Source organism: Clupea harengus, chromosome 19 (genome assembly GCF_900700415.2).
Source record: "Clupea harengus chromosome 19, Ch_v2.0.2, whole genome shotgun sequence".
NCBI classification, from domain to species: domain Eukaryota; kingdom Metazoa; phylum Chordata; class Actinopteri; order Clupeiformes; family Clupeidae; genus Clupea; species Clupea harengus.
Window position 1 is genome coordinate 9,585,615 of NC_045170.1, and position 70,656 is coordinate 9,656,270.

General features: G+C 42.2%; 5 protein-coding genes across 9 annotated transcripts; 3 read left to right on the top strand and 2 right to left on the bottom strand.

Annotated features, from left to right (window-relative positions):
• The first annotated feature begins 5,411 nt into the window (after positions 1 to 5,411).
• Positions 5,412 to 16,753, top strand: ago2 (argonaute RISC catalytic component 2). Of its 4 annotated transcripts, none has more exons than XM_031586755.2 (19): positions 5,412 to 5,610; positions 5,783 to 5,903; positions 6,177 to 6,358; positions 7,221 to 7,357; positions 7,690 to 7,824; positions 8,118 to 8,205; positions 8,715 to 8,862; positions 9,114 to 9,233; positions 9,817 to 9,945; positions 10,419 to 10,552; positions 10,929 to 11,113; positions 11,592 to 11,751; positions 12,047 to 12,137; positions 12,360 to 12,554; positions 12,769 to 12,924; positions 13,253 to 13,354; positions 13,641 to 13,840; positions 14,110 to 14,249; positions 14,764 to 16,753. In XM_031586755.2, the coding sequence occupies exons 1-18, from the start codon at positions 5,495 to 5,497 to the stop codon at positions 14,216 to 14,218; spliced, it is 2,508 nt and encodes an 835-aa protein (XP_031442615.1). In that variant the 5' UTR covers positions 5,412 to 5,494; the 3' UTR covers positions 14,219 to 14,249; positions 14,764 to 16,753. The 4 variants fall into 4 exon arrangements, with proteins under 4 accessions (XP_031442615.1, XP_031442617.1, XP_031442616.1 ...); XM_031586757.2 differs by having other exon boundaries at positions 5,413 to 5,610; positions 12,790 to 12,924; XM_031586756.2 differs by having other exon boundaries at positions 5,413 to 5,610; positions 9,817 to 9,939.
• Positions 16,754 to 24,069: 7,316 nt separating this feature from the next.
• On the top strand, positions 24,070 to 27,297 carry si:ch211-57n23.1. Its single transcript, XM_012832903.3, has 3 exons — positions 24,070 to 24,719; positions 25,422 to 25,934; positions 26,852 to 27,297. The coding sequence occupies exons 2-3, from the start codon at positions 25,429 to 25,431 to the stop codon at positions 26,997 to 26,999; spliced, it is 654 nt and encodes a 217-aa protein (XP_012688357.2). The 5' UTR covers positions 24,070 to 24,719; positions 25,422 to 25,428; the 3' UTR covers positions 27,000 to 27,297.
• A 558-nt stretch (positions 27,298 to 27,855) lies between these two features.
• Positions 27,856 to 29,920, bottom strand: chrac1 (chromatin accessibility complex subunit 1). Its single transcript, XM_012832905.2, has 3 exons — positions 29,738 to 29,920; positions 29,155 to 29,278; positions 27,856 to 29,044 (listed from the first exon to the last, which is right to left on the bottom strand). The coding sequence occupies exons 1-3, from the start codon at positions 29,882 to 29,884 to the stop codon at positions 28,968 to 28,970; spliced, it is 348 nt and encodes a 115-aa protein (XP_012688359.1). The 5' UTR covers positions 29,885 to 29,920; the 3' UTR covers positions 27,856 to 28,967.
• Positions 29,921 to 30,382: 462 nt separating this feature from the next.
• Positions 30,383 to 40,648, top strand: crtc2 (CREB regulated transcription coactivator 2). 2 transcript variants are annotated; one of them, XM_012832859.3, is made up of 14 exons: positions 30,383 to 30,669; positions 31,366 to 31,467; positions 32,415 to 32,528; positions 33,666 to 33,727; positions 34,301 to 34,369; positions 34,515 to 34,615; positions 34,981 to 35,057; positions 35,171 to 35,214; positions 35,750 to 35,988; positions 36,514 to 36,971; positions 37,565 to 38,602; positions 38,803 to 38,859; positions 39,117 to 39,264; positions 39,624 to 40,648. In XM_012832859.3, the coding sequence occupies exons 1-14, from the start codon at positions 30,490 to 30,492 to the stop codon at positions 39,770 to 39,772; spliced, it is 2,838 nt and encodes a 945-aa protein (XP_012688313.2). In that variant the 5' UTR covers positions 30,383 to 30,489; the 3' UTR covers positions 39,773 to 40,648. The 2 variants fall into 2 exon arrangements, with proteins under 2 accessions (XP_012688313.2, XP_031442121.1); XM_031586261.2 differs by having other exon boundaries at positions 35,011 to 35,057.
• An 11,822-nt stretch (positions 40,649 to 52,470) lies between these two features.
• slc39a4 (solute carrier family 39 member 4) lies at positions 52,471 to 64,538 on the bottom strand. The gene is made up of 12 exons (XM_031586441.2): positions 64,056 to 64,538; positions 62,419 to 62,712; positions 61,420 to 61,672; positions 60,756 to 60,943; positions 59,072 to 59,243; positions 57,622 to 57,794; positions 56,329 to 56,517; positions 55,731 to 55,826; positions 55,572 to 55,617; positions 55,058 to 55,210; positions 53,861 to 54,048; positions 52,471 to 53,256 (listed from the first exon to the last, which is right to left on the bottom strand). The coding sequence occupies exons 1-12, from the start codon at positions 64,263 to 64,265 to the stop codon at positions 53,125 to 53,127; spliced, it is 2,094 nt and encodes a 697-aa protein (XP_031442301.1). The 5' UTR covers positions 64,266 to 64,538; the 3' UTR covers positions 52,471 to 53,124.
• Positions 64,539 to 70,656: the final 6,118 nt, after the last annotated feature.

Sequence of the window (70,656 nt, forward strand, 5' to 3'; positions counted from 1 at the left end):
AACATCAACAAACAGAGGAGCCCTACAAATCATTGGATAATATAGATAATTCAGAGAAGTCTAGAAATAAACATTTATGAAAAATGAAAGCAGCTTATCTACTCATCACAAACACTTAAAATGATGCAAACTAGACAAATACATGATTTATTTACAACATTTATCATTCAGTTGATTAATTGTAGTCAGTTTGACTGTTACATAAGCGGTTATTGAAAAATAAATAATTTTGCTCTCAACTATAAGTTGTGTCAGTTTTACTGGAACAGGCATCAGTTCCATACAGTCATACCAACACGTGTGCAGAACATTCAAATAAACTGTTGCAGTGATACTAACTTGATGTTGCTATACATGTTTTCAATTTAAACTTCAACAATATTCATTATATCCACAGCCTGATCTTTGAGCTGACACAGCCTGATCTTTGAGGGGATATCAGTGGCAGTAGAGATCCTGTGCATCCACATACTATTAGTTGGTAAAGGAATATCCACTGTGTCTTGCCAGTCAAAAACAAACAACTGTACTGAAAAAGCAGGATAAAAAAATACATTCAGCATGCCCAACTTCACATATCTGGATCAGCTGTGAAGCAGGTCAACAGTTTAATTTCCCTTGCATGCACATAACACCATCATTGTGTATGTATTATCGAGATACACAAGACTGTTTTTCCTGGAGGAGTGAAACAAATGTATTCAAGGGAGCTTGGACCAATGGGCTGACCAAACTAATGTGCATATCTATGTAGAATGGTGGTGCATTTGTACATGTCTCTTGGTGAGTTACTCTCAACATAACTGAATGCCAAAAATTGTAAGGACTGTGGCACCCTTATACACCCCACTTAAGAAAATGTAATGCACCATGATGGAGTCTTATTTGTGGCTTCAGACTTAGCCTGGCACTACCAGTTGTAGGACTCTGGGATATGGGAACACTGTTTGACAGAAGTCTGTAGTGTCCAATTTTCTGTCCTACTACCAAGTCGGTCTATGCGATTACATTAAAAGACACACTGTTTTGAAAAACGTGATAGCTAGATGATCAATTGAATCTTCACTGTAATTTTTCAATGTTTATTAATGATTTAAACAGTGAACCAATTGAAATCATACATATCTTATGGCACTACATATGCTGTTATAATGCAATACATATGATCTATGATTCCCTGAATAAGATCAACATCGACATTAACCAGTAATGGTGGTGACAAATTTTATTTGGGGCAGGCCTACGCAAAACATGCAGCAATGTAAATGCCACAAATCTGCTATCAATGTAACAGAAACGTAACGCACCAGTGAAGAAGACCGGCAGAGGCGTGCACTTTGGGACTTTTATTTTGAAGAAAAACCTGCCAGCCGGCCATTTTAACAGGGGACAGGGGCAGGGATCAATAGCCTCTCGTGGTGGTGTATTTTAGTGCTTTAAACCTTTTTGTCCCTGCCAAACTATACTGTTTTAAAAGTCGTTATTTACCAGCGCATGTGTTCCAATAGCTGTTAATAACCGTAGTGGAATAACTGCAACTACACGGTGCTGCAGGAAGACGTCCAAAATGTATACGACTGTAGCAGCTGGGTGTAAGTAGCTAGCTCGCGAGCTAGCAAACATTTGCTTCCACAATTTCGCTAGCTAACATTAGCTAAGAAACAATAAGGCTTGTAGAACAGAAATGCAAAGTGCAAATGCGGAAATACTAATCACCTTTACAATATGACATCATAAGTGACACCAAAATTAGTTGTATTTGTACTTGTCGACCGTATTTAAGCGTTGGGCCTAGTTGTTTTTCTAGCCACTAAAGTGGCTGGCTAACGTTAGTTGGCATTGTGCTAACATTAGGAAGCTTGCCGTGCAAGCTACCATGTTAGCTAATCTGTTTTCATTAGGCGGTAAATTGCATACCTGGTCATCGCTAACTTGCCTCAACTCGATTGGTTAAAGTGGAGGAGTAGTTTGATAACGTAATTTGTTCCAACCTAATTTCTTTACAGTATTTTGGTAGTTGTTAGCTAGTAACATGTTATGTAGGTAATTCAGCAACCTTCGCTTAACTAGCACGATACTTTTGCTAGCTTGTTAGGCTAGCCATCTTTGATGAGGCCAGTGTTTGGCAACACAAGAAACGCGTTTTTGGATTTAGCTAGTTAGCCTGCCAACAGTAGTTAGTTACCTGTCTGGGCTTGTTATGTACTATCAATATCGCCAGATGATTTGGTAGTGAAATTAGTGGTCAAGTTAGGTTACAACTCTGCTAACTTTAGAGTTGATACACCACTGTAGCAAATTAAGCGACTGACATTAGTTTTCATTCTGGAATAACTATTTAGACGTGATATATTCGAGTTGCTGTTTGTTTCTTAGTTAGCTTTGGCAAGCTTGCTATTATTCGAGTTGGTCTGTTGAATCTGAATATCCTGGTTATTAGCATTCGAGGTAACCAACTGGCTATCTTGAGCAGCAAACAGCTTTTGCGAAACATGTTGGCGAATAGATTCGCTAGCCCGGCTCCTAATTGGTTAAGGTGTATTAGACATGTACGTTTTATGTTATGATTGTTGCAGGATAACTTGGTGCCCATCGAGCTCAATTATCTACACGTAACATAACGGAGATATCTTACAAACGAGAGCGATAACTTGAGTTATTCGCTATTGTCTTACATGTTTAGTCGTAGGGTACTGTGTAACACTAATGCGAACCTTCCATTCACAAATTACGTTTAATGCTCTGGTCAGGGTCAATTCATTAGCCCTGGTAGTGTCCTCAATTGCTCGACTGGTTTAAGGCGTGGTAGAAAAAGCAAACTAGATTTCCAGGTGTTTTAGTTGCTAGAGTGGTCTTGTTGATAAGCCGTTTTCGTGGGCGTCGTCTTAGAATTTCTTCTTGTATGGTTCTGTTCAGCGACTGATAAGGGAATGGAGAGGCTTAAAGGCAAATGGAAAAGGTTTTTAAATTGTATGAATTGTGCAAGTTGAGACTTCCTTGAAGCTCTCAAGGCTCATCCTTAAATGCCCTTTTGCCGTCATAAAATGCGTGTATTAATTGAAGTTGTTTCATTTTCTTTTTACGTCATGGGACTATGGAGGCAGTAAATAAAGTGCCTTGTCTAATTATTTGATCAGGCTTTGTGGTTGGACATTTGTGCTGTGGTGTGGCTTGTGCTCTTCTTGGTGCAGTTTTCACCAAGACCAACTGAATTGTGCACCTGTCGCACACGCAGAGATGTTGCTTACAGAGCAACAGCTGGTTAACGGCTTGCTACCCGTCGTAGCGTTTTGTATTTGAGTGTTGATCAACTGTCAATTGCAATTTTGCAAGTGTCGGGTATGAAATGTTAGAGTAACTAACTTGATCAGAGGGCAGGTACAATGAAGTGTAATTGGACAGCCTACTATTCTGGGAACTGGGATTAAAAAATGTCAAGAGATTAGAGGATTGTGTTTTGGGAAGAATCTGGCAATATGATCATGACACAGGTGTTATGATTCAATACATTGCTATGCTTTATGTAAAATCTACTTTTAGGAAAACTGTCATAGTATAAAGAACACACCACCATATGCATAACATCTGAGTAAAACGGGAATACTGAGGGTGGGAAAAGCCCAAAACATTTGTCCCTTTGTTTGTCTTTTTCATGTCCTTACAAGGTGTCCTCAATGTCCTTACACTTTCTCTGTAAATATTTTCCAGTTTAGTGCATAATCTTTTTAGCATCAGCCTTTGTGCGCAGAGTCCGTCCTCTCACCACACCCATATCAGTTAAAAAAAAAAAAAGAAAAAAACGATAGTGTTTTTGAAAATTGACGCTGTATCACTAAACATAAAATCATAAAAGTGTATTATTATTTTCTCACATCCCTAATAGAGATACATCCGTGTTAGATGGACTAAAGATGTGGTGTAGTTTTCTTTTTGTAATTCACCCACTGTTGGCTACCTGGGTCTCAGGCCATCAATAGCAAAAATCATAAAGGCAGTCCCCCCCCCCCCCCCCCCCCCCCCCTTTAATTTGTTTAGTTAACTTGTAGGGCCTAATAAACTACTCCAACTATGTTTGGGAATCTGTCTATCTTGACTGCCCATCATGTCCTCACTCACACCCTTGTAGGTCATGTGTTTGGGCTGGGTAGAAGATGAAGGGAAAACTAGCATGTCATATCTGGCCAAGTCGTTGTCTGGTCATAACTCATCCTCATAATGAGCATAAAATATATGAAAGGTGGATTAGGCAAAGGTTTGTGGAGGACCTCCAGGAGTTTTTTACTTGTTAGTTCACAAGGTTTGAGTTTCATTTTAAATTTACATTTACATTTAGTCATTTAGCAGATGCTTTTATCCAAAGTGACGTACAAAGAAGATTTAATGCATTAATGGTGGTCGTGTGGTTGAACTAGCCACATGGGAGGGTTGGGGCGGTCTTATCATGAGGGAAGGTTGTGTATGTATGTTTTCATTCTTTCCTTTATCGTTCCTTTATTATTGTTTGTCAAAAATCCAGCGATGCATGAAGAAAGTATGACCCGTGAGAATGTTATTTTTGTAAACTTTTGCATTGAAATAATGATGACCTTTACAATGTTGGGGTTATGTAAGGGTTCAGTTCTGCCTAATGTAAAAGTTTATGGCACTTAACTCGTGAGTCTGTAAATTAAATTTGTTTGGCAACTCTGGACAACATGCCCCCAGCTATGACAAAAGAGGAAGTTAGACAGTAGGCTATTCTTCACTCACTTTGGCTGCTACCTTTGGCTGCTTCCTTTGGTTGCATCGGCTACAACGGCCTTAGATGGTTGCAGCCACACTTCATTAGATTATTAAGATCTTTATCCCACAAGTTGTTGAACTTTGTCTTCAAGACTCTATTTAGGACCACTGGACTGTCATGCTACTGTGCAAGAATTTTACAGTAGCTCTTGTTAGGACAGTTTTGGGACGTCTTTTGGTATTGTCAGTTTGTCAGGGTTATGGTTTGATCCCTTTCTGTTTCCGGGCTTAGGGTTGTGTTCTATAGAGGTGTGTGTGTGTGTGTGTGTGTGTGTGTGTGTGTGTGTGTGTGTGTGTGTGGATGTATCGCTGTAGGTCAGAGATAAGGTAGTGTAGGGTGTTCCTCAGGAAAAGTGTTAACCACACAGACACGTGCATAAAAAAAGGGTCACTTTATTTCACATCAGTTTAAAACTACACAGGGAGTATTAAGTATTTGTGATAGAGGTCTATTTGCCTCTGCTCTGTTTGGTTTGGCATGCATCTTCTATAAATGTCACCTGAAATTTTAGGTAATTGATTGTGACAGCAAGGAATTTGTGGTATTGTGAAGGAATTTTTGTTGGCCATCTGCCATTTGCTAGACCCTGAGTGGATGTATTCAGTAATGTGTGTGTGTGTGTTGTTTGTTCCTCCAGCCCCCGACTCCCCCCCTCCCCCTCCCCCTCCAGAGTATGTATTCAAACCCCCCCAGCGGCCCGACTTTGGCACCATGGGCCGGCCGATTAAGTTGCAAGCCAACTTCTTTGAGATGGAGATTCCCAAGCTGGAGGTGTACCATTACGACATCGACATCAAGCCCGAGAAATGCCCTCGAAGAGTCAATCGGTAAGGGCTGCTAGTCCGAAGTGTCTCATTTATACTTTTATTGTTAAAATATTTCCTGACAAATTTGTGATTTTTTTTATATATATTTTTTTATTTTATTTTTTTTATTTATTTATTTTTTCATCATTTGAAATTTTTTCTTAATTTTTTTTTTCTTCTTCTCTCCCTGCAGTGAAATTGTGGCACACATGGTCCAGCACTTTAAAACACAGATCTTTGGAGATCGGAAGCCAGTCTATGATGGAAGAAAGAACCTCTACACAGCTATGCCATTGCCCATAGGGAGGGACAAAGTAAGTCTATTTGGCTCTCATCTCATCTAATGTTATGTCATACGCACTTTCCAGTATTACAATAACTTTTATTACTGTTGGGGTATTTCTCTTGTTAGGGTGCATCGGCAGGGATGCCAGTGTATGACCCCTTTGTATGTTACAATATTCGAAGTGTGCTTAATGCTTGTGTCCATCTTTGAAGTATGGTATTGGTGCAGTGCTGGACCACTGTTTGCTAGACTCTAGTTGAGTGTCCCCAAAGCTGACTGACATGTGAATCCCCGTGCACAGGTGGAGCTAGAGGTGACCATCCCTGGGGAGGGAAAGGACAGGAGCTTCAAGGTGGCCATAAAGTGGGTGTCGTGTGTCAACTTGCAATCCCTCCACGAAGCACTGGCTGGACGCCTGCCAAATATCCCCTTTGAGACGATCCAGGCCCTGGATGTGGTCATGAGACATTTGCCCTCAATGAAGTGAGTAACATTTTTTTTTTGTGTCTGTGTTTCTAAATGTGTGTGTCTGTTGTACACCTCATCTTCACTGTCTTTGGTGGAGGCAGGTGCCAGCAGATGAGGGGGTGACATGAAGCTGACAGGGCCAGAAATGAAAATGGTTAACACTATGCAACAATTTGACACTTTGAGGTTTTATAGGCAACTAGTTTTGGTACCATCCTCAAATTCATTTTGATAGCATATGGTCATGTGAAGGACAGATAAACACCTTTTACCACTAGCCATCCAGGATATGCCCTATGTAGTTCTGTGCAGCGGGCTGGAATACCCTGCAAAAATGGAAGAAAAGCTTTCACAGCATGACATTGCCAGCTATACTGCCAAAAGATACCAGTTAGTGTGTTGGCAAGCTTCTATCAGTGTCAACTGGGCTGTTGGTGGTGTTTGCAAGGTTTTTGCATACCTTTTGTGTAGTTAGCGTGCTAGTTTTGGAACAGAACTCCTTATTGCTGCTTTAAATGTTTAAATACAGGACAGGACTATAGTACTACTGCTGGAACTACAGTAAACCCCCTTTCAACTGATATCAACCAGATGGTTAACATGCAAGTGTTCATACTGGTCTGGCTGTTGTGGTACACTTTACTGCTGTCTGCCTGCCTGATGGTTGTCTGCAGTAGTTGTCAGCATGGTTGAATTAAACACTGGTAGTCATTTCCTCTGAAGGAGCACTCCTAGTTATAAGCATCTTTGGGCAAGTGTCCTGATTTTGCCAAAAGCTAGATTTGTCTAGACAAATCAAATGTTAAGTGCCTGGAAGTGTGTGTGGGTATTTTGAACTAAAGTTTGTTTGTTTCCTCCCCACCCTTCTGTGCTGTAGTTATACCCCCGTCGGGCGCTCGTTCTTCACCTCCTCAGAGGGCTGCTCCAACCCCCTTGGTGGCGGGAGAGAGGTCTGGTTCGGCTTCCACCAGTCGGTCAGACCCTCCTTGTGGAAGATGATGCTAAATATTGATGGTGTGTTGGAATACCATTACTGTGATATGATATAATTATGATCTAGTTTGTATGTACAAGCAGTATGCATCATGAAGCATAATTAAAATACAATGAGATTTAGAAGTTTTAGTGTAATTGTTTGTAATAAAACTATAATAGCGATAACAAAAACCAAGGAACTGTAATAGTAGTGGCCATCATAAACAACATTGACAAAGTGTTTATAGTGTGTTTTAGTTGCAGTGTACTGTCTTCATTGAATTGTCCTTTTTGTTGGCTTGTGTGTGAGCTTGTGCATTGGTTGTGCGGTGGTTTCCCAACTTATGATGTTTCTAAATTGTACTTTTCAGTTTCTGCCACTGCCTTCTACAAAGCCCAGCCTGTGATCGAGTTCATGTGTGAAGTTTTGGATTTCAAAAGCATTGAAGAACAACAAAAGCCCTTAACTGACTCCCAGAGAGTTAAGTTTACTAAGGAAATCAAAGGTAAGATGCCTACTTGGTTGACAAGATGGTGAACTGAAAACTATATGCATTATTTACCTGAAAGCACACCTTGTGACCTCAGACAACTTTTAAGGTGCATTGAATGAGCTGCTTTTTGTCCTTTCCTGTGTAACATAGTATTTATGTTGATGCTGTGATTTGCATTTCATTGTTTTGCAAATTGTCCATCCTGCACATGTCCGCTGTCTTAGGACTTGAGTTTGTTTTGTTGACCTCTGCACTGCATACAGATGCCAAATGCTCAGTCCTGATTGCACTGCTGTCTCTTGCAGGCCTGAAGGTTGAGATCACTCACTGTGGACAGATGAAGAGGAAGTACAGAGTATGTAATGTGACGAGAAGACCCGCCAGCCATCAGACGTAAGAGGCCAATCCCTCTGCTTTCCTACTGTTGTCGTACACAAGCATTATACTGCTGGCTCTCAGCTGGAATACTTTGGCTCAATACAGTCTTTTTTTTTTTTTGCGATCAAGCGTTTTTGTTTTGTTTTTATGACAATGAGTACATACAAAACACAGGTTTACCATGATATGGCAATCTTTACATATACAGACAATACTCCCAAGACATAGGAATGTGTCGTATGATACAACATAAAGGGCAAACTAAAAAAGCAAAACAGAACAAGCAACACAAAAAACATAAAATAAAATGTGTATGGGCAGTCCATAGAACTGGCCAGAAAGACAAGGTGGGGAGAAAATGAAAAACGACTTGATAAAAATGCTCAATGCAGTCTTGAATTTATGCTTTTTGTTGTACCCTGTAGATGTTGATGTGTAGATCCAAATGCATCAAGTAAGCTCTGCAGACGGAAGTCAGCGCTTCGTCAGTGTTCTCTGGTTCTCAATGTTCTTTTTGTCAACAGATTCCCTCTACAGCAGGAGAATGGACAGACCATTGAATGTACTGTAGCTCAGTACTTCAAAGACAAATATAAACTGGTGCTGAGGTACCCTCATCTGCCATGTCTACAGGTGGGACAGGAGCAGAAGCACACATACCTTCCTCTTGAGGTGAGTTCATCGTCTACACACACACACACCCATGCAACCAGTCCATTCGAATAGCATCACACTCGTGTGTTTTCCCCCCTTGTTGAGCTTAGCCACAGAGCTTGTGTGGTCACGCAGTCAAGCGTCAGATGGGATGTATCTAGAGCATTCAGACCAGATGTTGGGGGAGGGGTGGGTGAGGGTTTGGCTGCCTTTGTCTGTTCGCTGCATTCTGTGTGTCTGTGTGTAACCGTCATGCTGACTCCTTGCAGGTGTGTAACATAGTGCAAGGGCAGAGGTGCATAAAGAAGCTGACGGACAATCAGACCTCCACTATGATCCGCGCCACTGCCAGGTCTGCGCCTGACCGCCAGGACGAGATCAGCAAGCTGGTGAGTGTGGTGTGCGGTGCCCCTATCCTGGAGACCCTGTGTCTCGTGCCCCACTCCTGCCCCTATCCTGGAGACCCTGTGTCTCGTGCCCCACTCCTGCCCCTATACTGGAGACCCTGTGTCTCGTGCCCCACTCCTGCCCCTATACTGGAGACCCTGTGTCTCGTGCAACACCAGGCCTCTTTAAACTCCCTTGATTACAACAGACCTTTTCACCGTCTCGCACTGTTAAGAGCCTCTAGCTAATAAATAAAGCAAGGAGCCTATTTTTTCACTCAGCTAATTAAGGCCTTCAAGATACTTATGCCTCTAGAGGCCTGGTAGACAATGGAGCCTCTTGGCTTATATGAAGGACTCGAATCAACTGGTTTGAAGAGGCATCACCTTTTGCAAGCTAAGGATATATACAGAGGCAGCAAATATAATAATCAGCTAACTGAAAGAGAAAAAACACATACTTGCAGCAAAATATTACAAGCTGAATTAATTATCCACACTCAGACATCAACAAGCCATTTTTTTTTATTGGCAAGTCACTCTTTATTTTTGCAATGCGTTGACCTCATCTTTTCTTCTCCATCAGATGAGAAGTGCCAACTTTAACAATGATCCTTACGTTCGTGAGTTCGGGGTCATGGTGAGAGACGAAATGACCGAGGTCAACGGCCGCGTCCTCCAAGCACCATCGATCCTCTATGGTGGACGGGTATGTGTGAGTCACGCAGCTTTCTTACGCTGATTTTATATTTTGGTAGTCAAAAGATATTCCCTGTCACAGCTTCCACAAATGTTCACGCTTGTTTATGCTACAGTCGCTTCCAGCCTTAGTGAATTTATAGATAATTCAGCCTTAGTGAATTCATAGTGCATGCTGTATACTAGGCATTATACTGTTGCTTGTTATGGTCTGCATTTGGAGCGAGAGAAACACACAATGTATTGCTTGTTAGATGGTCCTGTAAATCAGTCATCTAAAGAGCTCACATTCTGTGAAATTTTTGAAGAAATATGTTTTTAGACATTTTCTTCCACACAAAGAGCCATGCCTACAGAACCCTGTTCAGACTCCCTGTCAGGAAATCTTAAACATGTCATTCCCCACCAGGTTAGCTACACAAATACTACTGGTTTGAGTGTATAGTGTGTCCTTTGACCTCCGGAATTCTTGCCTGTTGTGTTCTACAGAATAAAGCAATAGCGACCCCGATCCAGGGCGTGTGGGACATGAGGAACAAGCAGTTCCACACGGGAATCGAGATCAAGGTGTGGGCCATCGCCTGCTTCGCTCCGCAGAGGCAGTGCACCGAGCTGCTCCTCAAGTAAGCCAAGCCCCTCACCTGGCAAGAGCCCAGCACTTTCTATTTCTGCCGCTTTCCCAAAGGCATGGTAGTGAAACATGCATTGTTCAGTGGGCTTGTCGGATTTTTAAGTAATGCATTCCAATTCCGTACACAAGGTTTCTTGAAAACCAGGACACTTTGGAATCTCTTCCTTGATTTTTGCAAAGTCGTTTGGTTTTCTCACTATGTGTTGTTCTTGTATGCTTTTGAGGGATCGGTCCTACATATCTAAAGATAAACACTTTAAAATGTGACATGTAAGGAGGGGGTTTAGCATTATATTTCAAACTAATGAATGTTAGTCATGAACTGACTTTATTTTTTTATAAGTGTTGTACATTTGTGCGTTTTCCAGGGCGTTTACAGACCAGCTGCGTAAGATCTCTCGAGATGCTGGCATGCCCATCCAGGGCCAGCCCTGCTTCTGCAAGTACGCCCAGGGAGCCGACAGCGTGGAGCCCATGTTCAAGCACCTCAAGTACACCTATCAGGGCCTGCAGCTGGTGGTGGTCATTCTGCCTGGCAAGACGCCAGTCTATGGTGAGCTGGCCTGTCTTCTGTCCCCTTCTGTAGTGGAGGACCATTTAACACACATCCCCAGGAACTTAGCACAGTTCAACACAGTTCTAAGTTGTGTGCATTTGATCTATGGAAATATGTTATCCTTAGTTAATTGTGCATAGTGAAAGGACCACAATGTCTTTTTTTGCTCTGAGGTCAAAATATTACAGTCTATGGTGAGCTGGCCTGTCCTCTGTCCCCTTCTGTGACGGAAGGACCATTTTACCACACATCCCCAGGAAATTGATACAGTTCTACAAAGTTCTGTGCATTTCATCTTGTATTTAAAATGATATTCTCCTTAGTTACACACACACACAATGCACAATTAACAGGATATTGTGTGTGTGTGTAGTGAAAGGGCCACAATGTTTTATTTAGCTCTGAGGTCAAAACATTATGCCTACTGTTTGGAAGTGGGGAAAAAATATCCTGAATTCTTCTTCTCCTTCTGCAGCTGAGGTGAAGCGTGTGGGGGATACAGTGTTGGGCATGGCCACCCAGTGTGTGCAGGTGAAGAATGTTCTGAAGACCACACCGCAGACCCTCTCCAACCTCTGCCTGAAGATCAACGTCAAGTTAGGAGGAGTCAACAACATCCTGCTCCCGCAGGGCAGGTGAGTCACCTGACCAATACCAACACCAGAAACATATGCTGTGCTATTTGAGTCGGTTAATGCTGCATGCATGATTTATATTTATATGATTTATGTGTGGAATACTTCTTTTTGTATACATTTTGAAGGTTTTATAATATGTAATATGCTACACATGCTCTTGTCTTGTGTCTTTTCTCTGGTATCATAGGATTTGGGTTTATTGCCTTTTATTAAAACCTGTTGATAAATAAGATAATTGAATAGAGAAATCGTGATCGGTATCTAATACTACGGATCTGTATTTTGTGCGCAGGCCACTGGTATTCCAGCAGCCTGTTATCTTTCTGGGGGCTGATGTCACACACCCCCCTGCTGGAGATGGGAAGAAGCCCTCTATTGCTGCGGTAAGGCAAATGTGAACAAGCAAACGCACACGAATGAACACACAACTCGTCAGACATGGACAAAATTATTTATGACACATATTTACACGAAATGTGTAACGAAGAAGTGTACATGGCACTAGATTTCTGTCTAAGTCTATAGTAATCTCTTATAATTACGCTCCCATACTTTCATTTCCTGTGTACATCCTCCCTCATGCTCTCTGTGTGTAATGTTTGCAGGTGGTGGGCAGCATGGACGCCCACCCCAGCCGCTACTGTGCCACGGTGCGCGTGCAGCAGCACCGCCAGGACATCATCCAGGACCTGGCCGCCATGGTGCGCGAGCTGCTCATCCAGTTCTACAAATCCACACGCTTCAAGCCCACCCGCATCATCTACTACCGAGACGGCATCTCTGAAGGCCAGTTTAACCAGGTAAGTCTACTGACCCTCACCAGATACCTTTTTTGTCCTCTTCTACTTAGTGATGCAACGTCAAATTTTCTTGTAAATTTCTGTTGAATTTCTGCCAACTGTTCTTAGCCAACTGATTTTTTTTTTCTTTTTCTTCTCATTTCATGTAAGACTTTTGCAAATGGTCAAAAAGTGATGCTTTGAATGTTCTAGCCAGTTTTTAACCTCTTAAAAGATGAACGGTGCTTGTTCACAGGTGCTCCAACATGAGCTGCTAGCCATCCGCGAGGCCTGCATCAAGCTGGAGAAGGACTATCAGCCGGGCATCACCTTTGTGGTGGTGCAGAAGAGGCACCACACCAGGCTCTTCTGCACGGACAGGAACGAGAGGGTGGGTCATCTGTGCTAGCTCCCCTGCGCATTGGCATTGCAGCCACATTTAAGAGATAAGATAAGATAAACTTTTAATAATCCCGTGAGGGAAATTCGGTTGTCATAGCAGCAAGGTAGTAGGAATAGGAATCAAGTATCTATGTACATAAACATCAAAAATAAATTAATACAAATTTGAATAAGAATAAAATAAACTAATAGATAAAATAAATAGACAACATAGCATTTCCATTTATATTAAGTTGTATATGGGCAAATCCTTTAAGCATTATTATGTTTGTTTGTTTGTTTGTTTTAAATGGCTTTACTTTATGTTTCTTGTCCAGGTGGGAAAAAGTGGCAACATACCTGCTGGCACCACAGTGGACACCAAAATCACTCACCCATCAGAGTTTGACTTCTACCTCTGCAGCCATGCGGGCATTCAGGTAGCTGCTGGAATTCATTTATCCTTTTTGTGCAACCTCAGTGCTCAATTTTCAGAACACTGTTGAGATTTCTTTGGCAAATAGCTGTAAATCAATAGTCACATAAAATAATACATCACATTTATATAGCGCTTTTCTCAAAGTTCTTAAAACAAAGACGCTTAAAAAAAAAAAAAAGCCAATATAGACACTGTTTTTGCCATTTCTATGTAGAAATGTAAGCTTTTTAAACAGACACCCTGATGCCGTCATTAATCCACCCTCTTGGCTTTCCCCCTGTCTCCAGGGCACCAGTCGGCCCTCGCACTACCACGTGCTGTGGGATGACAACCACTTCACGTCTGACGAGCTGCAGGTGCTCACCTACCAGCTGTGCCACACCTACGTGCGCTGCACCCGCTCCGTCTCCATCCCCGCGCCAGCCTACTACGCTCACCTGGTGGCGTTCCGCGCTCGATACCATCTGGTGGACAAGGAGCACGACAGGTGATTTAAAGCGGACAGCAGAGGCACAACACTCGCCCTGATGCTCTTTATTAGCAAGGGTTGTGTTGGGGAGGCACCTTATTACAAACATTCCCAATTAAATTACATGGGAAGTACTATAAAATCATGGCATTATTTCAAACAATATTTCACAAAGTGGCCAACCACCTGTATGGATTGAAGGTTAGTCATCCAGACTAAACACTAGATGGCAGCATGAAGCTCATCTTAACGTGTGTGTGTGTGTGTGTGTACTTGTATGTTGGCAGTGCGGAGGGCAGCCATACATCAGGCCAGAGTAATGGACGGGACCAATCGGCCCTGGCCAAGGCGGTACAGATCCACCAGGACACCCTGCGCACCATGTACTTTGCCTGAGTGCCAGCTAAAGTGTGCGGATCAGCCATCGGTAAGCTAGACGAAGCACACCTCTCCATAGTACCGTGTGTGTGTGTGTGTGTGTGTGTGTGTGTGTTTGTATAGTCATAGTGGGTACCTTGAGGAGAAGTTGAGAAGACTGTATACTGTGTTATTCTTTTCTGGGCCTTTTGCTAAGAAGTGGTGAAATATCTGCATCAGGGATTGATTAGAGTGTGTAACATCAGGTTTATGTTGGCCGGGTCCAGTGGCTTTTACTTTGTCTGCTTCATGGCATCGTGTCCATAGAGATGCAGTGTGAGGGTTACACAAGGGTTACAATTGTATTTGGAAAATGAATGTCAATTTGTAAGACTGGCTAATGGCATTCCAATGACTCACTTTTTCTGTGTCTGTCTCTCCCCACCCCCAACCTCTCTCACACACACACTCACTCACTCACTCACTCACTCACTCACTCACTCACTCACTCACTCACATTTCTGTTCTATTTCTCTCTCGTTCTCTCTCTCTGTGCCTTCCTCTCTCTCAATTTGCCCCATCAGCACTTAGGGCAGCAGCAGCAGCAGCACATCAGGAAGCAGTGGAAGGTGGATCCAGAAAGACCCAGATCTCTCTCCCCCTGGCCGCACTGTGGACTTCATCAGAACAGGTTACACAGTGCCATGTCTGAGACCCCCACATGGACAAGCAAACAAAACAGTACAACTTCCCTGTTACGCTCCCCAAAAGGCCACAACATGTATTCCAAAAACCCAAACAAACTCGTAGCATCTGACGGATGTGATCTAGGGGCACGTAAAGAAGGGGTCCTCGCTAAATTGTGCGTGTCTGTGTGTGTGCGCGTGTTTTTTTTGTTTTTTTTTATATATATATATGTGTATTGTAAATGTTTTATATTTGTACATGTAGGGGCTAACTTGTTTACATAGGAGAACAATCCTATCCAGAATTCCTTTTACACTGACAACTGTGTCTAGTATCTTGGGTGGACCGGGGTGGGGGTGGGGTTAACCTTGACTTGATTGTAACCGTTGGCGACCCAGTCCTTACGTGTGCAGTGCATTCACAGACGACTAAAGGGGCATGAACTTGAAAGGGCATAAACTATGAAGCTATGCTGTGGGGAAGTCGGTTAGGTCCTCCCTGCTTCCCGTTTAGAAAATGACTTTAACCAGCAATGTGCCCCTGAGGAGAAGGGCGACCGGCGCATGCCATAAGTACTTAATCTCTCTGTGTGTGTGTGTGTGTGTGTGTGTGTGTTTCATCAATTAGTTTCATTTGACAGCCTGTTTAGACCTACTGTATTAGCCCCTCAGGTGAGGTGACCAAAAACAGGCATTTTTTTTTGCCAGACTGAATACTACATATTTCATCTGATGAAATGGTGGTGGACTGCTAAGCTATGAATCGAAAAAAGGCAAGGAAAACTTTAACGTGTACAAATCAAGACTTTGGCTCTCTACAGAGCTTGAGGAGGACAAATCAGAAATGATTGTGGTTAAATTAAACGAAAAGGATCTGGCCTCCATTCGTCTCTTACCCTCACCACCCCCCCCACCCCCACTTTGGATTTGTTTGTACAATCAGGAAGTGGCCCTCCCTTGAGGGAGGCTTTGAACTGCTTACGTGGGACTGGATCCCTGTTCTTATAGCGATGGTGCTCTGAGCCAAGATAATCACAGAGATGATTCTGCCCTTTTATTGATGATATGTCACAATTTCTTTTTTTTTTTTTATTATACTCCCCCCCCCCCCCTCCTATATACACATATATATGAGCACATTTGACCTGAATTTTATCTTTCAATCTCGTAGTGCAGCATTTGGATAATCTGGGCGTTTGACCTTAATCTTATGTTTTTGTTTGCATTTTAAATACACTAGATTCCTACAGCAAATTGGCCAGTCCTTAAGAATAATTCACATGGTGAGCGTGTAGTCCTATTGGTATGCTCTGCTGTTGGCATAGAATTGTATGCAGTCCAGTCCAATCATGCCTGATTTATCAGAGGAGTGCATCTCTAGCTTCATGATTTCCATGTTTATCAAGTTTCTTGTTTTTGGGTTGACTGGACTCGTATGACTCCAGCCCAGCACATATGAAATGCAGGACGCTGGTACCAACAGGCCCCGCTAGCCAGCTCACATCAAGCTTATGGAACTAGCAGACGGTGCTAGAGGCACCACTTGCGTGTACTTGCAAAGAAACTGTGCTTGGTCTTGAATTGGCGTAATACTCGTCATCACTGTGCTTAGATTGGGTGCCAAGACCCTGAACATCATGCCACTGTCTCTGTTTCAGTGTTGTTTTAGCATTTGTGTTCCTCTCGCTTTAAGAAGGGGCGACAAAAGATTGATATTTACTTTGCCCCCAAGTAGAATGAGTATCGTCTACGGCTAGGGTCTGGAGTTTTAGTCTTTTTATTTTGTAGATCGAAGTAAATCGACTGGTCCACATTTACATTAAGCTTGTCCTCTATTGATCGTGCAAGCTTGAATGCCTTTTTAAAGAAAGTAAAAAAAAAAAACGTACAGAACATGCCCAAGTAACTGTACTTGTAGTCACCCTCTTCTTAAAATGGCTCATTGGCCTGGGAAGACTTGGCTTAGTTTTGGTCAGATTTTAACAATTTTTTTTCTTAACTATGCATTCTTAACAAAGATATTTTAGCTGTGACATGTTTGTCTGTATGAATTTTAGACACTTCTATTGTTGTAGATAGGGAGACCCTTGTAGCAGTATTTGCCTTAGGTCCTCATTTGCAAATATTATATATATTCTGACGACACAGACAATTGGGAATTATTTGTACAGTATCAGTTCCCACCCCCACCCCCCACCTAAGCCAAACAAGATTTGTCATGATCAATGTCCACAGTTTTTGAAGCACAAATGGATGTTGTAAGTGTAGGTGCTAGAGCCCCTCGGTATACAGAGGGGAAATAACTTGTACTTCATCCCTTAATGTAACGTCACCTTAAACCTCAAAATGGACAGGTCCAAGAGGTTCTTCATTCGTTAAGATCATTAAGATCATTTTTGTTAACCTGTACTTTTCCTAATCAGTCATATTGATTTCCCCCCCTTTCTCCATAACTGACTCAAAATCCAGCTGACTTTGTATATGGGGCATTTATTTTAATCAAATACTTGATGAGAGCTGTTTTTTTTTTTTTTTCTCGTAATTATTTGGCGCTGGTATCGCAACATATAAATCTGGGTGCACTTTGAATAACAATGGACATGGGGCATATTCCATCCGTTTCTTTGACGTGTTGTCACAGGCAGGAAATAGCCAAGCTGTGCTATTGCTCGGGTGCAATTGTGTTGAAGTGGCCTTGTGTTTACCTCTTGTTACCTGTTACTAATAGGATGGTAACATTACAGCACAGGTCATTTCCTCATAATTGCATGAGACAAAATGAACAATGGTGTCACAAAGTGGTAATTCTCCGTTTTTTTTTTTTCTTTCTTTCTTTCTTTTTTCCGTCATATCCAAAGGTGGTGTCATGCTCACTGATCCTGCATCACTGATCTCCTGATATCAGGGCTGAGTAATGTCATTTTTTTTGCAAAGGGCTGATGTGATGTGAGGATGTTTTGCGTCTAACCAAACTTCAATTGGTCTAGTCTCAGCTGGTTCCCTTGTTTAGATGATGGATTGGTTGGCTTTGACTGGATTGAAAGTAAAATGTCACCCCACCTCACGTCGCCCTTGGAGATTATCCCCCCCCCCCCCCCCCCGCTCTGAATGGTCCACAAACCCGTGCATTTGATTGTAACTGAAGTCTCTTGTCGGCAGGCTTGAGATGGCTGAGTTAACTTTGGATTCTAGGTTGTCCGTTAATTTCCCCCATTGTTACTGATCATTTCACTAAGCTTACCGGTGCCAAATTGACTGCTTTTGATTTATTAGGTGCTTTGCCACATTCTGCAGTCACTGCAGATTTTAGTATGATGGAGAGATGGCCATCTCTTGTTTAGAGGGCATTGGGTTTATTATTTTTTTAAATGTGCCGTGTACCAAATCATCTGATTTTTTTTTTTTTTTTTTTTTTCCCCTCACAAATGCATAGTTGTTCATGCATCACACATACATTTTTATAAGCTTGTATGCCATTTTCCAGCTTCTTTAATTGACTTCTCCATAATTCAGTATTAATCAAGTCAGAAATGCCAGAACAACCAACCCTGAATACACTTGCCCCTCTTTTTAGCTCCTTGTTCAAGTACACACATCCTGTGTAATTCTCTTCTTTTGATTCACTCACCTTGTTTCAGTACTTACATTTGTTAGTTTTATTTGTTAGTGAAATTGCGTCTTTTCTTTTCTTCTCAATCCAGTCTTGAAAAAGGATTTCCAATGATTTTTGTCTTTTTAAATGTTACAATTTCTACCTTCTGATACCAGCACCTTAGACTTCCAGATGTTCTCAGCATATGCAATTCCTTTTAAAAGTATGAAAAAGTATAAAAACATTATGTTTTGCACTATTATAGAAGAAGTTTGGAGTTGTGAAACGTGTTGTCAGTGGTGTTTTAGAAGTGTATACCTCAGAATTGGGGGCGAAAGTGATGCGGGTAGCTGTGCGGTCATCTTAGTGACTTTCTTTTAAAGGTCTTGGGGTTACATTAGCCACACACAGACACGGAGACAAACATTGGTACAAGAGAGAACCGTGAACATCTACTTATGCCAAGTTCTACATTGTTACAGCCTATGCAAAAAAAAGTGTACTAATGGAAACATTGATGGAAGCAGTCAAAATGGAATCATATAAGATTCTTACATTTTTATTTAATTTTTTAATCATTGCTCTTGGATTTCATTGGATGTCATCCAAACCTTCCTCCAGTCATTTGCCAAATCATTAAAATGTTAATGGCAACATATCTGTGTCAATGATTTTGGAGTGTGTTTAGAGCGCAAGCTGGAAGACACTCGGCAGGTGGACTCTTGTGGTGCTTTATTAAAACAGATTGGCACTGTGGATAAATTGTGCTGTGTTGGCGACAAAAACTGTAGATTGTTCAATCGTAATTCAAATCTTATTTTTGTATACCTGTTAAGGCTCAAGCTATTTCTCTTTTTGCTGTAGACTGTTTTGTTTTAGTTTTTTGGTTTCGTCAGAATAAATAATGCAGCACTATATAGTTTGGCCCTGTATTTATGTGACTGAAAATTCCATGATTACTTGTAAGCACATACAGTGTTCTCAGGACTGTATCAGACTTTACACTGAAGGTTTTAAAATCATTACATCATATAACTCTCCTACCTTTTTATGTTTGGCCAAAATAGCTTACTTGCTTAAACACTACCAACAGGGTTATTTTCAAGAGCAGTGGCATTTTATTCTGCAAATAACGCTTAGTTATGTTTTAGATTTAATTTTTTCCTTCTAAATATTTCTTCAGAAAACAGCTGGAAAACCTATTATTGATTGCTCCAGTTTGACTATTTTAGCTTGTATGAATGCTTTCCCCATAAGTTTTAGGCTGCAGGGTGTTGTGTGTGTGTGTGTGTGTGTGTGTGCTTTTCTTTTTTCCTTTTTCGCAAGGCTTGCACATTCAGCTTTATTTGAGTTCGATCTCATGGTTGCCACCAATAATTTTACTATTGCCGTTTTTTTGTTAATCAGTGGCCGTGATCAGCAAAATATACAAAAGATCCCTCCCTTTATGTTGCTCTTATTCATTGATCCTTCCAGAGGATCAAATCAGCATAACATGGTGAATGTATTTTTGAATACTAGCATTGTAAAAACTCTGTACTCTTGACCTATGTGTTCGAGTTTGTTCTATCTATACCTTGACGTAAGCTGCAATAGATGGAACATGCTACAAAAAAAATTGCATTTAGTTCTCAAAGCTTTTCCCTTTTTATTTCCACTGCTTTCGGCAGTTTGCCTGTATAGAGAGAACAGATGAGATGTTCCCTCAGAAACACCATTTATTGTTCAAATTAATTGATCAAACTTTTATTTTCTGTCTCAATTAATCCATCACAATTTTAATGAATGCATGTAAAGGCTGTGTGCCTCACTACATGATGGCACATACCATACAGCTGAGTGACCCTATCTTCATGATATTTTTTTTTAAATATTTCCCCCCCCCCTCCTTCATGGCAGTTTCTTTATTCCATATTAAGCCTTTGTATCCTTGAACTGACAGATCTTCACTGATATGCAGCACCCCTTGTTTTCATAGTTCACTTTTTCTCTGACAAGTTCTTTGGTAAAACCAGCATTACCTTTGCTCTCTGAGGCTTCCATTCCAGATTCCGTTGCTAGACATTCATAGTTCCCAGATATGCCATAACGAGTGGAGTTTTTCAATGGACACACTTACTGCTCCAGTCTTCAAAATCAATGCCATATTGCTGTGATTGGGAAGCGTGTGGGGGGGTGGGGGGGCAACCTAAGACTGAAATGAACCAATCCACTTTTCCTGTCCTCAACAGCTTCAGAATGATCTGGCTTTTTATACCAACTTGGAACACTACCTCAGAACGGTGGCAGGTGCTAGCATGTGCCCCTGATCTACATGATGACAAAGAACAAGAATAGTGACCAAACGCAAGCCAATACTGTTTTTTAAAGAAAATATTGTTCATTTTTTTTTTTTTTTTAATGTTGTTAAGGACTAATTTAAGGGACATTTTATCGGCCAAAAAGAAATATCAGGGGACCAAAAAATTTGTAATTGGAAATGGCGTTTTATGCGAATGTCCTCTTACGATTTAAAACTATTTTGTTTTTAAAAACTGCCTTTGAACACCGTTATTTATTGCAGTGAGCTTCAACCATGACTGGATGACACATTTGCCAACTGTGTAATGACCTGGCCATGATCCATTGCTGTCCTTTGAAGGGTCAGTAACTGTTCTGAGGTTGTACAATTCTATGAGTATAGGTGCCATTTGGTTGTGCTGATCTGCACACTAAGCAGAGGAGATGGAGAGTAGGAGCCTTAAAAAGTTCTACAACGCTAAAGTGTCTTCTGGAAAAACCTTCTCAACATTTTTGGCAATGAACTGTCACAAAGGCTTCTAAAAGAACCCTCAAAGGTTCAAAGTAGAGCCATCTAAGTGGAACCTTCAAAACTCCATAAAAACACTTAAAGGCTTTAGCAAGACCTTTTTAGCAGAAAAGACCTGAAGAACCTAAAATGGTTCCAAGAACCTTTTTAAGAGTGTAGAGTGGATGAGCTAGATATGAGAGAGAATGCCTGAAGTCAAGTCATTGGTTGGCTAAATGCCTGTGGAAGTTTGTTGGAAATGCAAAGTGGCATGTATCTTTGGACCAGAGGTTAATAAATACTATCTGGGGTTTCCGATGGTATATATTTGAAAAGTGGTATATTTATGCGATTTGACAGGGATGTGCCATATTCTGGGTTGTCCGCTAATCATGGATGAATGATAATGGATGATGTTTTATTGGTTATTATCTGAAACTCTGGATTTTGCTCTTCAGCATGGCAGCATGAAGTCTCAACAAAGCGTGTGCAGTATCTGATCAGCAAAGGCCATTGTCGTAAACTGTGTATAGAGGTCAGACAGAGCACTGGTTTGGGTTGTAATCCTCTACTTGATTTCATTTTGTAACCATATGGCAATAAAATCAGTGAAGCTTGTCAATTTCAAATCTGTTGTCTTCTCCCAGAGGACAAATGCAGAACATGCATAAGCTATGACAGTTCTCTGTTTCAAAAAAATACATATTGGTTGGCTAATTGCATTTTATAAAGGGAATAATTCTAAGTGACAAATCGAATAACACTTTTTATTTAAATTTTTTTTAAACCAATGCACTGGTTGGTTTTCGGCGTCTCAAAGAATTTTCCTCAGCAGAATGGTACAGATAAGGTTGTGTAGAAATTCAAATCCAAATTCTTTGGACAAGATGTGAGGTTGAAAGAAATGCATTTTTCCCCTCCCTTACTCCTGTGTGTGCCTTTTCGATCACTCCCCCCCCCCTCTCAACATAAAAGAATTTCTATGTTAATTATCATGTAACCTTGTAAGAACATGCTGCATAGAATGATCAGTATTTATATTTTGCACTTTCTAAGCAGTTTTTAAAAGAAATTGCACACATCTGGTCGGGCAGAGTGAGAAAAAGATAAAAAAGAACGAGGTATTTTCTGCTACAATAGGAACTTTAAGGAATAATATGACTTGGATAACTTTTCTAAAGAAAAAAAAAGTATATAGACATGAAGTACCTCATAAGCCTGATATATGCTGCATTGACATTTCATTTATATTTTAATTTTGCATACTTCATTTTTTTTTGTTTTTTTTCCCCCAAAGTCATTAAAATATCCCTTTATCCTGGGAGGTTTGTTGAACACATAAGGCTGTGCAAATGCCTGTTTTTTTTTTTTGTGTGTGTGTCTAGAATGGCACAGCTTCATCGCGTCCCTTTTATTTGAACCCAGATAGAAATAGCGTGTGCATTTGTACGAGACACAGGGTGCGCTGTCAATCAAAACCTCTGCATAAAGATGTGACCTTGAAACTTGTTGAGGTCAAAGGTTTCCTTTCAACTTCAGTTTTCCCCAAAATGGTCACATCTGACATAAAATTCAATGACGTACTTTCACAGAGCATTCTAATGCACGTATCGTTTCACTTGGGCGACTCCTGTATGATGGCTCAACGTGTCAAACAGTAAATGGGCATAGAATAATTGATCCCGATGAGATTATCCCTATTGGTGAATGATGAAATGTGACTGCAGACTCAGGTATTGCCAACTAAGGGCTATATCTGCTACTGTTCTGTTACCTTTCACCTCCCTCACCGCTGTCTTAAATTAGCCAGTTGCATGTGGTGTTGGAACACTGTTTTTGGACATCTGGCCTTAATGATGCACTATGACCTTCAACGTGTAAGCTATATGTTGCCCATAGCGATAGTTATTCAATGCCCTACGTCTGTTGCTTTTCATCTACCTCCTATGAATGTAGGGAGGGAGTGTCCTGAGAAGTTTTTTCCTTTTTTTTCTTTTAACTCATTCATTTACAGTTTTGTGGCCCAACGTGAAGCAAACACAAGACAAAAAAAAAAAGCTATTCACAAGATTTCGAAATTCTGGGCCGCATGATTGAACTCATTCTTTAAAAAAAAAAAAAAAAAAAAAATGTAAGTTCTTTCCAGGACACCCCATTTTTTATTATTATGAAATACATATTCTCTTGAAAGTGAGTCCATATCCACACATAAGCCATGGAATAGCAATGTGACCAAAGGGTTTTTATTTTTCTAGTGAAGGCATCCCTGCACAGCCCACTGGCTACAAGCCTCCCGTTCATGTCACTGATTTTCAAAAACTCTGTAAACTTCATAGCTTTTCACCACATGCCAAATTTGAATTTTCTGTCATTCCTGTCATGGTGAGGTCTTTTTTTTTTCTTTTTCAAATTGATGCATTTGAATACACTGCTAAGTTCCTTGATGTTTTGTTTTCTTCTCGATGTTGTAACGTGTGAGCTTTCGATTTGTATTTTACTTTTTGTTTTTGTTTATTATGATAAACTCGAAAATATGCTGTAAACCTTGTTAGGACATAATGTGAATATGTATCACTTGTAGTTCACTCTCTGGCTTGACTGTATATTGCATTAATTAATAAAAATGAAATAAAATTTTCTCTCACTGGGGCTTTATGTTGATTTTTCAGTGATTTGGTAGGTAGTAGTACTCTTGCTGATCGTATGTTGATGTAAATGTTTTTCTTTGCCCAGAACAGTGTTCATTTTTTCTTTCTGAGATCATTATTATGCAGTTCTCCCCCCCCCCCCCCCCCCCCCCCCAGTGGTAAACATAGCAGAGCCAAGCCACTTAATTCTAAACAAACACAGATGGCCTTGGCTTCTACTAGAGCCCAGTAACATAACCTGAATTGTGCACTGGCTGTAGTATTTTGCAACTGTTCAAGTCTGGGTGGACATGGTCACATGTTATGAGTGTTTTTGATACAACAAATATGAAGGAACTAAACGTAATTTTAGTCTCAAATATCCCTGCGCACTTCCGCACTCATTGATGCACATATCTTCTCAATGTAGCCGCTTTGTTTATGTGCAGAATAATGGTGTGACGCAAATCAAAGATGTGAAGTTATCTTACACGGGCCAAAGTTGGATTTTCAGTTGATAAACAGAAGCCTGACTCCTAGTCAGTCGATTTCAAGAAAAAATAACAAACCCTTGTCTGAGGTACCCATATTCTCATATATATATATATATATTTAACTCCTGCTTCCAGAAAGACTGTGAAATAATGAATATGTACTCAAAGCAGATAAATAGATTTAGGTTTGAAAGCCTGTTACGATAGAAGAAAGTCGCTCAAAACATGATCCGGCAAACAAATGGTGCGTCACTGGCTGCTTGAAGTCCGCAGCCTCCACCGACTCAGACTTTCCAATAGCTCACTCTTGAGGCACTGCACATTGGAGCTCGAAGTCGGGAGATTTCTTCAAGGTAAGTAGAATGAATAATTTTATTTTAAGCAATATTTGCATTGCTGTCAAGACCAAAAGTTCTATCTGTTAGTGTTTTATCTGACAAAACATGCATGTTACCACACGGGGATTTCCAAATAGAAAACTCGCTTTGACAAAGCACCGCAAACAAAAGACACGGTGGAGCGTAGGTGAGGTCATCGTGTCTGATTTAGACGAAACATTCTTTTTTTTCAAAGAAGAGCTGTATTATACTTTTATCTTAGACAATATAGGTGTATTCAGAGCTGTACTGATGCCCGATATGTAGCTTAACAACTCGTGATGTTTTGGTGTTTCATGCTTATTTTATATGCATGTTTAAAGCAAAGCCAGCTAAATAAGTGAAATAGTTATGCATAGTTATTGGATCCTAAGCGGGAGGAAGGGAGGAAACAGATATCTATAGCCTCTTACAGTATAGAGAAAATCTTAGATCTCCCAAATGCAAGGACATCCACAGAGGGGATCCGCTATCTCTGGGTCTCTTTTATATCTTCATATCCATTAATATATACATGTATGTGATATATATGTGTGTGCATGCATATACCTTAAATATTTGCGTGTGTCCTTGTGGGAACAAAAACTAATTGGATCAATTAATGTGTGTCCTGTGGACTTGGCACCATTAATGAAATGCCTCAGTCCACATCAAATTAATAACTGTACTGTGTCGCAGTGCCACAATGTTGTTTTTCCGGGAGGGCGTGGGGCAGACTTGGCTGCCCATGTGTCTCCTGCTCTGTGTGTGGTGCCCTGTGCTCGGACAGGAGCTGGACCAGACGCTGGCTGATTGGGACGACTGGGGCTCAGGCCTCCAGGACCTGCTGCTGGCCGGCTTCCCGGCGGACAGCCCTTTTGTTTCAGAGACACCGGACAGGCCTGCTAACTGCACTCAGCGCTTCTGGCTGCCCCCGTCCTACCCGGTCTGCTGGGACGACGTTGTCGGGCAGGAGGAGTTCGAACAGACCCGCCTGCTGGCTCTCCAGAACCGGGCAGCACTGCAGGCTGTGTCACTGGCCAGTGGCCTGGACGAAGGGGGACTTTCGAATGAAGAACAGGCCCGCCAAGATGTGCAGGGGGTTCAGGCTGACCATCAGGAAGTGGTCCAAACCGCAGACACCATGGAGAAGGTTTTCTTCTCTTTAGAAGAGAAAAGGAGAGAAGGCACTGAGCATTATACCTTTTCCAGGTAAGCTTTGCTTAACCTCCTACATCCCATATCATAACCCATATAAGAGCAACAGACAACCTACACTTTATGATGGCTACACTCCACGCTGCCTCCTGTTAATCACTCGGCAAATGGAGGCTTAGAAAGCTGCTGGAAAGAATAGGCGAGTTTTATTGCCTCATGTTTGCCGTACAAGGGTTTTATGAGGCGCACACTCACTAACACATGTGGAGGAATGTAGGGAAATGTGAGTGTGCCATCTTTCCACACCAGAATCGCCGCATGCCTCAACCATGAAGTCATTACCATCAGCCGTCACAGCCATCGGCCAAGAGTCAGGATCTGTTCCATTGCTCTGGTTGTGTCCAGCACACTCCAACAAAAGCTCTTGTCCAGACATGGGAGGGCCTGGCATCATAAGCATCTGGCTTAGGAACAAGCAGCTCCAGCACTGTTAACAATTTCATAAATGTTGTTGCAGGCAATGAGGGACACTAAAGGAACAACTAGAAGGACAGCGCAGAAATCTGTAGTGAATGATTTTGTTGTGGAAAATACTGTGACGATCCACAGCAGCAAATCCACTTCTGAAACGGTCATTGTGAAAGGATTTTGTTTGCCAATATTCTTTTGCACTGTGTGCTTTCAGATCTTCTGTTCATAATTTGTTCACATTTCACAGGTCCAGAAATATGTAACGGAAAGCTACAAATGCTGATACAAACAAGAGACACAGAATACAGTATTAGCAGTATTTCAGAGTTCAGGATCACCTCATTTTAAGTCTAAAACATTTATATTTTGAACAAAAATGACACACTTTACCTTTAAAAACATCAGTCTTAAAGTATATGGTGTTTTAAATCTGCTTATTTTTATTATCTGAGGCTGTTTAACAAGGGTAATTGAAACTGGCCTACTCTTTTTCTTCGTAGCATAAAGGAGCAGCTGACCAACACTAGAGCCTCACTCCATAGTCGAGGGGAACTAGCTGCACTTCTGGAAGAGAAGCTCTCTGTTCTAGAGAGGTCCCTGGACCTCATGCAACTTCGGCTGGCCAAACTACTGGCACGGAGATGGTAGCCATGCCCACCCTTTTCATTACAATGCATGACTCATAACTAACATAGAAAACCCTTGTTACAGTGACCACAGTTATCTCTGAAATGTGTATTTACCTGAGAGTTGGACTTGTTTTAGATGAGATTGGGAGGCAATTACTTTGTCTCATTGGCGCCTGCCATCCAAATGATCCAATGAATCATACATTTTGTTGGCTATTATAAGCCTTGGTAATAAAATCTATATTTTTATATCATCAGCCTGCAGGCTTGTTCCCTTTACATTGTGCGACCACTATAAAACTGCCCCTGAAATGAAATGAAACAGTGTGGAGAGATAATGCTGATTTCTGAACTGCACCATCATCTTTTGAAATATGGCATAGAGGCCTGAACCAAATTAAATGAGTCTATTAAGGAGGCAGTATGGCACAAGGCACCTATTTTTGAAGCAGCTTTCTATAAGCAACTAGTACTGGTGCCATCTTCAAATGAATTTTCATGGGATATGGTCACGTGAAGGACCGATAAACACACCTGTCGTTCCAACTAGCCGTCTAGGCTATGCACTAAGTTCAGTGGTTCTGGTCGACCAGCCCGCGAAAATGCTAGAAAAAAAGCGCCTTCACAGCATGACATCCCCAACTGTGTATACTGCCAAACGACATGAGTTAACATGCTAGCAAGCCTTCAATCAGTGCCTCTCTGCTGATGTTGTGTCTGTAAGGTTTTTGCATGCCTTTTCAGTAGACACATTGCTAGTTTTCGACCAAAGCTCCATACTGCTGCTTTCAAATTATTAAAATCATTTGTCTCAATGTGGACCACACAGAAATCATCTTCAGAGCAAAATGTGTGTGTGAAAATAAAACAGCGTGTTCACACTATGCACAAGCACGTTTATTTCCATACATGGTATAGACTGAACCCTGATACAAACATCATATATGAACACTAAGCTACGTGTTAACAGCTACACAAATCTTAACCAGTGCACTTTCCGTTTCCTGCAAAAGAAAGAATTCAGACATTGATACCAGTGAAACAAGCTAAGTATCCTCCCTAAGCATCACCTCTATTGTAGGAGTATTACAAAATATCCCGCTGATTTGTTAGAGAAAGACAGACACTGAAAGGGTATACGAATGTTTTATAGCACAAATAAATACAAAACCCCCCTACCCTTCGTCTATAAGATTATGTGCACAATTCTTACTTATTTGCCCTCTGCAGAAATATGAGACTCGGAGCTATCAAAAAAATCAACTTAAAAACAATTGTCATAATGCCCTCTGATAAAGAGAGAAAGAACTGAAATATCCTGAGTTGTATTTAGTTCAGGTATTGGTCACAAATGCAGTAGTATTTAATATGCAGGACTGCTTTTTTTTTTTTTAAGCAATCAATGCCACTGGTTTTCCAGAATGACCATAAATACGTGGTACCCCTTTTTTTTGATTGATTTGATGATCAGACTGTCAACGAAAGCCTCTGGAAGCACCAATGTATAGCACCATTTAACCTGAGAATTTAAAATCCTTAAACAGTGCAATATCTGTGAATGACCTGGTTGAGTTTGAGTATGTATAAAACTCTCTCCAAACACGAATGCATCCCTGAATACGTGTCTACGTGAACGATCAAGCACAATTACTGGAAGCCAAATTAATCACATAGTTATCTGTGAATTGGCCTTCGCATTTGTGCCTCTTAAGAGTTCACTGTGACATCTGTAATTTGCAGTACGGAGGCAAAAATCAAACAAAAAAAAAATCCTCTAACACAGTAAGGTTAAGGTAAACGTATCCAGTTATATTAACCCTGCCTTGATTGGTTGAAAAAAAAAAAACCCAGAACATCTGTACCACCAGTGCACACCGATTTTGTGGTTGCTGATTTGGCTGTTAAAAGGTTGGGGAACTCAGCCGTCTGAGACCACTGAGTGAGTGGTTGGTAACAGACCCATGTCTGAAATCTCAGCAGATTTTCATTAGATTTCATCTTCCTCCTGCCTGTCTTCCAGCGTCTTCAGGTAATCCCTTGCCAATATCTTCTTAGGAAGGATATCTGTAAGTGAAAAGCAAACTCTTTAGGACAAGAAAAAAAAATGTCCCTTCTGCCTCCTGTAACAAGCAGGACATAGTAAATAAGACGTGAATATCGTGTGTTCCACATACCGGTTAGAAACTGAAAGTTCTCCATCGCCTCTGCAGCATTGGCGAGGTCACTGTATGACAGTGTGTTCTTTTTACCAGACCCATTTTTAAATGAAGACCGTGCTAGATGCTGTACAAAGAGCTCCTGGATAACGACAAAATAGTGTCATACTCCCAAACTTAACCGACACTAACAGTGTATTGAAAGCATCACAACAGTTTGATACGACATTAACGTTAATTTACTATGAAGGACATATACCTTTATGATCAGGTCATCTCACAAGCAGCCAGTAACATTACTTTACGATAGTTAACGTACGATAACTATCTAGCGAGGTTCACTCGCTGCCTTGCAAATGGTTTATCCACCACCATGATCACATCGGACTCACCATATTTACAATGAGCAAATATACAAAGTACGACAAAAGTTTGTCAACGTTACTTCAATCTATGTAACCGTAAACAACAGCCACTGCCAACAAACGTTAGAGTGAGTTAGCCTGCTGGATTGTCTTTTTTGCTAGCCAAGTTCACGTTTGTTAGCTTGTTCCTAGCTACCCTGTGACTAGCAAACAAACAGCCAGGGATGTGGCCTTACCGTTGCTTTTGTAGTTAAAAAGAGGGCGTCCTGGTTAATATTTGAAACATCTGGAGAACTTTTCATTATCAGCTTCACTCGGGACACTGGCAGTGAAATATTTTTGCTGTTTGGTGCAACTTTGGCATCCACGTTATCCCCAGACATCTTCACATCGAAGTTGGTCCGACTAATGCGGCGGAAGTGAAACGCCACTTTTGAAAGTGGTCCTAGGCTGGACTAGGGAAATGTAGTTTCTTTTCATTTAAACCGTTCTAGGCCGCATAAATTACACTAAAATACTTAACATAGACTTTATAGGACTTTTAAATTAACGTAAAATTGAAACTAGTTCCTAGAAATTAATTTGAGCTGCTTATAGCCTATTGAAAGAGTGAACAAAATTACAAATATTTTGCAGGACTGAAAATAAATGCTGTAGACAGACAGTCTTTGTAACTTTTGGTATGTAAACCTCATCATTGCAGTACTCTGTTAATATTGCCATTCAGCGTAAAAACAAAATTCAACAAAATCTCGTTATAAAAATAGCTTGAACTACATCACCCACATCCCCTAATCTGTTTATCGACAGACCTGTTGGTCCATCTGTGGGCAGTGTAGTTTTTCTGACTGGAACGTGTAGCGCTTTTCCTCAGAAGGAAAAACAGCAGTTCCCATGGTACATCACGATTACCTCTCTAGGGTGTTTGGGTCACCGATAGCTTACTGAACAACTCACTCACCGCTGTTAATACTATTTTGAGTTGATAATGTTTATGGCAGGTACAGGTATTGGGGGTCGGGGGTGTAGCCAGGGCCCAAATTCAGGATCTGGCTCTACAGGATGTAATCCACGCAAGTTTAGCGAGAAAATTGCCCTTCATAATCAGCGTCAAGCTGAAGACACCGCCGCCTTCCAAGAGGTTATGATGGACATCACTTCCACCAAGGTAAGTCTCGATGTCGGTTTGACAGGCCGAGATCACAGAAAAAGTGGTATCCAACACGGTTATTGACGGGAAGTAAGAGTTGTCTAGTTGGCAAAAAGATACACGGTTTGAGGTTATAATTAAGCGCTGCAGAGTCGACTGAAAAAAGTTAGCCAGGTTTGATTTGCTAGCTAAGTTTTCTGTTTACGTTGCTTCAAACAAGCCTGTGAACAGACTCAGTGCAGTATTAGGGTACATTAGAATCATAATCAGAAACGCTTTATTCGCGTGCGTGCGTGCGTGTGTGTGTGTGTGTGAGCGAGCGAGAGAGAGTGAAAGTGCGTGAGTGTGTGTGTGTGTATATTGATTATATGAAGTGATAATTACATTAGGTTAACGTTGCTGATATTTCTGTCTGTCAGCGGAACGTTTGTGTCACCCACTATATTTTGGTGCTTTCCCAGTGCTTAGATACAATTCATTACTAACAGGCAGCATGTTGCCAACACTCAATAATCAATTCAATAGCAATGCAGTTAATATTTTTTTTCGGAGATACACTATATTTAGCAGATTTATCTACTTTTAAAGTTTACATTTTTTTTCTCTATATCTACTTTTCGATAGCAGTTTACCTTAGCCTACTAGGTGATCTAGGATATTTCCAGCGCCCCACGCTTAAATTGAAGGATGAGCTGATGCCCTTTTCTGTTTCAGCTACATGTTCAGAGAACTCGTCAGGCCAGAAATCTGTCTCCATATTATGGTGGTTCCTTGCCCAATGTTAACCAGATTGTAAGAGCTACGTGTGACGCCCAGGTGAGACTTTATCACTGATGACACACATGAAAATAACACATGAAAGGTCATATATAATGTCAGATGAGTAATAATCATAATCATAACAACAATAATAATCATAGAAAAAATAATAACAATCCCTTGCAGTTTTTCCTTTGTGTTATTTTATTCACTTAGTATTTATATAGTCATGCAGTTACGGCATACTATTCAGATCTGAATCAACTCCCTGAAAAATTAGCTGATCACATTAGCATGACATTGGTTACCATGGTTTAACAGGTAAACAGCAGAAACATGAACCTGGTTCCCTTCATGGGATGAGATCAATGCTTAATTGTTTCATTAGGCTTCATTGACCATTTGGGTCACCAGGTCAAGGACTGTGTGGCCCAGTGAACTAATGGCTAATAACTATTTCTTAATTAAATTTGTATCCATGCTATGTCTTTGGCGGTCACACTGTACTTACCATATTGGCCCCTGGGCCACAGTTTTCCTGATGACTTCTCCTCCCTGCTTTCCAACACACGACTATCTAAAGACTGATACTCCTTCACACGTACACATGTGTCCTCATCAATCTTCACTCCAAAAATTAGAAATCTTAGTAAGATGAAATATCCTAAATCAAGGCAATATATGATTGTTTTTTGTCTGACAAGATATTTCTTCTTACCAGGCATTTTTGATGTGTTTCAGTCCCTAATTATCTTAATAAGGTATTATAACTTGTTACTGAAATGGTATTACTGGTTCTGAGCAAGTTAATGCTTCAAACAAGTTTTATCACCACTGACAAGTACAAAACAAATTTTCCTTTTCTGTTGGCAGATAATTTTGCTTATTTTAAGTGATATATCCCCCATTTTATTACTTTTTTTCTTGTTTTTGAAAGCTGAATTTTTGCAGTGTTGTACCATGCTGACTGCACATATATCTTGTTTCAACCTCTCTCAACATAGGGTCAGTTGTCGTACAACCCTGAGCACAGTTGTGCCGTGCGCCGTCAGCTGATGTCAGAGCAGGCCCACAGAGAGAGGAGACTGAGTCCACCAGGCCGGCCCAGCAGAAGACATGTATCCTTTTCAGTCAGATAAGATGTGCTTCAGTTATCAGTAAGTCCTTATTTACCGGCTGCTTCTGGATGGAATTCTTGGGGTCTGGTTTGCCTTTCTATCTTTCTTATATTCAATCATGGAAGTGGTGGCTTTATCCAAAACAAGTTGCACACACAGTATGGCAATATCAGGTTTTTTTTAATCATTTTTGTGTGAATGAACTCAATACCTTGACGCAAATTGATCACATGATCTATATAGAGCACAGATATATAGAGATGTAAAAAACAATGACACAATTTCTTTACCCATCCAAGCCAATAGAGTGGCCATTATAGGAGCAATATAGAGTTCTGTTCCAAAACTAGTAAGCTAACTTCCTGAAAGGCCTGTAAAAACCTTGCAAACACCACCAACAGCCCAGTTGACACTGACAGAAGCTTGGCAACACACTAACTGGTGTCTTTTGGCAGTATAGCTGGCAATGTCATGCTGTGAAAGCTTTTCTTCCATTTTTGCAGGGTATTCCATACAGAACTACATAGGGTATATCCTGGATGGCTAGTGGGAAAGACACAGGAGTTTATCTGTCCTTCACAGGATGGTACCAAAACTAGTTGCCTATAAAACCATACCTCAAGAAGTGACAAATTGTTGCATAGTGTTACTATAAGTGCATTCATGTATGTATGTACACTATGTGCACGAATGGAAATTGTGTGTACTTTCTAGTGGAAACACACCTTCAGTTTTCTGTGTATCTTTGAACCACCAGGGTGCCCCAAAAGAGGACCTTATTCTAGTGCACTTCTCTTCTGAGGAGATTTTAGTTCATGGTTCATATGCTCATACATTCATATACTCTTTCTAATTATGACCGTCACTTGAGAATGAAGGCATAACCATGATAGACATAGCTATGATTGCGTAATTTTTTTTGATGACCTGGAGAGCCTTTTTCCACTGTGACTCAGAGAAAAGGGAAGATAACATCTATAAAATCTTTAATTCTATTAAAATTCGACCTTCAAGCACTCTCTTTTCCCACTGGATTTAATATCCCATATGAAGCCTGTTGGAATGGTGTCTCAAACATACTTCTGCTTGCGATGGTCGTGCCCTACCAAACTGTCGACCTTAACCCTCGACCTACAGCCTGACAGTGCACCTTACCACTCTTTCCACCAGTCTCCTCCCCCCGTCTCTTACTGGAGAAGGTAAGGATCAGGACCCTGGCCAGCTGCGCCAGTCATGCCTGACCTTTAACACCTGCTGTGTGCCCGGGCACTGCCCATGCTTTCTGTGTGAATGCCACCCTGAGTAATACCAGTGTAGGCTTTACAATAACATTATTTTTAATAATATAAATATGCCTGCTGTTTATAGATAAACAATTCATAATTCTCCCTACACGAGGGGTGCATTTGTTAGAAGTGTCATTCACATTACACTGAAATATAATAGCTTCCAGGCTACATTGATTTGTTACACTTCCCAGTAATTGTTCATTAAAAAAATATTTTACAGCTCTCACTGTTTGAGGAATGTATTGGTAAAATAAGTGTGGCAATAAAAATGTACTTGATTGAGCTGCCAATTTTTGTAACGTGTTCGTGATGGGAATCCCATGCTTTGCCAGTTGAGCTTGCCATTGCTTTGCAATCCCATTGACTGTTATTTAATTTTTTCTAGTTTTGCTATGGAAAGTAGTATGTCCATTTTCCCTGTTCTGTATGTGTTCATGGAATTCCAATATTATGTGACCCCCTTTTCTGTTTCGGTTAATGAAGGAACTGGCCAAACAGCTGCACCACAGACCAAGGCCAAGAGGTCTGCCTCCCAGTGACAGCTCTGAATAGGTAATTATCCGCTCTTTTGTCCACAGTTCCCCCTCTAGCTCCCCTTGGTGCTGCCCTTTCCCTAACTGCTCTCTCTCTCTCTCTCTCTCTCTCTCTCTCTCTCTCTCTCTCTCTCTCGACTTTCCCCAACCCTTTTTTTTCCCAGGACAAATTCAGATTCTGCCCTGCACACCACTGTACGCAACACACACATTGGTGACCAGATGAGCTCAGCCCAGGCTCTCACCCCCCGGAACAGACGCGGTGGTGAGTTCACTGCCACCCCCAGCAGCTGCAGTTAGTGGCTGCCCCTCCAGCTGGAGAGGATAGTAATTAGAAGCCTGCTGGTTACACAAGTTGCTGTTGTTTTGTTTGTGAGACTTGCTACTTTGCATCGATTTGAAACTATCTATATATAGTATAGTTTCAATAGTTTTCAATAGTTTCAAATATATAATATATACGTGTGTGTGTGTGTGTGTGTGTGTGTATATATATATATATATATATATATAATATATGATTATTAGTGGTATAAAACCAGTGTGTCCTGTTAAATGCTCTACTGAAGTGGGATGTTACTTTATGACTGCTTGGTCTGTCCTCGCTCTTTTGTCTGTTTTAAACTCAAGTGTTCCCATATCCTGTGCCTCTCATTGAAGAGAACTTGCCAGAGGAAGGCAAGCCTTTGAAAAGAGACTGTAAAAAGGTAACTGTTGCCGTCTTGTTGCTTGTTGCAATGATGTGATTTATTGTAAAGTTGTTATCCCCTTTCCAAGTGGATAAGTAATGGTTTATGTGGCCGCTCTTGTGTGTCCTCAGTTGTCCGAAGTGCCATCAGGAAGTGCCAAAGCCTCCAGCCAACAGTGAGTCATCCCTCAGTTCCTGTCATGTTCACTCAATTCATGCTGCCAAATCCTGGTCTGATATGCTGTCTTTTGCATTCTCTTCTCCGGTCTTCTTATGTGTTCTCTTCTCATCTCTTCTCTTTTTCACCTCTCTCCTCCTTTCCTCTGTTTTCATTTTATCTGTTCTCTTACCGTGTGTCTTTTCTCTTCTCTCCTCTCATATTATCACCTCTTTTCTCTCTGACTCACTCTCTCTCTCTCTCTCTCTCTCTCTCTCTCTCTCTCTCTCTTCAGAGAGCACCTCCCTTCCTAACTGGCACCTTGACTAGTGCTTAACTTGCACTTCAGCAGTTACATTCCTGCACTTCTTTTTCCTTTCTAGGTCGTTTTTCTATTTCTTATGTAAAGTAGTATTTATTGTTACACCAGGTTTTTTATTGCTCTTAGCTTGACTGTTCTCTCCCTTGTACGTCGCTTTGGACAAAAGCGTCTGCTAAATGACTAAATGTAAATGAATGTAAATGTCTCTCTCTCTCTCTTACTCTGCCCCCAGTGCCATCCCAACCCCCAGCCAGCAGGGCGGCGGTCTCCTCCCTGTTCCCTCTGCTCTGAATATGAGTGGTTCTCTGCCAGACCTCTCCAGCCTGCACCTGCCCTCTGCCCAGTCCACATGCCTGGAGATGGACCCTCTGGGCCAGGCCCCATGTCTGGCCTCTTCCAGTAGCTCAGACCACCTGTCAGGGGGTCTTACACACCCTGGCCTCAAGGCCGATGATGCCTTTCACCTACCAGGTATTATTCAGTCAATTCGATTCAATTACTTTATTTATGACAAAACTCTATATGCTGAACATATATGCTACAAAACATATATGCTGTCATCTAGTCTAGCTAACTTATATGCTAGTGTAGCTAATTTATATGCTAGTGTATCTAACTTATATGCTAGTGTAGCTAATTTACATGCTAGTGTAGCTAGCTTATATGCTAGTGTAGCTAACTTATATGCTAGTGTAGCTAGCTTATATGCTAGTGTAGCTAACTTTCTTGATGTGTGTAGCAGCGCTCATGTAAATTAAATAAAACGAAAGGTGCTGCATTCCTGTGAGGTTTATTCGAATAAGAAGAAAAGAAAAAGTATTTTTGGGTGATTTTAACACATTTTAGATGATGATTTATTAATAAATATGATGAGGACAGTTTCATAATAAATCGAAATGACCCATTGATTTTAGAGAGCCATTACATCCCTAAAAGGAACATGCTAGTTAGTTTTTAGGATGGATTCATGGATTTTTTCCCTCTGCTCTTTTTCAGGTTTATCACCAATGCCAGCCTCTCTCAGTAACCCTCTGCTTCAGTCTTCATTAAGTAGCCCCAACATCCAATCATCTCTCAGCAGCAACTCCCTCCCCAACTCCTTGAGCTCTGTCTCTTTACAATTTTCCCTGAGTAACTCCTCCCTCAAGTCATCCCTCAGCAACCAATCCCTGCTCTCCTCTCTCAGCAGCTCCTCCCTTAGCAACCAGTCCCTCCAATCAGCAGCCAGCCACTGTAGCTACAGCAGTGGCATAGGCGGATCGCGTTCTTGCTCCACCTCCTCCCTGTCCTGCTCTTCGCGTGCGTCTAACCAATCACACCCTCCACACTCGACGTCGTCACGGAAACGGAACCAGCTCAGCCCTCTCATTCTGCCCAGCGGGGGCGAGTCTCGCTGGCACCACCCAAAACAGTTTTCCCCCACCGTGTCCCCAACACTGTCCTCCATCACTCAGGTATGGCAGTCCACATGGTAGTCAGTGTTTCCATTGAATGACCTATTCACATGATGTACACATGACCTCAAAAATACCTCAGATATTTGAAAGCTTTGAAAGCTACACTAGTGTCTAACCTTACACCATCTTGTTTGTTCTGGCCCAGGTTTAATGACCTTTCTTTCATGGACACAAGACTGGTAGTTTAATTTACAAATGTCAGGTTAGCATAATACACAGGCAAATGGGTGGAAACATGGTTGTCATATCCAAGGCTCAGTAACCCTACCAACAACACAATTCTGGAATTGAAAGTGTGGTAGGCGCACAGTAGGCGCACAGTAGGCGCCCTGCAGCACAAACTTCTGTATCTAATCATTTAGAAGACATTTTTATCCACAGAAATCCACAGAACGGAACAACAGCCATATTATCTGTTTTTATCTTAAGTTTCATGAAGGCCCACATTTCATGGAAATGAAACTGATGCCCTTGGCATTGCCGGAGCCATGTTTATCACTGGAGCTGCATTTGATTAATGCTTGTGTTAGACATAATGAATAGATGCTTAAATAAAATGTTGTCTTCTGCTTTGCTCTATGTGTGTCCAGGGAGTGCTCCTCAACACGAATCATGTCTCACGAGACTCCCGACCCCCCGCGTATCCCTACAACCAGCCACAGCATGCTGGTCCTCCTCTATCCCAGCAGTCATTGCAGCACTTCCCATACAGTCCAACGGAAGGGCAGCTCCACCATCAGCTGGCCGTTGTAGAACCACCTGTGCACAACGCCAACTACCACCAGCAGCAGCAGCAGCCCCACCAAGCACCCATGCCAAGCCAGCCTCCCCATCAACAACACATACATCAGCCGTACCATCCACCATTATATCCAAAGCGCCAGGTTCCCCAGTGTCACACACAGCCAACCCCCCCGCAGTCACAGAGCCACCTCCTGAAGCACCTGCAAGCTCCAAGCCCCCCACCTCTGCAGCTCCAGCCTCCCCAGGCCCAGGGCCAGGCGGGCCCACACCCACAGCCCAGTCAGCAGCACCTGCGGCGCCAGCAGCAGCAGCAGCAGCACCACCAGCAACCATATCACTGTGAGTCGAGCCAGCCGCTCCACCACGCAGGGCCTCCGCCACAGCTGCCTTATTCCCAGCCCTTTACCCACCAGCAGCAGCAAAGCCAGTGGCCACCTCACCATCTCCAGCCTGACCAGCATGCTCCACATGTTCTCCATCACCATCAACAACAGCAGCAACAGCAACAACAACAACAACAACAACAGCAACAGCAACAGCAACAGCAACAGCAACAACGACAACAACAACAACAGTGTCAGCAGCACCTGTCGTGGCCCTCTCCAAGCCCTGCTATGCCTGGCCAAAATCAGGCCCACCCTTGGCTGAAGGAGACTGACCTCCATGGAGCCCTGACCAGTGTGGAGGCTCTGCCCACTCAGGAGCCCCTCAGAGCAGGCACACCCATGAGGGTGCAGAGCCACCGGAGATCTAAGAGCCAGATGCAGGATGTGGTGGCAGGAAGTCCTCTCTCTGGGAGCCCCCAGAAGATGGCCCAGACCCTGCAGACCGGGATATCCTCACAGGGTGGGCTGTGTCTGGACTCCGGCATTGGCCTTAATAACGTAAGTGGGATCTTCCTGTGTGGAGCTTGTTACCGACAGCTGTCAAATCAGCCATTTTGTTTCTGTGATTACAAAGTGATGACTACTGTAGCTACCCAGCTGCTGTTGCAACAGTTTTGTTTTATGAGAGTTGCATTCCTACAACGTGTCTATTCACATATGTGTTTCTGGATTGCTTGCTTTGCTTCCCTTCCCCTCAGGAGTCCTACATGGGCCTGCACCTCACTCCCAGCCAGACTAAAGCCCTTTCCCAGCAGGTGCGTTGCAGAACTTCCATGTTAAACAGAGGAATCTCTTGGAGCTGTCAGTTACTTATTCTGTTCACTGTGAATAATCGTAAGACTGGAATGTACTTGTACGAGGAGGATTCTTCTTCTTTGATCTCACTGTAGTTCTACCCTTGACCTCTTTACTTTATTTGTATTTATATATTTTATTCCTATTACCTTGCTGCTATTACACCTGAATTTCCCTACAGGGATTAATACAAGTTTATCTTATCTTATCTTTACAGTTGGGTCAGCTCTGCAAGGAGTCGGGGTCCGGTGCTGACCCAGATGCTGGGATGCAGAGTGCTTTTCCTTTCCAGAACCTTAATCTGGGCCAAGACCAGAAACACAGCAGTGGAATTTGCCATAGCCTCTCTGACATTATGTTAACAGGTACAGTTCAGAATTAGTAGCCTAAGACTTATTTCTTTCACTAAAACAATCCATCTCTCCTTCCATCTATTTGTCCTTTCATTGATCTGTCCATCTAAAAGGTCAGGTATTTAGCAGATGCTTTTATCTTTAGCAGTTCAAACTCCCTGCAGCAACTGGGAATGAAACCCAGTCCATCCACTTTCAAAGCAGTGATCCTTACCTCTGCACCACCATGCCCATATAAACTAGAAAGTTCACTTACTTGTGTATGTACTTGTACTTGTCCATTGCTGTCTTCACTGATGTCTGTATACTACTGTAAACATTTAAATAAACTGCTGTATAAAAAAATGTCCCTCTCCTCAACCTTCCGTCAGATGCAGCATCCTGGCTGGACCAGGAGATCGCGGGCTTCCCTGCCAACATGCTGGATCTGGATGAAGACGCCTTAGAGTTGAGCATCTTGAGGGATGAGGAGTTCACCAGCGAGTCTGCCGTGGAGGGGTTCTATAACCCCATTAACTGACCCGGGCAGGGGCACGCAGCTGGAGACGATCTCCCAATAGGTTTATAGCCATTCTTTTGTAAGATAAGTCTATCTATGTGAGGTGGGACGCCACGAATGTGATTATGTCAACTAACAACTATCCCTATAATATGCAGTGATCTCTAGATCGCCATTTTAGAGAGGATGTAAAACATTAGTTTAGAGTATTGGTTATGATTTGTTGTTGTTAACTTATGCACAAATATAGGGACAAAAGCTACATCTATGCATCCCCAAGTATGCCACAGCTACAAACCTGCCCAGTTCAGAAAGTTAAAGTATGTTTGAAGAGGACATTACATATCTATTAGATTTTGGAATGTGACATTGTCCTCAATCATGTTTTAAGTCGTGGCAGCATTTGTGTCGCGAGGTGATTAGAATAGAAACTAATTCAAGAAAACGAATCCATTTCTTTTAGCCAAAACATATTTTTTTTAAACAAACAAACAAACAGAAAAGGGTTGTGGTCATCCCTTTAACAGGCTGTTACTTGACAGCTGTATTTGTCTGTGCCAGCCTGGTCAATCCTTTACATTTTATGATTTTTAAAATGAAACAGGAAAACAGCTCCTGTGTATTACGCTTCTGTTTATATTGTGCTAATATTATGACTGTATTGTCATGCTTATTTATTATATATGTTCAAATACATGTTTTATATATTAAGAGCCACTTCTCTCTCTGGTAGAGATGATGAACGCATTTTTGTGCTTAGATATCTTCCTTGCCAAAAAACTAAGAAAAACATTTTGTCTGTCGCAAACAAATAATACTTGAGTCAAACAAACAAAAGCATTGTTTATTATTCATTACTGCCTTGATATTTTGCAACAGTAAATATTATTATGTGAACTGATTGCACTCAGCTGTTTTTATTCATTGCGTATGCCAACAACATGACAACCATCTGGTACTCATTGAACAGTGAAACAAACTATCCTTTAGTTTCTATTTTTGCTGACAAAAAGCATAGTTCTGCTTTGATGCTCACTGTCAGCTTCAATGATGACTTAATTTGCCATTTTCTTAGAGTATTCCATATCAGATTCAAAGCATTCCAAGGTATTTTCGATCAGTAAGCGTATGTAACGCTAGGTTATTGGTCATGCTACAGGCTTTGTATGGAAGACTCAAAGAGCTGTATATGACATAAGATGTTTAATTTAATTTTAAATATATAATATTATTATAATATATAATGTTCTGTTACAAACACAGTAGCACAACATCAGTGACCGAAGGAAAGCAGTGTAACTTCACTGTAAGGAACCACCCATCACTGTTGCTAGAAGGGATGTGAGCTTATTATGTAAATCATCCAGACGGCCATTTGCACTCCAGTAAGGGTATCAGTTAGGATGAGCAGATATCTAATTATTCACCGACAGTACTGTATTTCAGCCCCGTGTGTAATATCTGGACTTGATTTTTTTTAAATATCTAAAATGTTCTATATTGGTTCTGAGAAAGTTGGTGAAAAAGTCATCTGTTTTTTATGTCTATTTTTACAGGATCGTTTTACAGTGTGTTGTCCCCTAGTTAAGTGTGTCCTCTAACCCACAGAGATGCGGTGCTGTCAGTAGTGCATGCCTTGCTCATACACATTCACGTTCACGTTCACATTCACGTGCTGTGTGCTAAGCCTCTCCCCGATACACTCCTGACTTGGCTCATCAAGGACTTCAAAATGGTCCCCTGACTTTAAAGCACGTGCTCTAGCAGGCAGGGAAATGATCCATGCAGGAGATTGAACAGCTGTGAGCCACTCTGAAGCAACTTCATTATATTTGGTGTATTGCCTGTACTGACCTGTTGATGGCGCCAAAGTCAATAAGATGTGTCAGTCTTCCTTGTAATGGCCTTTTTTGGACTTGGGCTCTCATTGATACATCACTAATATGTTTGAGAAGTATATTGCGTTTACAGTGGTGACATGAAAGAATATAATATTTAAAAGTATCTTTGGTAGTTCGATACTCAATACTAGTATCTAGGTCATGCTAAGACATGTTTCCGAAGTTACGGGTTCACTTTCTATCTCACTCATATCTCTCACCCTCTGTCTCTTTATCTTCGTCTTTCGTTTAATCGTTTTCCTTCTATCAACTTGCCTGTAGTTTGCAGAGCTGAACAGCTAGAGCGACTTGACATATTTCAGTTTCAATATTACATCAACAGACGCCTCAGACGCATCATTCTGACGTAAGTATTGTGTTTGATTAGTAATATCATCCTTGTGAAGTGAATGATAGTGTCTGCACTGGCACATCCAGACAGGGTGAGATCATCTGTGGCCAAGGTCATACGCCAACTAAACAACCAGACCATAATCAAGTCATTACCCAGCTGCTGTGCATGCAACCCTGAGCCAACAACTTCTTCAGCTCACTTACGCACAGGGATGGGGCGTAATTGAGGGTTCTAGATACTACCAGTGGGAACATAAGTGCCATCTAGAACTTTGTGGTAACACATTTATGAATTAACAGTATTTTTCTTCGAACTGGGGTTCTGCATGTTACGGTTGCAAGGAGGACTAGCGATGACTCAGATAAGTTCTTACATTGACGTGAACAGAAACTGCTTCAGCAGGCATACACGCCATATCCAGACCACAGAGGTTTTACACAGACCTGGAGAGAGAGAGAGAGATGTATTAGCACTCCCTCCGTTTCAATGGCCAATGCTATGCTAGCAAACTCAGCCGAGGAAGTACACAAAAAGGGCGATTTGTATCACAGTCCTCAGTTCGGGCAACAAAAGCTCGAAACTATAGGAGCTATGGGAAACATAGATGGTGCTTTATCAGCCAAAGCAAGGGTAAAAAATGAAACTAGTGGGAGACCTTCCCTGGGACACTAAGCAGAGAGCATACATACAGACTCGATGCATAATCCAATCACAAGATAAAGTAAATTAGTAAATAAGTAATGCTCCCCTGGTGTGTTAACAGTATGTGATCTTCTGGATTAGCTGGAGTCGGAATTGGAGCATAGGGTTGGCCTACCTAAGTTATCAAAATGGTATACGCAGACTCGACACATGCCCGTATTAAGACTTCATGGTGCCCCTGGGCAACAGTGACTCTCTGGTGCCCACCTACCCCCACCCCGCACTTTCTTACTGTACTCAAGTATTATTTCTGAGTATCTGTACTTTACTTGATTGTTTTTTTATACATACTTTTAGCTTAATACTGCTCCACTACATTTTCCATACATTGATGTAACCTATGTAAGGAATAATGCACTGGGAGCAAGTAAATTATAAGAAAATAACCGTTCGACAGGGGGATGCTACCGTTTACCCCCCTGAAGTGCGGTTATTTTCCATAACTCACTTGCTCCCAGTGCATTATCCCACTTATATCACAGCAAACTTGCCAAAGTAATTAATGCATATGCTGTAAATTATGTTTAATGTGAACTTATGTTATTAGAAATCATAACTTAATACAGTGCAGAACTATTGTTTTATCTTTTGTTGACCTTAATGAAATATCATTACTAATCTCAACAGGTATATTATTCGTCTAAATCATAAGAAAGTTTATACTTTTACTTTTGGTACTTAAGTAGGATATACAGACTTAAATCTGCTATAATCTACACAGAAAAGGAGAACATGGGCACATGTACAAAACAAATAAAGCTTTATTTATTTAATCGAACTCGCCCAAAAACAAGTCAGAAGCCTACGTCTTTCAACCAGTATATGGCGACATTAATAGCACTTTCTTAACAATGCATAGTATAGTTATCAATCTTCATTGCAATTATAGCACACCAAACAATGAAATCTGACATTACAAAAAGCAACCCAACGTTAGTTGGATTCAGTTATCATTAAACCAACTCACAGCACCGCAAAGAAGTGATGACGGCTATCAAAAACATCGGCGAGGTTATGCATTTAGTGACACCCACGTACACTGTTCAAACCTTTGCAAGCGCAGTGAGTCTACTAACGAACTCATTTCATAACCATTGGGAGCAGACAGCACACACACACTTTGCCTTCTGAAAAACACAGATTTACACTGTTCAAATCTTTGCAAGCGCATTTTTTTTTAAAGTGGCCGCATTTCTACACTCTCTATCTTTTTTCAACTGTCGTTTTGCATTACCGCTGCCGCTTCATCTTGATCGTTCTGTTGGTGCCTCTTTCGCTGAGTTTGTGCATTGTGTTTGGAACGTCAAATTGTGCGGACGTAAAAAATTTTTTTTTTTTTTAGTAAAAAATACATCGGTTGCTTGGTGCCTCTGGAGTCTTGGTGCCCCTGGGCAGTTGCCCAGTTGCCCATATGGTTAATCCGGCCATGACTCGACAGTAAGTCATAATTTACTGTGGGGAAAAATGAAGCAGGTGTCTGTGACCTTAATTGTGTAGCACTTTGTAACTCCCTGCTCACTCACTGCTTACTATCACACACTTGACACAAAATGGTACTTGCACTTGCTATACAGAGGAGGGCAGTGAAGACCAGATACTCACGCCAGATCTCCAGCATGTATCAGAGGATCATGGCTTTTCTTAACGTGTGTGTGCAGTTCAACATTGCTTTCTGGATGTCTAAAAAACATCTGATGAAGAGTTCTAGTATGTTCAATCATCTGCATGTTTTAAACACATCTTAACAGTAATGGTTTATAATAACAAAAAATGTAGAGGTAGTATACATGTATGTATAGAATAATCATGTTCTATTTTCGGACTCACAGTTGTCCAGAAAACATCATTTTAATAGTTCTGGGTCTTTTGGGTAATACATGCATTCTCACTAGCATACTATTGAAGGTCTTTGTAAAGTGATACTTTTGGTATCATCTTCAAATTAATTTTGATGGTATATGATCACGTGAAGGACAGATAAACACACATGTTGTTCCCACTAGTCACTATGTAGTTCTGTGGACCGGGTCAGAACACCCTTCCGAATATGTAAGAAAAGCATTCACAGCACGATATTGCAAACAATATCACCTAAAGACGCCAGTTAGCATGTCAGCAATCTTTTATCAGTGCCAACTGTTGCTGTTGGTGGTGTTTGCAAAATATTTGCATGTTTTTAGGTAGGTAGCTTTACACCAAAGCTTCATATTACCTCTTTAAATTCAAAAGGAGACTTAATGTAAAGCCTAGTTTTCTGCAATGATGTCTAAAGACGTGTTTACCGGTAAGTGTAGGATGGGTTTTAAATTGAACTCTCTTTAGTGCATTTTTGGAGTACTTCATGAACCTGTATTTAGAGGGGAACCGACTTTTTTTTATCTTTATCTTTTTCTTTTGTTTTCCTCTGCCCTCCTGATTACTCCACATTGTAGTTTTATCTGACCTATAGGCGCATTCAGACTCAAACAGTAGTTTAAGAATATGTCCACTGATTATAGCAAGTATGCTTTATATACCAAAACTTATACGTTTATACCTCGAGTTAACCAAAAGTGGACATGGAAGGATTTTTGTCCCCCCCCCCCCATTTTCATAAAGATATCTTGCTGATTTAATTTACCAGATCTCCAAAATCCAAAATGAAGGCTCTAACTGTCCCTCATATCCAGGCCAGATTGATTGAGTTGACTGGATTTCTGAAGGTTTTTGGTGACATGATGGGCCCGGTCTTCGCGAACTTGCTTTGACCTTTGACCTACCCGTTCTGAAAGCATGCAAATAGCAACACAAATAATGCCGATCTTAAAGTCTTAAAGGGAAACTTTGAGATTTTACCACCTGGGCCCTATTTTTAGATCTTTTTGTGTGACAACCAAACAAGCAGGCCCAAAACATCATGAACATGATGACCCCTCCAACCCTTTATCATTGGAGACAAATAACACTGCCACCATCCAGTGGCCGTCCTTGGGCAAATATCGATTCTTCATTCAAGCTCCCAGTTTCCTTGTGTACATTTCTCGTAAGAATGTTTCAATATCTTTAACTGGTTAACTATTAAATACAACAGAGCTGAAACACACTTTGAGGGGGAAGGTTTCCTAGACGCTGTAGAAAATGTAGAAACCATAGAAACTGTAGAAAATGGCTGTACATTCAGTGTTTTAGCATTCTCTTCTTCTGGTGTCTGATGTAGCATCCCACCCAGTGTGTGTAGTAGATTATCGAAGGGACCGGAGCAAGGGAAAGCTAAAACACTGACTGTACAAACCGTCATTACCTACAGCTTCTTTGCAGTTTTAGATAAACAGACGCAGGTGTATCTCTGTAGGGATCCTTTCCGTGTTGTCAGACCCATGTAAATAACATTTATGAGCCTGTCAGGGGCGAAAACAAGTGGTTTACTTTGACAGGTTGGCTTGTTACATAGGAATCCATTGTATAATCATTTTGCGGTTGCCGGTTTTAGTGTTCTTACTCAATACTGGAAAGATTTAGATCATTAATAGTTCTTAGTAGAAATTTGGACCCAAAAAGATCTGAAAATCTCTGGAGGGTGGCAGTGTTATCTGTGGGAATTTCCTCCTGCCTCCTATGATGAACCCAAGGAACGCACGTTTCAGAAGGATTCAGAATGAATGTCAACAAAGAGAAGAATTCATAGTATCCTTTTTGTTTGTAACTTGAACATTTGACTTTCTTTCTTGGGGTGTGCACAGGGAGATGTCTAAAGGAGATTCGTCTGGGCAGGGACAGTGTTTACTATGCTATGCTGGGTCTGCTAGCCACTCTTTTCTCTCCTCATCTAAATTAGATAGCTGTTTTTACCAAAAATAGGGGTGAGAGATGTGACTCATGCTGGGAAAGTCTAGGTTGTGTTAATGTTGTCACTGTTGGTCTAAAAACTTCATGGCGATTTTTCCTGACCTTGTCATTACGGTGTTTTGTGTTAATCAACCTGTGGAAGCACACCTGTTTGGTTCACCTGTATCAACATAGAGATCTTTCAGATCATTTGTTGACTTTTCTCATGAGTTAATATTAACAAGCAAACTCTTATCTTGCACCGATTCCTATAAATAAGGGGGAAATACATAATCACACAATGTGTTTGAGATGACCTACTTAACACCCAAACCACTGTTCATATATACTTAATATATACTTAATAAAGCTGTCCATCTTATGTTTTCGTAGCCATTAGTTAAGTGGTGGGTCCTGAAGCATTTGTGACATCATGTCTCTGTGTAGTTACAGGCAGAGAATTTACTTGTTGACAGGGCTTCTTGATCTGTCAACAAAGGTAAGCTCCTATTATTCTTAGCGCTTGTTATTTGCATAGCATATAGTGAGGCTGACCCACCATGTGTGGGCAATGGAAAAACGTCTTCCCATAAAGGAGCAGAAGAAAGGGTGCACAAGTCAGCTTTTATGAGTGAAGATAACAGTTTATAGTCTTTGTCATGTGTGAACTTCGGCAGCCAACAGGCTTTTCCTGGGTGGTTGGGTTAGCATAGCCCACCTTTGTCACTTTACTGTAGCTAGGTCAGTATATGACTGCTTTAGTCATAGAATAAACTGACTCATAACTGTAGATCATCCTTACAAACGGATGTGGGAAAGAGAGCCTTGAACCATCCATTTTGTACAATACTGCCAATTTGAATTGTAATTAGTGTATTGGCAATTTTAATTGTAATTATAGTGTTTTGAAGTCTAGAATGTCAGTTTTCGAATTCACAAACAACAAAAGAAAAGTTAATAGTGTCAGCTGCAGTGGTATAGTCATTCATGTCAAATGTATCCTAAACATATCCATATGACAAAACCTGCCATGAATCCTCTTCAGATTATTAACTACGCTGACCTGGATCGAGCTGTACTGTATATAACATCAGCTCTTTATCACAACTATCTAACTGAATTGCTTTTGTCCTCAGCTCTTATTGTTGGGCCATCCCATATCACCATGGTGATCAGGTCAGGGTGAACTTTTATCTGAAAGTATGTTTAATGTTTCCGGAGACCTACACACAACATGTACACACCACAGGTTACCAGTCTTACAGGGATTAGTGGTACTGGTTGCTAGGTGGCGGTGTCTGATTAACTGCTAAACTATTTTAAATGAGAAGTGACCTAACAGTGACCCTACATTCTGAAAGCCATTCTCTTATGTCACTCAGTAGCATGGCAATACAAAAGATTTGGCCACCTTCTCTGATCGTCTGAACTTTAACATCGTCTGTATGTTTTCCATGACCTAGTAAGAGTAAGAGTACAACTTTAGATTTGACCTGACATAACCTTTATAGTTATAATAATATTTATAAGTTTAATGTTGTAAATATTTTATATGTCTCCTCAACAATGCTCACATTAATAATCACAAAATGAAGAAAGAGACATAATAACAGGTTTGTTGTCCTTAATGTTTAAGTTAGTGATAACACAAATACGATTATGTCTGTTGCTATGTCTAAGTGTGCACCCTTTTATTTACCAAGAGAGTTTACATGCGTCATTGTTGCCTCTGTTTATGTGCCATCAGATGGTACAGACTTCAGTACCACTATTATCAAGCTGCACACATTACATCCAGACGGTGCCATTTATTGTTGATTCAATCATTCAATCATCAACCTAAGTACCATGCTTCCAAGATTCTACCAAAACGTCTCATGTACCACAAGGGGAGATAAAACCTTGGATTACGTCTACAAAAATGTGGCTGACGTCTACAAAGCCACTCCCCTGCCCCACATGCGACTGTCTGACCGACTTTTATTGTCTACCCAAGTACAGCCCATGCGTTAAACGTGTGACACCCACAAGGACCATCAAGATCTGGCTAGAGGGTGCTGACTCTGCTCTTCAGCAGAGATTCCAGCTCATAGACTGGGGTGTGTTTGCTGCCCATGCCACCACAGACGCTCAGATTCACATTGACTCATACACCAACTCTATCCTGGATCACATAAACAAGTGCATGGACAAAGAGGCAATAAAGAAACAAATACTTTTTCCCCAAAAAGAAACCCTGGATGAACAGAGAGGTTCGCCTTCTGCTCAAAGCCAGTGATGCAGCCTACAGGTCTGGAGACCAGGAGACTTACAGCTAAGCTAGGGCCAACCTGCGTTGGGGAATCTCCCAGGCTAAGCACACTTACATACAGACGATCAAAGAACACTTCAATTCCTCTGCCCCCTGGTGTATGTGGCAAGGCGTACAGACCATCACAGACATCAAACCACCCAGTACTGTGCCCCCATACAGCTCTGCCTCCCTCCCTGACGAGCTCAACTACTTTTTTGCTCGCTTTGACGGGGGAAACAAGGAGGTCACCCCTCAGAGTGGATCTCCCACCTGATGAACTGCTTCTCTCACTTTCCACCCCCTATGTTTGCGCTCCCACAATATACGGAAGGCCGCTGGCCCAGATGGAATTCCTGGCTGTGTACTCAGAGTCTGTGCAGGGCAGCTGGCCAGGGTCATCAGATAGATAGATAGATGGATACTTTATTAATCCCGAGGGAAATTTAGGTCATCCAGTAGCTTATACACATATACACTTATACACCTCACCGACATACATACATAAATCACATATACATACACATATGGAGAACATATTCACACCGAGTGTATCCAGATGCAGGAAAGGGTCTGACCCTATTGTACAGAGTGCAATGATTTTGACAGTGTCGGTGTCCAGGAGGAAAGTGATCTTGTGCTGCTGGTGTGGATAGTGAAAACAAATATAATGTTCTTGTGCTTGTGAGGATGGGTAGTGCAAGATAGTGATCTTGTGCTTGTGTGTGTGTGTGTGTGTGTGTGTGTTTGGAATCACAGATATTTTCAATCAGTCCCTGGCCAAGGCAGTTGTCCCCACAAGTTTCAAGACCACCGCCATCGTGCCAGTGGATGCCATCGTGCCAGTGGATGCCATCGTGCCAGTGGCGATGCCCTCGTACCAGTGGCGATGCCCTCCACAGCTACAGCTCCTGGCACTAACCCAGGGCAAAGGGCTTTTGAGAAACTGGTTCTATCACATCTGAAATCTAATCTGCCAACCGCACTAGCAGGTCAACAGAACACGCCATCTCCATGGCACTCCACTCTGCTCCGACCCACCAGGGCAGTTCCAACTCTTACGTCAGAATGCTGTTCATTGACTTCAGGTTAGCCTTCAACACTGTGATCCCCTACAAGTTGATCTCCAAGCTTGGCCAGCTCGTTATTAGCACATACCTCTGCAAATGGACTTTGGACGATAACTTACAGACCCCAATCTGTTAAGACAACTTCTCCTGTTTGATCTGCAGGTCGTAGCCGTAGAACAAACTCTTGTCACTGGTGATGATCCTCAACATGAAGGTTGGGTCATCCCGGGCCTGTTGAAGGTCCTGGCAGACTTTGGTATGGAGCCGTTTTTGTGAGGATTGCCTGAACTGTTCCAAATGACATGTTAACAATGTCAGCAATTTATCCGACCATTCTGACGCGCAATTAGTTCAATTTCTTGTACATGTTTGGGTTTGTGCTCGTGGAAGGTCGCCCTGATCTCTCGACATCCAGACGTTTTTCCCATCTTGAAACGCATTTCAAGGGTCTACGTTACAGATTTCCTGAGTTTGATGTTAGCTCTCTGCTCCATTTTGAAGTCCAAGTTGACAAGGGTAGATATTTGCGAGTCAACTGATAAAAGAGCTCCTTGCGATCTTGAGCATACAGAAATCACAAACAACTCTGTAATCCTCAAGGAAATTCCCAGTCAGAGCGTTTCAACCGTATGCTGCTCTCTATGCTGGCTAAATTACGCCATAAAACAAAGCGATCCTGGAGTCAACATGTAACTTCGTTAGTCCATGCGTACAACGGCACAAAAAGTGATGCAACAGGAGACCCTCCTTACTACCTGATGTTCGGTAGGGAAGCAAGACTCCCAGTAGACATGTGCTCCAGATGGTCATGAGGAAACCAATAGTTGGCAGATACCAGCTAGCTAGTCAAGCTGCAAACAAGACACATCAAGAGAGCGTGTGACCATAAAGTTAGTTTTCAGAACATATAGGATGGAGATCGTGTTCTACTGAGTTATTTGGGACTCAGAGGGAAACACAAACTTGAAAGTCGCTGGAGTTCCATACCACGTGGAGTTGTGGGAAAGCTGCCAGATTTGCCTGTATATTGTGTGAGACTAGAGGTAGGCAGAGGGGATGTAAGGACCTCATAATGGGCAGTCAGTAAGGATACCAGAGGATTAAGCATGTACTGAAGCCCCTGCAAGACCAAGACCACAATTCACAGATCAGACCGTAAAGCATTCCAGCGGATGGTGAAAACTGCCCAACGGATCATGGGACCCAATTGCCCACCATTGAGAATATCTACCATACCAGGGCAGGGCAAAAAGCATTATCAAGGATGCACCCCACCTGGACTTTTTACTCTCCTCCCATCCGGCGAGGATTACAGGAGCCTCCACTCCCGCACGAGCAGGCTCAGGAAGAGCTTTGTCCCTGTGGCTGTGACCCAGCTGAACTCCACACCATATTACTCTTTACTACTCTGTGTCAGTACTTATATATTTGCGCTTGATCATTCTTGCACAGGCTGAACCCCTCACGTTGTTAAGATTACTATTATTTATATTGCACATACAACCAACTGTACTTTTTTTGTCTGTACTGTACATAATATATAATATAATAATATTCATATATAAAAATGTTGCCCTCCACTGTCAATACCTGCCACTGTACATACTGCAAGTTATAGTATCCCTTATGCTGTAGTGCTTATTTATACCTGCACATCTCTGTAAATAATACTATTCTTTTGCACTTCTGGTTAGATGCTAAATGCTAACTGTACTCTGCACAATGATAGTAACGTAACGTAATCCAATATAATCTCATGTCACATGTTCCAAAGATGTATTTTATAAACACAAATGGAGCATAAAAGCTAATATTTTACAAAACCATCAACACCAACCGTGTAACTGCTGGTATCCTGATTCACTGTGATTGGCCTGTTTACACTGAAACATTCCCCGCAGGAACACAGGGCTCTGACCTGGCACAGACTCAGTATCTCCAGGTCAAGTGGTGTTTTGGCTGGCACACAGTGCCTAGTATGTGTAATGTTGGCTTCTAATGTGTAAATGTGAAAAGCTGAATACGTAACTCTAAAACAAAGTCCTTGCATAGCACAATTTAGCTGCATCTTTGTTTTGTTTTTTCAGATTCAGCTTTCCTTCTCAGTCACTCTTTGAGTTAGTCTTACTAATGAGTCTAGTATTCTCTGATTTTCCTATAGGCCCCACCACCCTATTTCTGCTTAGGAGTTCGAACTGTCCAAAATATTCAACTCTCAGCATATCAGCTGAAAGCTGCTTTGAGGAATAAAACCCTTGTAGAAACTACTGCTAGTGCATTTAAAGGTCATATTTACTGTGTGTAACGTAGCAAGCTGAGCCATACAACAGTTCATCACCAACTTCGTATTTCTGTAAAGGCAAATACCTTTATGCTCTGCATAATGATCTTGGCTCGTACTTTTTGGGACACAGAATAACAAAATCGCATCCAAAGGCGCAACACCAATTGCTCATAATGAAGTCACAGATTAGTCTTAAATGTGGTTGTTATTGGCTATATTGTGCATTACAATGCATTATTCATAGACGCATTTTGAACAGCATCATTTCCATAATAAGAAGTCTATTTTAGGAGAGATTTTTCACACATGAATGATACAAAATACACACAGCACACACACTTAAAGATTTTTACATGTACAATCTCATTATATTTCATCACTAAATATACAAAAACAACGGCACAGATGGCTTGATCTGATTATAAATGTTGTGAAAATAGGAAAAAGCTTTCAGACACTTGGGTTCATCGAGTCACAGACACCTTCGCAGTAGATGAGTTACTCTGCAAGCTTGCATTGGGTGCATTTATTGTCACTATGCTGCAGTTCTTTCATGCAAACTCTGTAGAGAGATGAGAAATGCACGATTGACTGTTTCTTGTGAAAACCGCTTACGTCCAGGAGAAAGCTTTATGATGCTTTTAAACCTGAGAACATCTAGGCAGCTAGCATTGGCTACATGGAGTTCACAGTTCACTGTTACATGAGACAATATACTGGGTGTGCAAAATCAAACATGAACATGTCTTTTCATTCATTTTGACGCATATTTTTACTCTCATCCATTTAGAAAAGTCTTTCAGGGCTTTAAGTAAGAGTGTATCTTCTGACAGTTTGAGTTTCAGCGCCCTTTTCCCAAGCTGAACTAAGGCAACCAGCTCCCCTATATACTGTATATCTGTCTAGAGCAAAGGATCCATTTGAAAACAACACCAAATAAACATATAGGCGAACAAACAAACCAACAGGACTCAAAATCATCCAGTCTCTAGAGGACTCCAATCTGGTCCTCATAAAGGGAGAGGAGGAGGAGGATGCCCCACCCCGTCAGCAGGCCCAAGTTCTGGAGGAAGAACATGAACCAGGGCCTCGTGCTGTTCACGTGCACCATAGAAGGAAGCTGGAAGAAAAACATACAGTCATCAAACCACTGTTTGCTTCTGATGAGTGGCAATACAAATTATAATAATTAAATAATAATAATAATAATAATAATTAAATTCAGTTATAATGTATGTCCATGAGAGATGCGTTTCACAGCAATTCATAATGCAATGACTAACTGTTGACCATGCGTCACCCGATGAATCTCAGTTGCAGCATAATTAAAACAATATATAATGATGAAGGTTTCATCCTTTCCACTCCAGTTCATTTCTATTTATACTAATTCAAGCATTCTTTATTTAATTAATGTGTATTACACTTACACAAAAGTGACTTACAGTACAGGGAAGATTTGTGGATTCCCTACCTATCAGACATAACCTGGGGGTTACTAACACTTTCATAGCCTGGGAGCTGGAGGCCATTTTTATTAGACTGCCTTGCATAATAAAATATCCACCAAGATATACTATATATATATAATATACATATACTAAGATGGCTTCATCCTGAACCTTTTTCTACCAGTTTCTGAGGCCCATTTCACCTGTACTCATATGGACTTTTAAGCACATTTCACCTGTACTCATATGGACTTTTCACAGCCTGACACGTACCATATCTGCTAGGCCCACATAAAGGAACAACCCAGCCGTGATTGCGGATATCCACTGTTTTGTTTCCGCGTCCGTGGCGATGGACAGGGAGATGTAGAGTCCGATGAAGGAGGTCATGGCACTGCCCATGTTGAGCAGCAAGGCCTTCTTCACAGACACGCCGCAGTGCAGGAGGATGGCAAAGTCACCTGTGGTACAACCAATGAAGCCGACAGTAAAAAGGGATGGCTGATAAGGTTTTCTAAGAGCTGGGTTGTAGGAACTGCTGCGTGGCAGATTTTATGATGATCTGATAGCAAAGTGACCCGTAGTGTACCACAGTCAAGGAGCAGCGAAAGAGAGAAAGAACATTTTGTAAAGTTATTTTTCAGGTTTTTGTGCCCATTGTTGATGTCTATCTCTGCCTGCCTGATAACAAAGTCACCTTCAGTGTACAAGCAGGAGAGTGGAGGCTCCAAATGAATAAGCCCTCTGTAAAAATAGGATGGCCCTGATGACATGCTGCTAATAGGTTATACGCTTGTTGCCATGACATTTTAACTACGTACCTGATAGGAAAGGTACTTGCTACATACCAAAATGGGAGTAAGAAAGAGACATAAGTTTGTGTAGTTATTTTGTTTCAATGTCAAATGTAAGATGTAGATATGAGAAAGCAAAGTTGCCTGTACAATACCAATGAGCCATAAAGAAGGTTAATATATCAGCATGCAAGCAGCACACCTCAGCAGTAAGACATCACTGATAAAGATTTGGAGACTTAGCTGATGTGAATTCGCTTTATCAAGGGATAACGAGAGCTTCCAGAGTATTTATGGATTCAAAAACAGAACTAATATTCATGTACTACTGCATGCAGATGTAACTGTAGCATTCCAAGGGAGTGTTTGTCTATTGGCAGTTGTTTCTCATTTAAATGTAAACAACATAAGTTATAAAGCACCCCTCAGAGTAAAGACCGACACCGACTGGCAAAGAGCATATATACGGTCTTGCACTTACAGCAGTTACATTCCTGCACTTCCTTTTTTTCTATTTCTTTTTTCTATTTCTTATGTAAAGTAGTATTTATTGTAACACTTCGTCTCTATTGCTCGTAGCTTGACTGTTCTCTCCCTTGTACGTCGCTTTGGACAAAAGCATCTGCTAAATGACTTAATGTAAATGGTCTGTGAGCCTGCAGACGGAGGAGCTCACCCAGCTCGTGGGGCAGCTCGTGGCACAGGACAGCCAGAGACGTGGCCAGGCCCGACTTCCAGGACACGGAGAAGGCCGCTCCGATGGCCAGGCCGTCGGCGAAGTTGTGTATCCCGTCGCCTATGGTGATCATGTAGGGAAGCAGTCTCTGTTCTAGACGTCAAAACGACACAAAGAGAGTCAAAGTCAGTCAAAGTCGAACCATTATAGTAACATAAACTCACTATACAGGAAACTGTAATGACTTCAAATGACTCGTCAAATGACTGCAATACCAAAATGCTTGTGGTTTTTAAGTGCTTTCTCATGATTCTGAAGTGGAGTGATTATGATTATACGGTAAATATGCTTGTTTGATATTAAAGGAAGAGGAGGGTGTGTCACATCTGTTAAGTCTCAAGGAACAGTTCTTTGTAATTAGGTGTGAGTGCACTGTTTTATTAACCAGGAACTGAATAGTTTATTGGACGCGTCTATTAAATCGTTTACTGTATGGGGTGAACCCTCAACTGACCTTGGGTACGAGGCGTCTCGAATTTCATGTTCTCCTCCACCTCCACCTAAAAAAAGTCACAGTTCAATTATTTATCTTCACTTATTTGTGGGACAAACGCTCGGACCCAGGTGCAGGAGTGTGGCCATAGCAGGTGGTGCAGGTGGTGCAGGCTCTCACCAGGTCTGCTTGTGAGGTGGAGTGCCTGTGCTTCTTCTCCTGCTGATACATCTGCAGCACTCTGCCGTGGTCACAGTGGTGGGGCTCAGAGTCCTCCTGCAGAAAGGGAAGGCCAAGAAGCGCGTAATGGAGATTTTTAAAGAACTGATTGTACAGACAAAACTTGATACGCAACGTTTTTAAGATGGGTCCCCACTTCGCACGTTGATTAAGTGTGTTTATTCTTCAGCCTTAATACTGGTTACGGATTCTGTTAGCTAGTCCTGTTTGTTGAAGAGTGCCGTGACCATTGTGTTGCTGAAACATTGTTGTGCGCCAAGTTCTGTTGACTGACTTTGGCTAAGTTGCCATCTTGGAATAAACGGATTCTCTCCTGCAGTAACATTCAATCACTACATCGATCTAACTCGGGCTGAATCAAGACATTGGATTTGCCACAAAAATATGACAATCTTTCACTCCCAAGTGCACTATTCTGAAAACTGTATTTGTCATTCGGTATGCAACAAAGGTCACAGAGACCTGTACTGTTGTTGATGATGGTCATAGAATTGGAATTAGCGTTCAAATTCATTCTACGGTGGTAGTGGTCACTGACCCCGTGGTGGTGTGGGTGATGGTGATGGTCTTTGTCTTTTTTGCGGGTGACGATGGAGAAGACGGACTCCATCAGGAAAAAGTAGTAGATCCCAGCCAGCAGAACCAGAATCTTGTAAATGTACGTTGAGCCTCCATGGGAGTGTCCTTCTTCGCTTCCCCCCGTGCTGTGGATGTGCAGGCCAAGAACCTACACACAGAGAACAAGTCCAAAAATAATAATAATCACACTCAAGCCTGGCAATGCAATTAGTCCAAAACTCACAAAATATACCCCGCGCCTTGTAAATTCCCCTCGTGGCAAAGTTACAGCGTTTTCTCTTTCGGCTCAATTAGAGGCCCCCGTTGTTGTCTCGTAATTGTGTTAGCTCCTACTCGCTGTGATGACAATGTACGCCGGTCTGCTGGTGTTTCCGCCCGCAGGGCTGACATGTATCTAAACGGATTGAGTCGCAGAGGTGGATTTCGGCGAGCGGAGAGAGAAAAAAAGAGCTTGCCCTGGGGGAAATAAGGTTGCAAGGCCCTGACCCAAACTGTGACGGATTCTTTGTGGGCCAGAGAGTGTTAGCCGTAATGCTTTGATGAAACGCAGCGCGCGCGCGAGAGACCACTGCCAAAGGGCCATTTCACATGGCCGCATGGAGACAAGCCAACTGCAGCAACCGACCCTATTCCAGAACCCAGTAATGACAACAACAACAACAACAACAACAATATAAAATGCTGAGACTGAGAGTGTATGACCCCATGACTCATGCTGAGGGAGTAAGCTTCTGATGACAAGGTTGGCTTTTCATAGACGGCTTGACATAATAGCAAAGGTGTAATGATAGGGGAGAGAGAGAGAGAGAGAGAGAGAGAGAGAAGTACAGGGAGAAAGAGGGAGGGAATGTTGCAAATCTCAGCCATAGACCTCATTAAAAAGGACTCAGTGTCTCTCACAATGTTTTGAAGAGATGGTTCACCTTTGATATTACACTTTCGCTATCAGTAATTCCTCGCTGTGTGCATTTATTCTGAGTTATATCAACAAGTAACAAAGTGCATCGTGAACCCACTGACATGACATTCTGTAGATAGATGACGTGGGGAGGACATCAACTTCGAACTGTTTGTTCCTCGCTGGATTAATACAAAGCGGCTTTTCTAGAGCGCAACTGGGTTATGTCTCTGGGTGACTGCTAGAGAGATGAACAGAACAGGGTTGAGAGATGAACAGAACAGGGTTGAGAGATGAACTGAACAGGGTTGGCCGTAAACCGAGTCACGCTGGCAGAGGGAGGGTGGCACCCACCATTGGCAGGAGGTGCAGCAGGGCGTCGCCAGTGAGGGAGCCCACCGCCAGGCTGATGCAGAACTGGATGCAGAGCTGGAAGATGCTGGTGCAGGAGGTGCACAGCAGCACCACGATCCCAAACAGCGCCGTCAGGCAGATCAGCAGGTTGGCTATGGTAGCGTACACGTATTCTACCAGGCAGACAGAAACACAAACACACACACACACACACACACACACACACACACACACACACACCCAACACCAACAGGGATTAAAATGTGTTTTTAGTTACGACATAATTCTCCATGGTTTGTTTTGTCCTCAAGACTGTAACAACAAGACCTAGTAGAAACCACATAGGCAAAAAACGCACGGAATGTCAAAATGGAAACAAGATATTCCGTGTATCTGTGTCTGATACATTTGTCATATGAGACATCAATACAGTTCACAGTGAAAGTGAATTTGATCAAACCCTCGTGGGATATAAACTAGCCCGACATGTGATCTCGTAATCTAATCAGTGACACTGTGACTTCGCCCCTTGTTAACAGTTAGCGTGCCATGTTTCCTCATGCCTGAGGAGCAGTGTTTATCAGGGGATACCAGACTGACAGATACACATACACATGTGCGTACTCTCACACACTCATACATACACACAAACACACACATGCACACTGACAGATACACATACACATGTGCGTACTCTCTCACACTCATATATACACACAAACACACACATGCACACTGACAGATACACATACACATGTGCGTACTCTCACACACTCATACATACACACACACACACACACATGCACACTGACAGATACACATACACATGTGCGTACTCTCACACACTCATACATACACACAAACACACACATGCACACTGACAGATACACATACACATGTGCGTACTCTCACACACTCATACATACACACAAACACACACATGCACACTGACAGATACACATACACATGCGCGTACTCTCACACACTCATACATACACACACACACACACACACTGACAGATACACATACACATGTGCGTACTCTCACACACTCATACATACACACAAACACACACATGCACACTGACAGATACACATACACATGCGCGTACTCTCACACACTCATACATACACACAAACACACACATGCACACTGACAGATACACATACACATGCACGTACTCTCACACACTCATACATACACACAAACACACACATGCACACTGACAGATACACATACACATGCGCGTACTCTCACACACTCATACATACACACACACACACACATGCACACTGACAGATACACATCACTTGTGCGTACTCTCACACACATATACAAACATACATATACACACACACACACACACACACACACACACACACATGAGAAGCAGTGTTTATCAGTGATGATTGTGCCACGAAAGCAGAACTTCCACACAGAGACACTCACTCTCTGTCTGGCTGAGGCCGGTTCCGGGGATGACGATGGGCTCCTTGGAAACGCAGGCGCCACTAAGCATCTGTTGGACCAGCGCCGGGCTGAGCCGGGTGAACTGATCCCGGGACAGACCTGAGCCGTTCAGGTGATGGATCCTCAGCAGCTCCGCGGCACTGAAGCAGCTCTGCGCACACACAGGGGGAGATTAGGCCAGTTCAGGCTTTTACAGAACCATTTGGCCTCTTATATGGTTACTCTCATGAATAAAATGATGGGCAAGGTGCTTTGAACTAACTGTATATGAACACATGTACTGTACGTATCTTTGTTATTGTGCATCACATTAATGTATGGTAATCATTTTTACATTTTAAGACATTTTTATGTGGGCATTTCAAGAAAACATCAAATAGCGGCTTAAAAAGAAAAAACAATATCTGAGTAAGCTTATAGTAACAACACTAAGAAAAAAATCTGTGTAACATCTCATCACACACACCTCTGAGTGAGGCTTACAAAGTGTGTCTGATTCAGGGGAGCACTGAGAAAAAGAAAAAAATCAAAACAATTTTAACAACTCAGTGTCCCAATATACAGTGTGAGATTCGCCAGAGTGAGAGTAGGCTGCTACACTGTGTTCCACTCCAAAACTCCCCATAAACACAGAGCGGTCCGTGTATTAGGGCCTGTCGCGACATCAATCAGTACAAATCAGCGCTGGCGTCAGGCGTCTGATTGACACGGTGTCAGACCGCGGCTCTTCATGTTTCCGCCCTCAGCTAGAGTGACTTCTCCTTAAATGAAGTGCCACCGTTTAAATGATGTTATCCCTCGGCAGGCTTGGAGCAGGGAGGCAGCGGGTGGGGAGGGAGGGAGGGAGGGAGGGAGGGAGGGGGGGGAGAAAAACTCATCTCCATGTAGATTTTCCGAGTGGAGTGGAATTCCCCAGTGAGTGGCAGTAGCCAATGGCGTTTTGTGTAATAGAGAGTGCATTACATGGTGGACGGGGTTTTGCTGGGACCGACGGGGGTGGCAGCTGCATGGTAATGAGTGTGTGTGTGTGTGTGTGGAGTGTGTGGGTGTGAGTGTATCCATACACCTGTTTGTGTGCATATGTTTGTGTGTCTGTGTGTGTTTGTGTGGTCGTCTGTTTGTGACTGTCAGCCTGAATGTGTATATGTGTGTGAGCACTTATGTGTGTATGCTTAAATGCGACTATATGGCCAGCAGTCTGCATTTGTAAATGTGTGTGTGTGTGTGTGTGTGTGTGTGTGTGTGTGTGTGTGTGTGTGTGTGTGTGTATGTATGAGTGTGTGAGAGTACGCGCATGTGTATGTGTATCTGTCAGTCTGAACGTGTGTGTGTGCATGTATGAGTGTGTGAGAGTAGACGCATGTGTATGTGTATCTGTCAGCCTGCATGTGTGTGTGTGTGTGTGTGTGTGTTTGTATGAGTGTGAGAATACACATGTGTGTATGTGTATCTGTCAGCCTGCATGTGTGTGTGTGTGTGTATGTATGAGTGTGAGAGTACACGTGTGTGTATGTGTATCTGTCAGCCTGCATGTGTGTGTGTGTGTGTGTGTGTGTGTGTGTGTGTGTGTGTGTGTGTGTGTGTGTGGGCGAGGCCCCGGAGCGCTGTCACAGGAGCGGAGCGAGGGCCCTCCACCCAATTACCCGAGCGCAGCCATAATTACCCGCTCCCAGCTGCTGTTGCGCCCGTGACCCTCCTCGTGGCCGTGCCTGAGGCCTGGCTGGCCCTGCTTGCCGTGGTGCCCGTGCTGGTCATGCTGCTCCTGATGATCGTGGTCGTGGTCGTGGTCGTGGTCATGGTCATCCTCCACTGGCTTCCCAAGGTTTACAGACTTCATCACACTCTCCAGGTCTGTGAGACAGCATTGCCATGCAAGTTGTTAATTGTTGACATAATATCCAGACCACAGTGTATTATAAACATAATGTCCTTGTTAGCCCCCGCTCTGCTTTTGTTTTGTTCTAGAAAAAATTATTTTGGAGTTTCCTGATAAGGGTGTGATTCATTCATTTTCAGCACTGCCACAGGATAGATTGCTGAACTAACATGTTCTGTTTAATGGATGAAGCATAGTGCTAAAATGTATTCATGTTAAGATGATAAGATATGTGTCTATTACCAAAACAAAGTCGATGACAGGGTCATTTCAAAATGATTGTGACCTGACTGTGTCACTTGTGATTGGCGCCACGTGCACATTTGATATGAGATACAAGAAGAAGCCAATAGGACTGACATAATGTCAAACTGAAACTATCAAACTAAAAAAAGTGATTATTAGTAAACTGTTTGGGGAGGTTCTGTATGGACAAGCACAGGCATCCTACCAAGTAAAGTGGCATTATCAGAGCCAAACTGCCGGAAGATGAAGTCCAGGAAGAACACCTCCTCTGGCAGCTCCTGTGAGGTCATGCAGTCCCCTTTCAGCGCGTGGTACAGCACCACCCCGAACACGGCGTCCAGTTCACTGTGGTCGTGGAGCTCGTGATGATCGCCGCCGTGGTTGCGGTGATCACTGTGGTTCTCATGACTCAGTGACACGTTGCTCTCCTCCAGGATGTCTGTCATGGTGACACAAGGCTGCGGAGTAACACAAAAACAATGTGAGCTAAGATTATAGAAGTGCACCTTATACTTGATGTGGCAGAGAATTTTTCAATATCAATATCTTCAATATCAATATCTATCAGTCAAGGAAGATATTGTATTAATCATTGCACCCTGTGACCTGCTATCATGAATGATCTACTTGTTCACCTAGGAGGAACAGGAAGTGCATACTTCAGATTTCACTTTCATGGAAACAATGAGGGTGTTTGTGCTTCAGGACCATTTGTTTTCCAGCCATATCTTTGAACTATGACAAGTATGTTATTCCTTGGGTCGGTATGGCGACCTACTCTTCCTACTCGACCTACTCTTCTGGGACCCCACATGCTTTATATGACAAGCATCAAAGATATATAGATATATATATATAGCTGCTCTCATATATATATATATCATATATATATATACACACAGTATGTATAGGGAAAGCAGCCATGGGGGAAGCAGCTATATATATATATATATATGGCCACCTACTCTTCGGGGACCTCATATGCTTTATATGACAACATCAACGATATATATATTTATTTTATTTGTATATAACCACGGCTGTTAAGGTTAAGGTTAACCTTAATTTGTGGACCATGGACTCCTCGGGTAGGGATGGCCACCTACTGTTCTGGGACCTCACATGCTTTATATGATATATATATATATATATCTCTCTTTGATGTTGTCATATAAAGCATGTTATACTGCCCCTCCACTCTCACCTGATTGCTCTCTGGGTGGTAGTGCTCCTCCATGCTGTGGAGCAGCCTTTCCAGCCCGCTGCCCTCGCCCTCGTGTTCCCCCCCATGAGTGGCGTTCTCCCCGTGGGCGAGGCTGTGGGTGAACTCCTCCGTCTCCTCGCCCCAGCGGCCCTCGTTCATGGCCCGGCAGGCCCGAGGGGGAGCGCTGAGGTACAGGCAGCACCCCGCGGCCAGCCGGAAGAAGTCATCCATGTGGACCACCCGACTGGTGGAGAAGTTGGTGAGCAGCTGACCCACGTCCTCCACAGAGAGGCACTGGTGGTGTTGATGAATACATATGTGAAAGGTTATCCAACATGAAAGTATATAGAAAAGACATGGCAGCACATCGTAGATTAGATACTTTAATATGCCTGTGTAGCAGGTTTTTGATTATTCACAATAAGCCAACTCTATGAAATACATTTCCGCACAAACAGGGTTCTTTCCTTCAGATGACTTCTCAAGGGGATCCTTAAATTATATCTATAGTAGAGACTTTTTAAAGATTGTAGAAGTGTGTACTTTGCATTTAAATATTTTAGGGAAAGCCTTTATGTCGTTTTTTTTTTTTAATGTTCTACATATATTGCCTTTTCCTGACCTTTAGCGATTCTTTTCATGTGTAACATGTCTTGGAGACAAAAGGTAAAATAAACATGTCTCCTATATATTGTGTTCATGGTTGAATTGGTGCAAATAATAAGTAAGGTCCAGAATTATTTTATCCTTGCCAATTTACACAAATGGGTTGCCTGTGGAAACATGACTCATGAAGTCTGAATGGTGCAAAACTATCAACAAGTTATGTCAAGATAACTTCACACTGATATAAGTAGGCTATTTTGAAATTAAGGTTCTTCCCTGGACTCAGCTATAAGAGGTTTTTTGTGCAAATGGCGACTCAGAGCTAAGTGCGACAGTCTTGCCACCTTGTACCCGAGGCAAAGTCCATATCGTGTTGCTCTCAAGTCAGTTATTTTAAAAGTTAACAATGAATATTTTTCTACATATATTCTGTTTTTATTTTTCAATACCTAGTATTGAGTCCCCGTCAACTTTGGGTTCAACGTTTTATTTAAACTAGAAGAAAAACTATACCACTTAGTTTTTAACTTAGTTATGAATAGATCAATGTAGTTCTAAAATATGAGTAGAAACTAGGCTAACGTATCACTTTACGTTCTACTTTAAGTTATCTACTTTTTTAACATCTATCATTTTTTGTCATTTGAAAGTGACAATTGAATCACTAAACACTATGTCACTAAAGTATTTGACAAAGACAATTTATTTGACAATCAGACAACTAAACTGGGAACTAAAGCGTTTGCATATACCATTTAGTTAGTCTGACAAATTAAAGCATTCTGACAGCAAGCACGAAACAAAGAAATATAGATTTGTATTAACTTTATAGTACCTTTCTATGAAATACATAAACGCTAAACTAACGCGTAAATATTATCATTGAATTGAATACATCTATCAATCCTCTAAAAAAAAAAAGTTTTGCACACGAAATACAGTAATGAGTATTTTAAGTAGCGCCCGGTACTATCGCTGGTGCATTTCTGGACCTCGACCTTGGTAAAAGTAAGTTGAAGGGAGTAAAATACCTTTCCACACGACACATCGCTGCATTGCACACGTTTCTCCAACTCCGTCAGAACCGAGCGAAGAGCTTTCTCAGTCAGGTGCACTTCACCTGGCGACACGAGGGCCACCACTTTGGCAAATATGTCCTCTTTGGAGCATTGTGCATAGTTGAGGAAAGTCAAGCTAAAACACAACAGAATGACGTAAACTCTTATGTTTGGCCGATCCATCGAGTCTAATAGCGCTTCTCCTTAATACAAACGAGATCAAACTAGCAAATGCTTTATTTGAACTGACAAACTGGGTAGTCTGAAGACACTTCGATTCTTTCAGCTCTTACATAAAAGTATTAGTAGCAAAGGTAGAGGTTCCTTCTCGCCTCTCTCCATTCTGATTGGTCCTCAGTGAACGTGAGCTCCTGCAAGATCTCATAAAGTGATACCTGTAAACTACTTGTGGAGAAGGGGTTCATCACCCCTCAAATTATTTAATCCTCAAAGAAAGAGCCTCCCCCCACCGTCACGAGACAAATATTAATTTGCCATTTGGCCTTGTTGACGTAGATAGCTCAAATCTCCGTCACCCATGGTTTGTAAGTGCAAATCTGTTGTCATTGACGTGAAGAGATAAAAAAAAGTACATCACATGCTTTCTGGATATGAGAGGTTAGTAATATTTATAAATAAAGTCTAAACAATTTGTCACCTAGGGTTAACCTAAATAAGAATTTGACCTATATTATTATAAATAATGATGTATTGGTTGCCTTATTTTCTAACTCGTCAGCAACTTTACTTTCTGATGGGATTGTGTAAAACCATCTGAATTTTTCATCTTAGAAAGTAGCCAAAATGCTCCACTTGATTTCAAAACACCTGCGTACACCTGACAGAGCCCCTTTCTTTGGGAAAAAAGGGGGGAAATGACCCGCCGTAAAACCCAGAGACCCAGCTGTCTTATCATTGTTTGCTGTGTTTCAGCGCCTAAGTGAGAGAAACAGAATTGTCCACATTCCTCTCAGCACAGTGTAAACCCCTCATGGCCATAATCCCATTTTAGACCCCCTCTTTTGGTCTGATCTCGCTTGATCCAAGCGCTAAAGCTAACCTAATCCAGAAGCCTGGGTTTCACACAGCCTGGCCCCCCCCTTTAGACAGTGATTTAGGAGTTGTAGACTAACGTCGTTGACCCCCCCTGACACTGCTGTCTGCAGTCATCTCGGCGGTTGTGCGAAGGCAGGCCAGTGAAGAAGGGTCACTCCTCTCTCTGCTCCTGACCCTCTGGAGAGGGATCAGTGTCACGTGGTGACAGGAGCCTGAAAGTTAGCGACACTAGCTTGGCTTTGTTGGACAAAGACACAGGTGTCTGCTATTTTTCACATCAGGTGACTAGCCCACTTGTCAGTCAAACGGAAACTTGAAACCTTGAAATGCTGTTTGGGTCCCATTTGCAAACAGTTCACTTTCTCAGTGATGAAGCTGATCTGGCTATAAAGGGAACGTTACATTTAGAAGGGCTGTTTAGTGAGCGTGATACCTTTCCCGAACCTACTGTGTTTTTATCTTATTATCTGTTGGCACAGACTTTGATCACCTGATAGTGGATGAATCACTACCCTCATACATTCACATTTTCATGACACTAACTTTCACAACACAACTACATGGAGTCATACACTTTCTCTTCCTGTATAGACAATAATTATAATACAATATAAAGACAATTTCTGTCTACATATGTTGTCATTAATTGCACATGAATTGTACTGATGGCTATTGATCTCTACAACCTGAATGATTCATGGCCTGTCTATTGTGTTCTTCTATATATAAGTATATGTTGGCTGTACTGTAACTCACAGTGGGTAGCAGGTGCCTTGATATAGCTCTGAGAGTTGATTTCACACTGGTCAAGAGAATGTTCCTTCAATTCCTATTTCATCCACAAGAGGGTGTTATTGCTCCTGGTTCTGAATGGACATGCGTGAACTTTCTTTGTGCTCGAGTTCATCCCTGGATGATTGAGGCATTCTTTTGATGCCTCTTTTGAAGTAACCACGTGCCAAATACAAACAACAGGAACCACACTCTTCCGTTCTAAACACACAAAATGTAGCTTTGAAAGAGTTGCCTCCCTGTCACGTGTCAAAATGGGGGAAAAAAAGGTGTTGTTAAACAACTGAGGGGGTTGTTGGAGATTTGGGATAATCCCTCTAAGGTTAGGTCTCCACCAGTTCAATCAGAAAGCAAGAATCCCCGTGGTTTTCCACTGCAAACGCTCAAAGATGGCCCCCGATACCTGTGGCGTGGTGTTAACATTGTCTATCTACTTGCAATGCTAATGACATAAGCTGTGGAGCCTCGGAGAACACCAATAAAAGTGCTAGACTGATATTAATCACCTTGCTTTATTACAAAACTGAACAACATATGTGCTAAACATAGCTGTACGGTCCCTTGCGGGCTGAGCATATGACGTACTGAGAGTGTGAATTGTTGCTGCCCAGCCTGGCAGTGCTACAAGGTGTGGAGAGGGAGAGAGACTCATGCTTCAGGCATAGATAAAGAGATGAGGAGAGGCTTGCTTTGTGTGTGTGTGTGTGTGTGTGTGTGTCTGTGTGTGTGCCTGTGTGTGTGTGAGAGAGAGAGAGAAAGAGAGAGAGAGAGAGACAGAGAAAGAGAGTTTTTTGTGTGTGCGTGAGAGAGTTTGTGCGTGTGTGTGTGTGTGTGTGTGTGTGTGTGTGAGCTTGTGTGTGTGTGTTGTGTGCGTGCGTGACTGTGTGTTGCTCAAACAGCGTGGAACAAATGCTGTAGAAGGCTAGGTAGACCATCAGTAATCTTATTGGTCGCCGTTTCTGTTCCTTCAGGGTAAGTGCATTATGGATCCAATCAGTAGACAGCATGGCTTTTGTTATGTAAATCACCCATTGTGATCGCCCAGTGTCATAAAGAAATGAATAGGCTTCATCACGGATGTGTGGACTGTGGACAACGTTACAGCAAGAACTAAATGTTAACCGCAGAACAAGTCTAGAGAGAGGAGTGCTGCAATTTGGAAAACTGACACAACAGGACATTTTGCCTCACACGTAGTCATAGATGATAATGTTTATATTTAAACATGCAATCATTCAAAGTGATCTATTCTAAACACACACACACATATTTTGACAGATTCTGACATGACAGCTAAAGGTGAGTAATGCTGCCTTTAGCTAATGGAAAATTCTCCATCATCAGCTATTTAGCCGAGTATTTTTGTACCGTTTAGGAGGACCTGGAAGCCACCACGAGAGGCCACAATGCATTTCATAGGCATTGTATCCATGCAGGCCGTGTTGTTGTTGTACCCTTCTCTCCTCTGGTGTCGGTCACACGTGGACGGGCAGCTCCCCCAGTTAATGATCTTCCCATTAAGTGTCCTTTAGGACCCAGTGGTGAAGAGGGCCAGGTCCCACATGGGGACCCTCTTTGTGTCTGGGTAGAGACGAGAGGGACTGGAGATATTAACACCCTCTGCAACCCCTCCCCTCCCCCCCACACCCACCCATCCCGTCAACACACACACATGGACACATGACCTTCCAGCACCTCCCCCTACCCCCACCCCCCTTCCCCCCCCATTCACAAATACACACTCACGTTGCTGTGCTTCTGTTTTTCTCTCTCTCTCACCGATTCTCTCACTCTCCACCTCTATCGCTCTCTCTGTCCCCCTCTTTTTAATTTCTCTCTTCAAAAAACCCCAACAATGTGCACATGTGTCCCTCTCCTTTTTTTTTTCATCATGCATGCGCGCACGTACCCACACCCGGACCTGGATCTGACAGCAATCACAAATGAAGCGTTAAATTAAGAAACAGATAACCATGCTCTCAGGGGAAGAGGGGCTCCCCGCACAAAAGGAAAACGCGGCTGGGACCAGGGAGTCATTAGCTCGCCTGAGACGGCCCCCGCCTCCCTACTTCAGCAGGCAATTAAAGGTTACTGTCTCACAGAGGCTGTCCGTCAGAAGGGACCCAACAACACACACACACACACACAAACACCTACACACACACACACACAGATACACACATGCACAGAACTGCTGGGATGTGAGGTACAAGCATCTTTCTCTCTTTTACCCTTGCTCTTTGGCTCTGCATATCTGTTTTTTTCTCTTTCTGTGTCTTCCTCTCCTTCTCAAGGACACTCACACACACACACACACACACACACACACACACACACACACACACGCACACACGCACACACTCTCACGCACACACACACACACATCTCTGTTGGGCTCTGTTTTAAAAGTACAGTAAAAGCACATGAACAGCATCTAAGACCACACCACTTCTTCCGCTACAGATATCTGCATTCATTTCTCAGATGTTGCTTATTGTAGTTTGCATTATAAACCAGGTAGATCGTATATTCCAATTACCATATTAATAGGAAATTATTATATTGTCAATACAGTGTAACAAGTAGTTGCATGCAACACGTTTTGTTTCTCAATTACAAGCACACACACACACACACACACACACACACACACACACACACACACACACACACACACACACACACACGCACACACACATTCTATCAGAGCAAAAGACAAAAGTTCTGATGGGTGTACTAATGCCAACAACTATTAGATATTCAGCTAGCATAAACATTTGGATGGGTGCATTGCAGGCAACATATTTATTGTAGGACAGAAGGCTTCTACACACAACTAGGAGGGTAATTTGATGCAGCAAGACGCCGGGCATCCACATCCATCCTGAGTCATTTCAGCTGCATACTGTATGCAGGCTGCTAAATTACTAAATCACACAGAAAAAAATAATAATCTCTAGGGTCGGAGACTTTGACAGCTTTGGGTTTTGGAAGGGAAAAAAATCACTAATCCGGAGAGGATTATCAGTTCTGCAAAATTAGTGTGAGAGAGAGAGAGAGAGAGAGAGAGAGAGCAGTTCCAATGACAACAGAAAGTGGGGTGCCTCGGGGCAACTGTATGTGAAAGAGAGGGCCCAGTGGCTGAAATGAACGCTTGTCAATCTGTGATTGGCTGACTGGACGCCCGTCTGGGGTAACTGCCCCCCTGACTGTCACTTTGATTCAGCGAGTTAGTCTTCTACTCATGACAGCCTGCTCTGCTAGCGCATCCATAATGGCGCAACAGATTTTAATAACACCTACGGCTGGATATGGTGAGCCACAGTCAGAGTAATCAGCCTTGCTGGACCGTTGTTTGGATGCAATTTGTCATGGCTGCATAGCGAAGCAAAAAAGCAGGACTCATTTCAATTTACATCGAGCATGAGAGGGAACTTTAAAGCGCTACCTCCAAACGAGAAGCGTTACTACATAATACAACTACAAATAAAGCAGAAATTCCCATCAATCCACTACACCGGTAAAAAAAAAATTACATTGCAAAGTACCATTCCTCAGTGCAGCTTGTCTGCTTAAAGGAAGATTGATGACGGCTAACTTTACGATGATAAGTTTTATAGCATAACAAGTATTGTTGTCCTAATCAGTTGCGTGGATGATGAATCTGTTGGCTGTGGACGGAACTGGTGACGCTGCTGCCGGTGGCGGATGCTAACACAGTAAGATTAATGCGCTGGCACCGAGACTTTCCGCCGCTCTCTGTCTGGCCCTTGGAACTCAGCCTCGTCCTGCTCTTTGTGTCCTTTCCAACAACAGGGCGTCAATCCCCACCTCCCCCACCCCTCCATCGCCCAAAGCTGACAAGACTGTTCAGCGCTGGAAAATGACTGTGTCACCCTGAGAAGTATATCAAGGTTGAGATTATTCAGGAATGAAGGTGGTAAAGCGGTACTGTCGGTTAGCATTGTGTTTGCACTTAATCTAATCTGGCCGCAGGACCTCATAATTCTACACTGTTCAAATCAAGCATTCACTTACATTTCACTTGCATGTGGGTCTGGCAGACTACATTGCCAACACCAGAACACCAACATACATTTGTTCTTAGACACACAGAGAGAGAGAGAGAGAGAGAGAGAGAGTCTCATCATCCTTTGTGTGCCTATTCCCTAGACTGCACACTGCTAAATTGCCTTGTTGAGCCATGAAGTTGACCAGAGCGGGCAGTGTGGGCATGTGTTTGTGGAGTCTTCTCAGCGGTGTGCTTAAGGGGAGCGGGGGTGGGGGGGTGCGCTCAGCAGTGGACACTATTGTCCCTTGAGAGGCGTGGGACAGTGGACATCTGTATCCCTTTTCCTCCTGTGTGGCCAGCCTAGCATCTCTAATTCCCCAGACGCATACTCAAACACACACACACACACATACACACACACACACCCACATACACACAGACATCCAGCTCTGTGACCTGTTTTTCAAGCCTGTCCCCCGTCTTGACCTCCTCAGCCGTGAGAGAGTGTGTGGATGTCACTGCGAGTGTGTCAGTGCAGAGGCAGACGAGGCGAGGCCGCGGCCGCAGTCCAGCCGGATCAAAGCGGCTCTTTCAGCCCAACGCCACAGCCCTTCGGGAGAAGGCAAGAGAGTCTCACATTCAGGATTGGGGATGACTTAATGACAACCTTCTCCATACATATTGGTTCTGCATCGGCTGGAACACACACACACA

Excerpts from the sequence above, each read along its gene's own strand:
- ago2 (XM_031586755.2), top strand. The coding sequence starts at position 5,495 with ATGGGCCGGCCGATTAAGTTGCAAGCCAACTTCTTTGAGATGGAGATT. Across the intron at positions 5,904-6,176 it reads TGCCCATAGGGAGGGACAAA|GTGGAGCTAGAGGTGACCAT; the intron begins GTAAGTCTATTT and ends CCCCGTGCACAG. Across the intron at positions 9,234-9,816 it reads AGGACGAGATCAGCAAGCTG|ATGAGAAGTGCCAACTTTAA; the intron begins GTGAGTGTGGTG and ends CTTCTCCATCAG.
- si:ch211-57n23.1 (XM_012832903.3), top strand. The coding sequence starts at position 25,429 with ATGTTGTTTTTCCGGGAGGGCGTGGGGCAGACTTGGCTGCCCATGTGT. Across the intron at positions 25,935-26,851 it reads GAGCATTATACCTTTTCCAG|CATAAAGGAGCAGCTGACCA; the intron begins GTAAGCTTTGCT and ends TTTTCTTCGTAG.
- chrac1 (XM_012832905.2), bottom strand. The coding sequence starts at position 29,884 with ATGTCTGGGGATAACGTGGATGCCAAAGTTGCACCAAACAGCAAAAAT. Across the intron at positions 29,279-29,737 it reads TTTTAACTACAAAAGCAACG|GAGCTCTTTGTACAGCATCT; the intron begins GTAAGGCCACAT and ends GTCGTTATCCAG. Across the intron at positions 29,045-29,154 it reads GAACTTTCAGTTTCTAACCG|ATATCCTTCCTAAGAAGATA; the intron begins GTATGTGGAACA and ends TTTCACTTACAG.
- crtc2 (XM_012832859.3), top strand. The coding sequence starts at position 30,490 with ATGTTTATGGCAGGTACAGGTATTGGGGGTCGGGGGTGTAGCCAGGGC. Across the intron at positions 30,670-31,365 it reads TGGACATCACTTCCACCAAG|CTACATGTTCAGAGAACTCG; the intron begins GTAAGTCTCGAT and ends TTTCTGTTTCAG. Across the intron at positions 31,468-32,414 it reads GAGCTACGTGTGACGCCCAG|GGTCAGTTGTCGTACAACCC; the intron begins GTGAGACTTTAT and ends CTCTCAACATAG.
- slc39a4 (XM_031586441.2), bottom strand. The coding sequence starts at position 64,265 with ATGGATCGGCCAAACATAAGAGTTTACGTCATTCTGTTGTGTTTTAGC. Across the intron at positions 56,518-57,621 it reads TGCTGCACCTCCTGCCAATG|GTTCTTGGCCTGCACATCCA; the intron begins GTGGGTGCCACC and ends CTCTGTGTGTAG. Across the intron at positions 55,827-56,328 it reads ATCACCCACACCACCACGGG|GAGGACTCTGAGCCCCACCA; the intron begins GTCAGTGACCAC and ends CCCTTTCTGCAG.